Here is a 72,089-nt window from a genome sequence, read left to right as displayed (position 1 = left end):
TAAAAGAAGAGAGAGTAGACACCATTCAGAAACAACCAGCAGCGCCTAGTGGGACGGGGAGACAGCCCCGCAGCGGCATGTGTGGTAACTGCGGCCTTAAACACCTGCCAGCAGGGCAGTGCTTTGCAAAGGGGAAGACCTGTTCCTGATGTGGAATATTAAACCACTGCGTGAAGGTTTGTCCCAGCAGAAGGACCAAAACCTCCACCCCGGGACAGCAAGGGGTGAGGCGACAGTGAGGCAGCTGTCGCTAAAGACCCGCCAGAACAGGTGGACTCCGCTCGCAAGTATTCGGGCTAGGTACAGATGATGATGACGTCTTTGTAGTATCCTTCGTGAGCCGGGATGGCCCATGTCGCCTGCCCCAGCCGATGTGCTCCATAGTGGTAGCTGGGTCCACCGTCCAGGCGCTCATAGACACTGGGACCTCGTGAATGTCATGGACAGCGACCAGTACGAGCAGCTAGCTCCGTGGCTGCTGTTGTCACCCTCGAAAGCTAAAATATACACCTTTGGAGGTACGGAGCCGCTTCTCCTGCGAGGGGTCATCGAGGTCAAGATTGCCAGCGAAGGACACCACCTTCAAAAGCGGTTTCACGTCACCGAAGGGAGACGAGGGACACTCCTCAGCTGCCACTTGGTGGAGGATTTGAAGTTGGTGTTCTTTGCCAACCAGGTGCATAATCTTCATGCACATGATATCCTCAATGCTGTTCAAGGGTCTGGGATGCCAGGGAAAACTGTTCAAGCTACATATAGACCCCAATGTCAAACCGACTGCGCTCCGGCACTGGAGAGTGACGTTCCATCTACGCCCTCAGGTCAAGGAAGAGCTGCGAAAGCACGAACAGCTGAGAGTAATCAAGAAGGTTTCTGCCCTCCACCCCGTAGGTATCGCCCATGGTCATCAATCCCAAGCCAAAGCAGCCCGGGGCCATCCGACTGTGTGTTGAAATGCGGCTCCCTAATCTGATAGTGAAGCGGGAATGACACCTCACGCCTACCATGGATGACATTGGGGCGGACCTCAAAGGAGCCAAGGGGTTCACGAAATTGGATCTCAATGCCGGTTACCATCAAATGGAACTACACCCGGAGAGCAGGAACATCACGACGTTCTATATGCACGTGGGACTGCGAAGGCACAAGCGGCTGAGTTTCGGGGTGTCGTCAGCCTCTGAGGTGTTTCAAAACAACAACCGGGAGACACTCTCAGGGTTCCAGAGGGTCATCAACCTGAGCAATGAAATCCAGGTGTTCTCCAAGACTCTGGAAGATCATCACGTCCATTTGAGGAACATGCTCCAGCAGCTAGCAGACAGTTGACTGATCCTACATCGTGCCAAATGCTCCTTCTATCAGGAGTCAGTGGAATTCTTTGGCTATATCTTTTTATGGAACGGCCTCCAGGTGGACCCAAAGAAGGCTACACCTATACGCTCCGCCCGAGACCGACGTCCCCCACAGAAGTCCATAGTTTCCTTGGGATGGCCACGTACTGTGGATGCTTCATCCCCAACTTGCCGTCGCTCTCTGAGCCCCTCAGGAGGCTGACAAAGACCGGTTCCCCATGGGAGTGGACACGAAAAGAAGATGCAGAATCAAGGAACCACTCATGTATAAGACAATCACGGCCTATGTTCAGTCCAATAGATGTACTGAAGTGGTAGTAGACACCAGTTCAGTGGGGCTAGGAGCTGTCTACCTCCAGGAGAAGTCCGCCAAGGAGTGGTTCCCGTTAGCCTACGCCAGTAGAGCCATGACGGACACTGAGATGCAGTACGCCCAGATTGAAAAGGAGGCTATGGTAATTAAGTGGGCACATCACCACTTCCATTTGTACCTCTTCGGTAAGGAATTTCGTGTGGTGACAGATCACAAGCCTCTGATTCCTCTCTTTGCAGGCACAGCCCGGCTTGCACCTCCCCGCATTGAGAGATGGGCAGTCCGGCTGAAAGCTTACCAGTTCGGAGTGGTGTTCAATCCCAGTGTCAACAATCCCACCCACTTCCTGTTGAGACATCCTGTCAGGACTGTGCCAGCTGGGCAGTCTCCTGATGAAGAACACATAAAGGAATTTGTGAGGATGGTGTCCCAAGAGGAATACCTAATAGCGCTCACATTAGAGGAAGTCGGGAATGCCACTTGAGATGACGAAAACTTGGCCAGGGTGAAGAAGATGCTACTCAACCGCAGCTGGGAGCACTTCCTGGATGGATCCAGGGGTCTGAGGGTTGTGGAGAGAATAGCATGCCAACACTTGTGGGGGGTTCAAAGTGAGTTGAGTGAAGGATCGCTCTGAGTGGTTCTGCGAGGGTCCACAATTGTGATTCCTTGAAGCTCGCAGAAGAGAGTAATTGACCTTGCGCAGGCAGGGCATTAGGGGATCGCCAAGACCAAAGCTTGTCTCCAAACCAAGGTGTGGTTTCCTGGCATGGATACCCTGGTAGAGGACACCATTCGCACCTGCCACTCATGCAACATCATGAGTAGCGACCCAGCTCCTCACCCTGTCGTCACTGAGGGCCCGTGCCATGACCCATGGAATCAAGTCAGCATAGACATTGGTTCATTTACGGATGGGCGGAGCACACTTGTCCTCATTGACTCACACTGCAAGTTTCCTGCTGTGGACATAATGGGATCCACCGCTTTCCCTCAGGTCAAGGCCACTCTGGACCGGATCTTCGCGATCATGGGGCTCCTGAGGGAGATCAGATCGGACAATGGACCCCCCTTTCAGGGCAGAGACTTTCAAGAATACCTGACATCTCATGGCATGAAGCACCGCAAGATCACGCTGTAATGGCTCCAGGGCAACAGCGAGGTAGAGCGTTTTATGTGAACTCTTAACCAGGCCCTGTGAATCGGAGTGGAGAGAGTCAAAGATGCAGAACAGTGCCTGTATCAGTTCCTGAGTGCATATCGTGAAAACACCTCACTGTACGACGCAGTGTGCCCCGTTGCACCCGTTATTACGGAGGGCTCCCCGTGATTCCATCCCAGCTGACCAGTCATGGCATCCAAAAGAACTTGATTCTACAGCTGCGCAGGCCCGGAGGTTTATTTCTAATGAAAAGGCGAGCCAGGAGCAAAGAGGGCAAGTGAAGGACTTCCAAGTGGGAGACTGTCATAATTAAGGATCGACAGCCTGGATAGAAACCGTACTCCCTACGGAGGTGTGGGAAGTTACGGAGGTGTGGGCAACCATAATTTCCGCTCAATGTGGACATCACACAGTTGCAAGGAACGTTTCCTGGTTCAAGAATGTGGAGAGCGAGGGCGTCGATGGCAGTGAGGAAGAAGCAGAAGGTGAAGTGGCATCACCAGGCATCTCAGTGAGGAATGCCGAGAACTCTCAAGGGATTCCTGAGGGGTGTGTACCCTCAACTGAGGAGCAGGCAGCAACTGTTATGAGCCCCACGTCGACCACAGAAGGCACAGCTGGGATGGGGAATGTCAACAACTCCCGGAGTCAGAGGTATGGTCTCCCGCCGAACCCCACGTCCAGCCAGAGACTCTGAGACTTTGGGGCAGATTTAAAAGCACCTTGTGCCATTTTTGCATAATTTTTCCCATGTTAAAAATGACGCAAAAATGGCGCAAGTGGCTTGTAAATCTGCCCCTTTGTGTGTTGTGTGCCGGAGCAAGCGGATACAGACACTGTGCAGTGTTTCATCTAAAGGAAAAGAGGGATGTAGTGACAGAGCCACCCGGCCCGCACTTTACTTATTTGCAACTGCATGCACCCGGAGGGGGATACGCCCAAAGATGTAAATAAAAGGGCGCATGACCGCTCGGGGTCTTGGCCCGTAACATATAACCAAAGTGAGTGTGTCCTGTTATTGCTGCCCTGCATCTGCGGCCTACCTTAGTCATTGCTGCATCGGCTCACCCTGGGCCAATCACCACACCAGAGAGCAAGGGGTCTGCCCCAGTGAAGCCTTCATGTTTCCAAGGTCTACCTCACACCTAGGGGATGTACATGTCCTAAACAGCTACTGCGGATGAGTTAAATACAAAGCTCTTTAAAACTTTTTTTTACTCATTTTTAAAAGAAACCAGTAGTAATCATTCACATCACTCATGTTGCAGCAGGATGGGCACATGAACATTAAGACTTTGGCTTTTAGCACGCCCTGGAAGAAGGTTAGTTATCCATCAGAAAGGCAGTCAGATCAATGTATTCTTAAAATGTCCTTTCAGAACATCCAAGCCAATAATCTCACCTGTAAAGTGGAAGTCTAGACATTTGATGGCTTTAATGTGCCCCCTCACTGCTCTTCAAGGTGCAAAGCCACACGTTCAGGTGACAACGATGAAAGGTGAGACTCGTTGGCTTTGCCAATGCTTGCTCCATTTGTGGTCCTAAGGACCCTACTCACAGTTAGGGGCACACTTATAGGTTATGCCCTTGCAAGGGCATGTCCTCTGGCCCAATTATTGCCCCGCTTGTGTCGGTGCACAGGAACAGAAGGGCCTCTGGGCACCTGTTTTGAAAGAATCTGTGCTGCCTACAACGCATGCACTAATGGCCAAGCTGAGCAGGTTAATGCACCTTTGGTTGACAGCACCTCACATACTACCTTTAATAATAGTAATTGATGCTCGAGAACCTGTTTGAGAGTGAACTTCTTATCAATGAGTGACTGTCCTTGGAAGGCTCACTCCAAACACCACAGTAAGATGCTCCATCACTACATCCCCACTTATTTAGATGACCACTGGGAGGAATAGTCACCCCCACACATATAAAAGGCTCTGTTTAACCCCGTCTTCCCCATGAAGATCAACCCTGTCCTATCTCCCACGTAAATCTTAGCCCTCGGCAAAATTCCAATTTTGCTGGAGTAATATGGGTAATTTTGGTAATTGCATCACTTGTGTGGCGGGAAATAACCGGATGTTGCACAATCCCACCCGTTTGCGTAATGCAGTGTAATATAGGGCTACCAAAAGGGCACAAGAACTACTTTTGTAGCCCAAAATGCATCCTCAGGTTTTCTGTAATTTTGCGTAATTAGGCGGCAGGAAATTTAGTGGGTTATGACACATTTAGTAATAATACAATAGTTGCAGATATTCAAAGTGTTTTCTTTTTTATTCAAAGTTTTAAGAAGTTTCTGAATTGGCTCCTCCTGAAATTGTACTCTGCATAACAAGATATGTTCCCCACACAGTGAGTTCTGATCAAGCCTGGCCTTTCCTAGCAGAGTTTTTTTTTCTGTAAGTTTAATTTCTGTATAGCTTTCCGGGCACAACGGGATAGTAGACAACAGGGGCCAAGTTTTTAAAGCTACTTGGACATGTAAGTCAGACTTGAATGGGAAAATCGCTTGATTTATGATTGAGAAACCACTTTCTGTATTCAGAAAACTTGATTTGACACTTGTAAATGAATTCCTCCAAAAAAAAACAAATTATGGGAGATTTGGCAAGACATTTTTCCATCAGAAAAATATTTCCCTAATTTTTTTTTTATGGAGTTTTTTATAGCACAAATTTGACCCCGTATCGGGTATCAAATCGCTTTACATAGCACCAATTGCATTACATGAGGACACATTCATTTTGTTTGTTAGGCCTGGGGAGGTTAAGTGATGTGCCCAGAATCACAGGATGTTCAGCGTCATTGCCGAGACTTGAACTCAGTTGCCCAGATTCGAGGTCGACTGCCCCAGCCATTAGGCATGTGTAGAACTAAGGGGCATATTTATGAAGCCACGCTAAGTCGCTTTGCGAGGCTTTGAAAGGCATTGCAAATGCGGAGTAATACAATGCAGCGCCAGTCGCTGCGTTGCATTACTCTTCATATTGGCGGCGTTCCATGGGCGTTGCGGTCGGTGTTCCCACGCGAATCCCATGCCGTTTGGCCCAGTCTCAGATTTGCCAAAGCTGGTCAACCTGGAAATGCGTCAAAACAATACACCTCCCCAGGTGAGGCGTAATGAGGCGAAATATCTTTATTTCTCCGCGTTTCCTCTTTCTATATTTGCTGGATTCTGCAGCACATATAGAAAGAGGAAGATGCTTCTATAGAATGTTTTTGTGCGGGAAGGAGCCCTTCCTACACCAAAACAGTATTGTCTATAACACAGGCACCCTTGCACATGGTGCAAGGGTTTTTGCGTTGCTGGTAGGATGCTGAAATGGCAGCAGCGTGGGGGCAAAGAAGAGGAATGCATCATATTGAATACATACGGTGCATTCCTGCCCTTTTCCTGTGATGCAGGGTGCTGCCCTGTGCGACAATTGCCATAAATATGCCCCTCAGAGTGTTTGAAGAGTTTTGAGACTTTCTGAACCAACTGAGGGCCTCATTTACCAGAAAGTGCCGCAGTTCGTAACCGCAAGCCCTTTGGCAGCGCCACGCTGTGGCACTTTCAAAGCACAAGGATGGAAATATATATACAATAATATGCTGCATCTCTGTGCTTTCCCCTGCCCTGGCACACAATCGGCTGCCATGCACCGATGCAGACACCCTTGCACCTTAGTACAAGGATGCCTGCGTCACAAGGATGATTGTTTATGTGCAGGAAGGGTTCCTCTCAGACGCATTTCAAGGTTTATGATTTCTCTTAAATCTGGAATGTGTCAGGTTCCATGGGTGTTGCGCGGGAGCACCCACAGCAACACCCATGGAACGCCCCTTTCATACAAAGTGCTTCGTGTAAAGAGGCCGTATTTACAAGGACAGGAAAAGCCACTGTCCTTGTAAATATGAGTCAGGAAAATGTGCTGCGGATGTGTCACAAAAAGTGACGCTCTGGTTGTGCAAGGGGCTTGTAAATAGGCACCTAAATCTACACACTCAGGCCCTTATGAGTTGTCCTTAGCAGAGCGGAAACTGCTCCAGGCAGTGACACGTTTTCTGGTGTGTCTGGACCTGTAATTATTTGGTCCTGAAACTCTGGGGCGAATAACTACAGGCTGGAGACACATGACTCAGAACCATTTGTGGAACTGCAGTGACTACAGGCAGATGTTGTGCCCGACTTCATTATTCTGCATGGGGCATTTGGGGGACCAGAAGACGCAGCTCCATCTTCAAAAAGAAAGAATTCCCCCCTCCTGTGACACCTTGCTCCTCTATCATTCCACTCCAGGGCAAAAGAAGAAGCCTCCATAACATGTACTGTCTGCTTCAAGCAGGTGGCAAATATTTGCAGATTTGTAGCTTTAATTAACCCTACAGTGGGGACAACAAGTAGAAGTGAACCCAGTGTTGCAGTGCTCACGTGTTATTCCCCATTCCTAGAAATAGCAACTTATAATACCCATTAAGTGACTGGGAGTTAACGTAAACTCAGAATGACTCATAAGGCCATAAACCGCTGACTGCAGTTCTATTCTACATTTATTTATTTACCATTTTTATATAGCACACACATTACCCAGAGGTGCCAGAGCGCTTTACAATAGAAGAATCGCATTTCTGAACGCATTTCTACCTATTTTCTATATAATACATCTAAGGATTAAACATTTTGCTGGTGTTAAATTTGGAAATAGGAAGATCATATAGCACAATGCTGCCGTGAGCACCTCACACTGCAGAAAGACCCCGAGTTCCGCCCCCCTCTTGACTCCAGATGTGAGTGGGAGCAGTCTAGACACATCTGTCCCCCCCTCTCCTGAAAGTGGCACCAGGCACACCTCGTAACTCACGAGGGCGTCATTAAAGGCAGGCAGGCATGAGGCATTTAAATGCCCGTGCGTCTTCTTTGTTTAATGCATGGACCGTCTGCTGCTGCCCCATTATTCCAGACACAAATCTTGTGTAACGCGCCTCCTTGCTGATGTGCACCCACGTATTACACTGAGCACAGAGGGTGACATCTCCTGCCTCGCTGGGAGGGTGGTGGGAGGGGGGCATGGGAGGAGGCGCTTCCGACCCTCCACCAGGCCCGGACTGGCCGTTGCAGGCACTGGGCAATCCCCCCGTGGACCGCATGGGTGGGGGCCGGTTTTGGGCCCTTGGGGCCGTTTTTGTTACAGTGCCTAAATAGGCCCTGTAACAAAATCGGCCGAAAACCGGCCATGGTAAAGAGTGCAGTCGCACCCCTTTCATGCAGTTCTTAATTTGTAAAAACATAAATGCCTGGGCACGAGATCCCAGCAATGCTGAGACCATGAGCCCTCACAAGTGACGTGAGACTGGAACTCGTGGACACCGTGCACATTTGCTTATGCATCCACTTCCTGAGCTTTCCTGAAGTTGTGCATTGGGCTACTTGTAGTCCAAGCCCTGAGCACCATCTTCACTGAAAATTGTGGGCCCACAATCCACGAGTTTTCCGTGAGCCCGCTTCTAGCATTTCTGCTTGAGGCCCCTTCGCGTTCCCTGGTCTGTCGACTGGTGGATCCCCACGAAGGTAACTCTTCTTTCCTTTGGACTCCCATGGTTGCTCCAGACGTGCCCCAACTCTCCACCAAGGGGTGAGTCCATCAGACCTTGCTGGTCTGCATCGAAACCAATCTCTGCTTTCTGCATAGGTTGCTGTTGCCAAGGCTTGTTGGGTCCAATCCAGAAACCGACAACACAGCAACAGTACTTGACATCCTTTGTGGGACAGCCTAAATCCAGCACCTGGTTGCTGTCGATGCCTCCTGGTCCTCGTGGCTGAAGAGTCAAGCTTCACCTTCTTTACCTGAAATCACCCGACATCAGTGGGCATCCGCTCATCACCTTCCTGGTCACTGGCAAGTGACCCAGACTCTGTGCCCTCTGCTTTCAGGTTCTTCACATTTCGGATCCACCCTTTGATCCACCGTACACTTTCCACTTGGTCGCCAGCAGCACCTTGCAGTAAATCGCCATTGAAATCGATGTTGAAACCTGACCCGAAGTGACACCTATGCACCCAGCTTCCCTAGGTGAGGTGACTTGAGTACTCTGGTGCTCCCATGGGTGTTGACTCTAGAACCTCCTATTTCTCATGGGGTTTGCTCCACGTCCTCTTCTAAGTGTCCTTAATCTTTAAAATTCCAACCGTGACTTTTTCCCATAGAAGTTAATGGTTATTCGCAGCTGTGTTTAAACTCTGCACGTGTCCCCCGTGGGTCCCCTGTGTCACTACCTTGGGGGGTTCCTGGTGGCCCCAGTGGTTCTAAAGGCTTTAGGCCTTGTATCTATTTCAGTTGGGGTTCTTATACCACTTTCCTAATATATGGTTTGGTACGCCCCTAGGGCTCAACGTATGTTGTGCTAATTTACTGTGTGCTAATTACGATTACTGAATGTACTTTTGCCTCAAGCCTCATAAAGGCACTTGAGGGATGTGTTTAGAATAAATACATATATTTTATATATATACCTGGTGTGGTTCTCCTTTCATTTGGTCATTCATGAGATTATAGACTGGTAAAATAAGCTGCTTCACATTCCTTCAAGACTTAGCCTGAAGGCTGCTTTCCACAGTTACCACTAGGATAGCTTTCTATGTAGGTTGTCTTTATACCTACCATCAATAAGGGTTGTTTGGACTGGTGCAAGGTGCCCACTAGAATAGACAGCATATGCCAGGCCAACTTCTCACACCGACCTCGAGATCCGCGGCGTCGGTCCCTGGAGTTAAATTGACCCCAAAGAACAGTACTTAAAAAAAAAAGATGAAAACAAAGACGGTGAAAGGGATTGGGGAGGTGACGCTATGGTGGCGCCGGTGTGGTATTGTTTCCTTATGACCACAGGGGAGGTGAGGCATTGGTTTCTTACTGCGATGCAGGGGACGTAAGGCTTTAGTTCCTTACTTTTGCCGTGGAGGTAACATCACGGTTTCAATGAGGCACCAGTTCCTTACCACAATGCAGAATTGGTAGATTCAGGTGGTCACCCACGTCAGGTATCAGCTACACGATGATGAAGCACTAGTGTCGGTTAGGTCGTTATTCGCCTACGCCGGTGTTGCAATTTCCCTCTGTGGTTGCTCAAAAGTAGTTAAAGGTGCAGGAGGACAGAGGAAATGAAGTCTTTGTATCCATGAGACTTCAAAAAAAGAGGTACGCTCTACACCAAGCCCTTTGAGATATTCTTCAAGCAGGATACACAGCACACAGCTAAGTCTTGGTCCTCTCCTTGGCAGAAACAGCCACTGCAGGCCAACCCCACACAGCACACATTAAAGGGGCAGTGCTTCTCTTTCAGCTTTCCCAGCTCTTCTCCTTGGCAGATGTTCCTCTTGAGTCCAGAAATAATCTAAAGTTCTGGGATCTGTGCCCCAATATTTATAGTCCATTTCTCTTTGTTCTCTTGTGGCAGAGAGGCTCAGTCAAAACTATTTCTGTCTCTCTGGCCCAGCTTTCCGGCAGAGGGTGAAGACAGCATCGTATAGGGCAGACAGCACCTATTCAAATGCAGAGAAATGTCCTTCTACTACTTTAAATGCAGCCCAGGTCTATTGAGCTCAGCCCTGACTCATCTAGGAGATGCAGTACACACCTCTGCCTCCCAATGGCTGTCTACAGTGAATGCACATCCCAAGCCCCTGTCAATCTAAAACCAGACAGTCAATCCACAAACCAGTAGAGGCAGTCAGAATGGCTAAGCAAGAAAATAACCACTTTCTAAAAGTGGTATTTTCCAACACACAATATAAAAATCACCTATACAAAAAGATGCATTTGTATTCTCTTCGTTCAGGCATAATAAACTCCATCTTTCTATCACGTCCCAATGGGAGTTATACATGTAAACTGTTACAAAATATCTCACATTCTATCCTATTGGACAGAAAGCCTTTCAATAGTGAAAAAACAAAATACTCTGTATTTCACTATCAGGACATGTCGCACACACCAGTACATGTCCTACCTCTCACGTACACTCCACCCTGCCATAGGGGTACCTTGGGCCTGGGGTCACACAGTGCACTGTGGACACACAGTGCACTGTACTAGGGACAGAGTAGTAAATCAAATAATCCAATCATGGAAACACCAATCCATAAACACAATTTACATGGAGAAAATAAACACTTTAGATCTGATCAGTAGTCGTAAAATGCCCATAGTCATAACATCAACAAAAAGCAGTCATTAACAGGAGGCCAAAAAGTCTGGGGATAAACCCGCTGAAAAAGCCAAGTCTAACAAACACTGTTATATGTGTTACATGTTCTTCTGTCTCAAAATAACAAGCTACATATAATGAATGCTGCTCTTAGTAAAAAAATAAGGCAGGTCACACGGGTTGGGGTAAAACACTGGCAGACAGTTGTGGCTAAATAAGGGCCAGGGGTGCATTGAGGGGTGGTCCATAGAAAGTATTAATTCCTAAAAAGATTCTCTCGCTTCCTTGTGTGAGGTGTCAGTAGGCAACTGCGGCTTGTACACTGATTGCCCCTGCTATGCTGCCACAGATAGTAATAACAACTAACTGTTAGAAATTGGGGTCTCTAGTTGGCAGAGGTAGGTACCTTTGACCAAAAAGGGACCCTTGCTTCTAGTCACGGTAAGGGGGAAACACACTGTAGATAACACTGCTCAACCCCTTGGTACCTTGGCACGAGCAGACAGGTTTATCACCAAGGCAATGTAAAAAGTATTTGCACCAACACCCACAGTAACACAGTGAAACATCACAAATGGACACCACACAGGTTATTATAAAAATATAGATATCTTTATCTGAGTACACAGACAAAATATCGAGTTTTAAATTTCGATATACAATAATATCGAAGTTTAAATATCGATGGGACAAAATATCGAAGGTAAGTAATATCGACAGTCTTAATATCGATATTAGTATGATATCAGTAATATCGAAGTTTTTAATATCGATGTCAATAATATCGAAATAAATAACTTCGATGTTACTAATATCAATTTTTAAATAAATTTAGTGTATATTATATTGTATTTATTATGTTTTATTATTTATTTTTAATGTAATTTAATTAAATATTGTCTTTTACTACTGTAGCGGGTTGTGGGTTTATAGGGGAATAGGGTGGGAAGTAATTTAATTATGTTAAATTAATTATTAATTAGTAGGAATTAATATTTAATTAATTGAGAATTAATTTTTAATTAATTTGAATTAATTGATTAATTGATAAATATGTTCTGTAGCGGGTTATGGGTTTATAGGGGAATAGGGTGGGAAGTAATTTAATAATAATTAATAAATTAATATATGTTTGTACATATTTTAATTAATAATTAATTGGTAATTAATTTATATTAATTAGTTAATTAATTAATATAATTTTGTACATATTTTTAATTATTAATTATTTGGTAATTAATTAATATTATTAGTTTATTACATTGATTATAGTAATTTTTTTTATATATAATTTTTTGTTATTCTTAATTAATTAATTGGGAAAAATAATATTAATTATTAAATTAAATTAATTACAGCTAAAGTGCTAATATATTTACTTTATTGTTATTGTTAATTAATAATTAATTGGTAATTAAATAATATTAATTAATTTTGGGTAAAGGAGTATTTTTAGGGTTCTGGGTCCGTTTTCAGTTTTTGGGTAAAGGGGTATTTTTAGGGTTCAGGGTCAGTTTTCAGTTTTTGGGTAAAGGGGTATGTTTAGGGTTCAGGGTCAGTTTTCAGTTCTTGGGTAAAGGGGTATTTTTAGGGTTCTGGGTCACTTTTCAGTTTTTGGGTAAAGGGGTATTTTTAGGGTTCAGGGTCAGTTTTCAGTTTTTGGGTAAAGGGGTATTTTTAGGGTTCAGGGTCAGTTTTCAGTTTTTGGGTAAAGGGGTATTTTTAGGGTTCAGGGTCAGTTTTGGGTTTTTGGGGTACAGGGATATTTTTAGGGTTCAGGGTCAGTTTTGGGTTTTTGGGGTACAGGCGTACAGGGTAAAAACAAAAAAAATTACATTAAATCAATTAAATAACATGAAAAAAATAAAATTACATTAAATTATTAAGTGTTTTATTTATTTTAAATGTATATGTATTAGTTTTAATTTTGATTTAATATTTTTATGTAATATTTGTAAAATTATATGTATTTTAAAATTATTTGTACATTATTATTAATACATTTAAAAAAACGATATTTTTAAATACGATATTTTTGTACTACGATATTATTTTTTCGATATTTTTGAACTTACCTTTATGAAGATATGATTCCGATATTTTTGATGTCGATATTTATGTGACAATATTTTTGTATTTCGATATTCTGTCTGTCGATATTATGTCAGACATTCCTTTATCTGTATTTAGGCAAGACCAAAACAGTAAAAATTCCACATACACAATTAACTTTCCTCTAGAAATTTCTTTGGGAAGGTTCTTTGCAAGAAAAAGAAAGATAAACTTGCAGGTACAGTATGGATGGAAAAGCTGCTCCAGATGTGTGGACTCACCCATCGATCTGTTTTAGGCAAATAACAAATAATAAAAGGGTGCCCCAGCTGAGTTGTCAGCCGAAATGCTGACTTCGTCATCAGCAATTGCCAAAATATGCCCCAACTGCTGTAGATCGAGAAAAGATTGTTCAGACACAGGCCCCAGTACTACCGCTCTGCTTGGGGCAAGTACGGGTCACTGCGATCACTCGGGCCGAGGCTCTCGCTGAAAAGGTGGGAGGCAAAGAGCAGGTTCTCGCAGACCTGCACCCCCGCCGCAGGCGGCAACACACACAAGCTCCCTGGACTTGATCCGAGCGGTTACCTGGATTATCTACAGTCTCTCTCCTCTCCTCGTAGCTCGACATCCCACCGGGCTGCTGTTCCTCGTGGCGGAGCCGCGATGCTAGGTGATGCCTCGCGCTTGTGTGGATCCCAGCGCCGCTTCACTTCTCCCACTTGGCGATGACGCCCCGCTGGGCAGCTCCCTTTGCAGCAGCGCTGCCTCGTGAATGCATCCTGGTTGCCAGGCAATGTCCTGTGACCAACGATCATCGCACAGCTTTTTCCTTGTCTGATAGCAATCTCGCTGACGACTCAGGCCAGCGGTAGTGACGGCCTCGCAGTTGTTCATGAGCAGTTCCCCAGGCATGATCACACGCACACCACGGCCTGGAGGAGTTCTTTTAGGAGGCAAAGGTATTCCTCAGCACGGCGAGCCTCAGGGAGGGTGCCCAAACACACACACCCAGCGTAACAGGGATCTCTTGGAAACTTTTATAACCCTGTGTTTCGGTAACAGGAGGCCAGCTCTTCTTAGGCCCTTGGAAACGTTTTACTTCTGGACACAGCCCACAGCAAAGTCCTTGTGGCAAGTAGGGGGGACATAGCACACAGCAAAGTCCCTTGTCCTCTCCTTAGTTGAATCAGCACACAGCAGGCCATCCCTAGACACACAGCAAGGGCAGCACTTCTCCTCAGTCTCTTCAGCTGTTCTTCCTTTCGGAAGAGGTTCCTCTTGATCATGAAGTAGTCTCATTTTACAGGGGCTTCAGCCCTTGCTTTTATATCCCCAAAGTCTCTGTTGTCTATGTGTTAGGGGTCTTGGACCCAGTTCAAACCAGTTCTAGGTGCACTCTGCCAGTGCACAACTTCTTCCTTTATGAATGAGGGCCAGGGTATTCAGGCGCACTACAGGGAGTGGAGCCAGCATTGTGGAAGGCACGCAGAGCCCTATTTAGGCCCAGGTGCTACTCCCCCCCCACCACTCTAAATGCAGATAAGTCTATTCAGCCTAGTGCTGACTCACCCAGACTCCTGGAGCTACCCCAGCCCCTGTCACTCTCAAGCCAGACAGACAATTTGCAAACAGGCAGAGGCACACAGAAAGGTTGAACAAGAAAATAGTCACTTTCTAAAAGTGCTATTTTCCAACACAGAATTTAAAAAACATCTTTACTAAAATGTGTGTTATTAAATTCTGAGTTCAGGGATACCAGACTCTTTTCAATCTCACTCCTATAGGAAGATATGCAGGTAAACATGTTACACTGTATTCCCCATCTGTCCTATGGGCAAGATAGCCTTTCAATAGTGAACAACGAAATTGGCAATATTTCACTAGCAGGACATGGTACACACATTAGTACATGTCCTACCTTTTACATACACTGCATGCTGTCAGGGGGGTACCTTGGGCCTGCTACAATGGTGTCCTATTTGTACAGAAAGGGAAAGGTTTGGCCTGGCAAGTAGGTGCACTTGTCATGTCAAAAGGGCAGTTAGCAACTGCTTGCGGACACTGTGGTGGCAGGCCTGAGACATCTGGCTACTCATGTGTGTGTGGCACAATCAGTGCTGCAGGCTCACTAGTGGCATTTGACTTACCAGCCCTGGCACACTCAGTCCACCTTGCTAGGGACCTACTGGTAAGACAAATATGTCAATCATGGATAGCCAATCACCATAACAATGTACATAGGGAGCACTTGCACTTTGACACTGATCAGCAGTGGCCAAGTGCCCAAAGCATCTAAACCAGCAAAAGCAAATCCAGCATAGCATCAAAAACATAGGGGGTAGAGGCAAAAAGTAATGGAAAACCATGCCAAGGATGTCAGGTCTAGCACTAACCATCACACTCCTATAAGTGCAACAATTCAGACTATTTCAGCCCTCCAATTCTGTAAGGATGGCTTGGGCGGCAGCTTATAGTCCTTTTTAATGTATATTGAATTAATATTTAACTGTTGTTGTGGTCATCTCTAAATTAGCCAGGCAGCACCATCTTGTGACAGAATGTCACAAGCGCTGGTGTTGACAATTAGGTGCCGGTATCGAGCACCGGAAACCACCGGCTCAAATTAAGCACGGCTGTCATGCTTAAGTGAGTAAAAAATAGCCGGGGCTCTGCTTCAGCTTGGTTGCATGGCTCTCTATGACTACAACATAAGTTGTACAATCTCCAAACTAGTCACTACAAGCAACACTTCGTACTAAGTTACACTACAAACACACAGTCTCACACCAATAGATGGCTAGCTGCGGCATCCGTACCAGAGATAGTTACCAAAAATAGTTACTGTACAGTATACTGTTTATACTGTACCATATAGTGCTTTAGAAATGTTATACTGCAATATAATTTCTTTACCTATTAATCAAGCAGAGACCACCCTTTTTCATCCCCCATAAGCTTTACCTTCCAACCAGATTTAACAGTTTATGGATGGCTCCTATGCATGCAGAGATGCATAATGGCATAATCCACAGACTCTAACTGTAATAAAGACATCCGTGGCTCCCCTCTGCCACTGGGATATTAAAACACCAACCTGTACTTCGTAACACATAACAACTCTTTTTTTGCTGTACCACAAGCAGCTGTTGGTCAGAATCCAAGTACCTAAGAGGAACCTGGATGTTTTGACTGTGAGGACCAGATTCAGAGGTAATCTTCCTGGTAGACCTTAGTAAACTCATACCAGTATGAGGTTTGAAGATGGAGTGGTGTGGCTCACTGGTTAGAGGCGGCAGACCCGGAAGCAGAGAACGGCCCGGGACCAGGGTTTAATTTCCGACGCGGCAGGGTCGTGGACCAGGGTCAACGGACTCGATAATTCTCGCCTCGGTGCCTACTCTAACCAGGGATCACACTCGGCAACTCTGGGCACTACCTTGCCTCATTGCCACAACGGCCCCCCACATTCGCCGGGGGTGCCTGGTTTCACCTTGGAGATACCCAGTAGGGACCATCTCACAGGGATAGCCAGGACGGGTTCCCCAGCGGTCTAGCGCCACGGCGCCTCAGGGCAGCAGTGCGCTTTACAAGACACACACAGTACATTACATTACATTCCATGAGATGAAAGTAGTTTGACCCACTGCAGGTGGTATAGGGAATTCATAATTTATATCTGTCTTTCATTGAACTATTTTATGACTGAATTATTTCTGAAAATAATTCAATAATCGGTACAGAGATTCAAGGGCCTTTTCTCAGTCTGATACCTGTGCCCTCTGTACTAGTGACCATATTTCTGACACCGTTTTTATTGCATAGGCAACATGCAACATGGCACACGTGCGATGCAAACATTAAATAACATTTCTGATGCCAAGAACGGCCACTTTGTGTGGACCTGAGTGGCTCCATAGATCTGGAGTAAAGCAACGAAGTGCAAATCGCTGAGTTGCCGTACTCTGCCCTGAGCAGGCGTTCCATGGGTATTGCGGGGGTGCTCTGACACTCCCATGTATTTTGAGGCATTGCCAGATTTACCAGAATTGGTCAAACTGGGAATGCATCAAAAAATTGCGCCTTCTTAGGAAAGGAATATCCAGGAGAAATATCTTTATTTCTCTTTGTTGCTTCCTCTTTGTATGTGTGCTGCATTCTGCAGCATAGACAGATAAAGGAATATGACTCTCATGTGCCCCTTCCTAAACAAAAACAATCCTACATGCAACGGAGGCACCCTTGCATCATGGTGCAAGTGTGCCTACATTGGCCCAGGGCTCTGAAAAGTGCGCCAACTTGCTGTGCTGCCCGGATGTATGATGTTACAACACATACTTTTACAACGCCTACCTTTACAACGCATTTTTTACACTGGAACATCCATTACAACGCATACCATTACAACGCATGCCGTTACAACAAATTCTTTGAAACTACCTTTACAACGCATTCCACTACAACGCATACTACATTTGCAAAGCATACCATTACAACGCATAACATTACATTGCATGTAAGGTAAGTATTGGATAGTGTAGGGGTAAAAATTACTATTCTAACTCCAGGGGGTGCAACAGTAGGGTAAGTGTTGGATAGTGTAGGGGTAAAAATTACTATTCTATCTCCAGGAGGTGCAACAGTAGGGTAAGTGTTGGATAGTGTAAGGGTACTATGTGTTGTAATGCTATGCGTTGTAATGGCATGCGTTGTAATGACTGCGTTGTAATGACATGCGTTGTAGTGGTGTGCATTGTAGTGTCATGCGTTGTAATGGTTGCGTTGTAAATGCATGCGTTGTAATGGATGTTGTGTTGTAAAAGTTTTGTTGTAATGGTGGTGCGTTGTAAACGTTGCGTTGTAAAGGTTGTTTCCTGTGCTGCCCTGCACTCCGGGACAAGTTCACAAATATGTCCCATTTTGTTTCTGGGGCAAATCCCCACTTTTCAATGTCAAAGACTTTCACAACTTTGAACAACTTCGAGGCTGTCTCTTGGTGGACTCTCATAGGACACCACGGGCCAATGTTCTTGCGCGAGCTCTTCCATTGTAACACATTACAGAGCAGGAAGCTTGGTCAGTCTGTAAAACGTTTTTATTTTTTTCATGATCTCTTAACCATTTAGCTCAAAACCTATTGCTAAGGGTTTCTACTGTTCTTTCTCAATTTTACTGACCCATAATAATTTCACTGCACTATAATTGCATGGTGATTTTTATAGTGTTTTTGAAGCATTCTTCAGAAATACCTAATATCAAGGGGGGAAGAGATTTTGGTACTTTTAGATATGGATAGGGAACTAAAAAAGATAGCTAATGGAATCAAGACACAACCTCATTATCAAGTTTAGTGAGCAAGAACACAAACTTATTTTAGGTCTCAACCTACAGATAACTTTGGCTGTCTGTTGGCGAAGGCCTGTTGTCTACAATACAATATACACAGAGTGGGCTTTGGGTCAGCCGGTTCCTCATGAATGGATGACTTTTGTGTCTATCTCAGTTTCCTGCTCCTTTTTTGATGACTTTCTTTTGTTGGGCCTCGCCCCCTTACAATTGGAAGAAGCTGTTTTGTACACTGTTATTGATTGGTTGATTAGTATCTTTCCACTGCTCACCTCCAGGGACTCCTTTTTTATTTGCTTGCAGCACTGCTTGGTAGTGTATTGCTCCCAATCGCCACCTCCGATCAGCCAACCACGCCCTCCCTGCCGTCCCCCGCATCCGAAGAGCGACTACGGGAGGAAGGTCCTTCTCCTACCTGGCCGCCAAGACCTGGAACTCCCTCCCGACCGACCTGCGCCTGACCCAAGACCACCTCGCCTTCAGGAAGAAGCTGAAGAACTGGCTGTTCGAGCAGTAGCGGCCCCCCCCCCCCAGCGCCTTGAGACCCTACGGGTAGTTAGCGCGCTATATAAGTGTCACTGATTGATTGATTGATTGGATTCCCGCCCTCCCCTTAATTTCTGCTCTCCAATTCTTTTGGTATTTTTGTTGATATTTTAACACAGATCGAGCAGCTGTACACTGCTACCAGCCCGCTCGCTCACACACTCTCCTCTGACAGTCATATTTCCCCCACTACCTGCTTCTTACTTTTTTTTATTGCTTTCTTCTTTTTCATTATTTTTTGCAAGGGATCAGCAAGCGCATACCTTCAGGCCGCTCACCTGTGGGTCCATCCTTTCCCTAGGCTGTCATAGTCTGCCCATGCTCTACACTTTTTTATTGTTTTAATGTTTGTATTATTATTTTTTGTGAGGATCCGCAGCTGCACTCTGCTACCAGGCAGCTCACTTCCTCCCTGTTCCACAGAGATAGATGGATACTTTATTTTTTACTTACCATTTCTAGATAGCGGTCCACTGTCCTGGAAAAGTGCAAACTAATACAAGTAATAAAGTAACAAAAAAGCATGGAATAGCAAGAGCATTCGCGTGGGCGCGGGCTCGCTTTGAATGATTTCTATAAATGCATTTTGAGATGACCATCAGGTTCATGCCACAGGCACATGTCAACGCTATCTTGCAACTTTTTTGTTTTTAGCATACTGCTGTAAAATGGGTGATAGTAATGTCTTTTCAAATGTCTCTGAAACGTCATTGATACAACTGTGAGCCTTCATGCTTTGGGCTCAGCCATGAATCCAATGGTTACCTTACTGGTACCACTAACTGAAACAAATGTCAGCCATTGGAGTAGACAAAGCAGCAGGACACCTTGACAGTGAAAATGAGATATGTAGTTGCCATCAAAGTCAGGGGCGTAGCTTGGCCAGTAAGATGGGGCAGGGGGTTCGGGGGGGATCTTGTAACAACACATTATATGAGAAGCAGGACATGAGGGAGGGCATTAGGGGCAGTGGAAAGAGAGAGGGGGGGCGCATACCAGGTGAAATCCCGACAGATACTTCATCAAAACTGAGTGACAACCCTTGACACATCGTTTGCGCTGCAGCTGCCTCCCAAAAAGTGTCGCAATGTCGACCCTTTCAGTGCAGATTTACAAGCCCCTTGCAACTCTTTTGCGCTGATGTTGCATCACTTTTTATGATGCAGCGGCCGCGCAAACATTGTGCCACGTTGTGGCCCATTTACAACGTGACGCATCTAAGGAGATGAGGTGCGTTATAAAGCCCTGTGTCACATTATACCTACATCAGGTATAATGTATGCATGATGGGTGTTTGCGGGCAGGAAAGCCTTGTATAAGTGGCACAGTGAAATCTACAAGATATCACTACACCAATTCTTGGACACCACTGCGTCAAAACCGTACACCTACTTGGAGCAGGAATAAATAATGACGCGGTGCATTAGCATAGGCCTCCCCATGGATTGCTGGAGTTGCGTCATGCTTGTGACACAGCTCCAGCAATGCGTTAGTTTTGTGCCAACAGATGCGTCAGATTTTCTGACATGTCTGCTTCTCCTTGAGCCATGGTGCGCCGTATTGTAAATACAATGCTTTCATGGTGGCGCAGGGTTTTTTTTGCCCGGCCCAAGGAAACTGACATATCTGTGCTCTAATGCAGAGATGAGTCTGTTTCTTTGAAATCTGACCTTACTACATAATACATTTTGTAGGTGGGGTGTTGTAACACCACAAACACCCCCTGTACCTGTATCTACACCCCTGTAAAAAGTAACAATATTTGAGACCCTAGACTCCCTTTACTGCCCACATCAGCACTAGTGAGAATACTAGGGGTATTGCTGGGGCATAAATGTGTCCATACAAGCATGTGATGCAAAATCTTAATGGCTAGTGAAAGTTACATTTAGAAACCCTCTACTGGTCTGCCTGACAGCAGTGTCCGGTCCAGTACAATCTTGTTATCTAGGTGTTATCATATTCTAGGGGTGTCGGGCAGTGCTTACTTAAAAAAGTAATAACTACATGTACCCAAACTTCTTCTTATGGTTCCCACCTCACATTTCTTCCACGGACACCACCTTCTTCCACCATAGTTGATTGCATGGACAATGCCCAAAGCTGACTGCAATGGGCACACCACAAGCCTACCTTCCCTAAGAAGGGTTCAGGAGGGCAGGGTGGGGTATTGGTGTTTGGTGTATACATGACTGCCAAAGCTATTTATGAGAATTCCCCTCCAGAAAAAGTAAAAACCCTAAGTATCTAAGCATGACATACTTTTGCATAGTTTAAACTCATTGCCCTCTACTTTTTGGAACTGGATGATTCTTTCAGTGACTGTTTTTCACTTAGAACATGTGAGACTCAGTAGGTGCTGCAAGTATGTTATTGCCTAGTTTATGCTGAGCCAACATACTAACCTTTGGGTATATTATAACGCTTTGAGGCTCTTTTATTACATAATATAACAATAAATAGCAAACCTCATGAAATACAGACAGCAAGTAGCATTTACATTGTATGGAAGAGTGCAAGTTAATAGGTGGACAGTATGCATTCCACAGTACTTACAACTTACATGCTCACCAGATTTCAGGAGATTCATTTGCATTAAGCACAGAGAAAGGGTGCTTTGACAGTAAGGTCGACTGATTTCCACACTTGTCACAAATCTCAGAATCTCTCCTGAGAGCTCCATTGCAGGTTGCCTGGAGCAGTATCATCATAGAGGGTACTTTTGCTTGTCATGTACGAATGGGCAATAATCGGGCCTCTAAATTCCAGACTTGATCAGTTCAGACCTAGAGACATTGGACACTGAGATATCTGCAAATATGTAAAAACTGCAAGCACTCCTGTGCCTGGTCCCCTCCTGCCCTAATCCTTCAGCAATAAAAGCTCTCTCTGAGGTAAAAAACATTGGTAAATGCATTAGGTTTCTCTTATTGACTGTCACAAAATATTCATGCATACCGTTAGGATTCAGTATTTGTATGTGACGCCCTAAACACACCCCTTCTAAATACTTAATCGCAAACCCATTTGGCGATTCGGTAACAGGTTATCAAATCACAAAGTACGGTTTGCTGCACCTAAAAAGCATTTTTTGCGTTTGCAAACGGGCCGATTCTGCAAATCGACCAGTTTGCGAAGGCAATTATGCTTGATGCATGTGCCCGTATATCACTTGTTTCCAACGTTTTTGTAGTTGCAAACCATTCAAAGATTAGCAAAATCTGAAAGCAGATGATAGTCAATTGCACCGTAGTAAAACCACGTCTGCCAGAATTTCCTTTCTGAATTATTAGCAGGTATAAAGGTAGAGATTGAAGATTGTAAACATTTGTTTATGGCCTCTGCAAATCGGGCCCATTGGTTGTTTGTACAGCAGAGGCACTATCCCACTTAGGGTCCTGGTCCTTCATTCCTATGTGTACATTGTATGGTTTCTTTTTTATAAAGTGTAAGAAATATTGGACCCAATGTACCAGCCTTCTTCACAAACCAGTTTGTGCTAATTACACATCAATCCATTTACAATGATGGCTTCATTTTGCAATGTGACTGATGTACTAATCATTTGCATCACAAAATTTACATTCAAGTAGAGGTTGCAGAAAACGAGGCAGAAGGCATTTTGCGGCCCTCTGGTGAATACCTGCAATTACAGGCAGACAAGAAATTCCATCCACGCTTTCCCTCCATGTGAATATTATTTTAGGGATGAACGCTGCTTTTTAAAAAATGCGCCCTTGTAAGTAATTACATTGATTGGAGCAAGCAGCGATCCCCTGGATTACATTCTGGGCTGCTAGAGGCCGCTCACGATGGTTCCCAGTGGGTATGCTGTTCTGCAGAGGCAGTCTCTCCTTTGCGAATCAGTTTCCACCCTATTAGACCTGGCTTCCTTGGTGTGGTTTCCCATGACTTTTTAGGTCGAGCAGACCTACATTCAATGCGTAAGCATTGATTGTGTCTGCTTTAGACCTATTGTCACCCGTATTTAGGAATGAAGACACAAGTCAGACGCGCGCTTTTGCAGTCTCAATTTTGACCGCGGGAGCGCGTGTCTGAGCCGCGCTTGCTCAGACGAACTCCCAGCCCCTGCTTTCGCTTCTCTCGCATGCATTACCGGCGCACACACACAGACACAGCCAGCCCCCACCCCTCTGCATGCACGCACACACACACAGGCCCGTGCATGCACACGCAGGCACACACATACAGGCACACAGCCCCCCCACCTCCTTTACCTCACCGGAGTCGGACTCGGGCTCGCACCATCTGCCAAGGGAGTCCCGCAGAGCATTTGAGCTCCTCTGCCACTCTACCAAGAAGCGGAGCTCTCCAAATAGGCATGGGGGCCCTGCAGTCTCCCCGCTGGTCTTCACCCGGGCCCCCTCCTGGGACCCGGGACTTCATGCGGCACTACTCTTCTCCGGGCTCGCGCTCGTCAAAACGAAACTGAAGAGTGGCGCGCATGCGCAGGCAGCCTCCGCCCTCCCACTCCTCACAGGCCGGTGTTCTAACTATATTTCCACCCCGTCATTTTGTACACCCCCTACGTCAGAGGGGTGTCGATTCATGCAGGTTCTGCCTGTGTATTTGTACTTCCCCGTCTGGCTGCACACCCTACGAGTGTCACTCACTGTGCGCATGCGTGCTTCAGTTTATTGATTTTATTTATGCGTTTTTCTCTCGTGACATTATTCCCATTTGTGCGGGGGAAAAAATAACCCAATCTGGCAACACTGGTTGCGGTGGAATTTATAATTTATTTGGGGTCAGTGACACTACTGTCACTGAGTGTCACCAAATAAATGATAAATGATAAATGCCGCCGCAACGGAGCTCGAGTGCAGCGCAGCGCCCCTCCTAGCTACGCCGCTGAGAGGATGGTTGTGGTAGCAGCGGGTGTGGTGAAGCAGTGCTCCTTGTAATGTCTTCATGTTTTATGGGGCCACAGAGGGTAACACAGTCACATTTTGGGAATGACAGGCAGAAGTCACCTGCACCAGGTGTTCACTACAATCCAATGAGTCTCAGTAACTGAGTGTTTACAAGACTGATGCAACAACATGAGGCATTAAGTATGTTCACACAGAGATCACATGTGCAGATATGTCAGGCGGTGAATGCAGCTGAGAGCCACAGTCCTGCATCCTGAGATCCCTGAGACCCCCTCTATCACTCCTGCAGACCTGGTGTGCAGGGCTCACTTAACCAATACTTCACAATAGGAACAGAACTGAAGCATGAGGAGTAGATTACACGCCAGCATGTTACAAAAGCAAACGTTACATTACATGAGACAAAAGTGACTATCGTGAGCAAACAAAATACATGAGGAGCAAACTGTGCACAGGAGGATAAAGTGACGTGTGCAGCCAACACAGTACAAGCAAAGGCATAATACTGCACCGGAAACCGACGGCTCGACCGCTGTTGTCCACACATACTGAAGTGCTCGGTCAGTGACACAGGGTGGCATCTGCTCATGTATCTAAACATAGCTCACTCAATCCTGACCCTCACTTAATCCTGACCCTCACTCAGTCCTGACTATCACTCTTGACCTGGCACTCACTCACTCCTGACCCTCACTCAATCCTGACTCTCACTCCTGACCCTCACTCAATCCTGACCCTCACTCAATCCTGACTCTCACTTCTGACCTGGCCCTCACTCACTCCTGACTCTCACTCAATCCTGACTCTCACTCCTGACCTGGCCCTCCCTCACTCCTGACCTAGCCCTCACTCACTCTTGACCTGGCCCTCACTCACTCCTGACCTGGCCCTCACTCACTCCTGACCCTAACTCAATCCTGACTCTCACTCCTGACCTGGCCCTCACTCACTCCTGACCCTCACTCAATCCTGACCCTCACTCAATCCTGACTCTCACTCCTGACCTGGCCCTCACTCACTCCTGACCTTGCCCTCACTCACTCCTGACCCTCACTCAATCCTGACTCTCACTCCTGACCTGGCCCTCATTCACTCCTGACCTGGCCCTCACTCACTGCTGACCTGGCCCTCACTCACTCCTGACCCTCACTCAATCCTGACACTCACTCCTGACCCTCACTGCTTTGAGAAATATATCACTGTAGGTTGCACCATTTCCATTAATTTAAAAGTAGGCAAATTGATTTTGGGAAAGTGCTATATTCCCTACTCAAACAATAGCATGTCTTATCATTCCATGATTTCTCACACTTTGCAAAGTAGGTAAATCAGTTCATGCAATTCTTAAATTAACATAGATACAGAGTATGTTCCTCATTGGCAACATACTTTAGTAGTTTCAGGTAGGCAACCACAACATCACGCAGCGCCACCACAGCATCAATCTTTGCAACCATTTAACAACAACTGGTTCAAATATATTCTCTCAATGTTTCAAGCTTTATTACAAATGTCAGAAAAAGATGTTAATATTTCACTTCTGTTCTTGGATTTTCGTCACAATAAAATACAATGAACATAATCTTCACAAAAGTTATTTACAAAAGTTTAAACTATTGCCATTATAAATTACCAAAACTTTTGTTTAAGTATTAATTATTAAAAAAATAAAAAGCCATTGTTATTTGTAATATCAATACATCTAAGTCACGTAAATACAACACATATCGCATTACAAATGCTATAGGTGTCACATTTGCAAAAGTTGAAACTATTGGCATTGTAAATAACAAAGCTATTAATTTAGCTGTTTTCAAAACCAACACATAAATTAAAACATTGTCATTTACAATACCAAAAGCTTAAAATTTCCTAATGCGAGACCTATTGCATTGCAAATGCTTGTTGCTTTATGTTCCCTGTTTTGCGGACTTCATTTTTGCTGGCTTTAGGATTCTGGGCACCATACCACTGCAAACCAATGCATATGCTCTGTACTTTAAACATAGTAATATTGGCTTTTCCACAATTGACATATTTAATTTACCTGTAAGTCCCTAGTTAAGTGCACTATTTGCCCTCATGGACTGTAAATTAAATGCTACCAATGGGCCTGCAGTACTGATTTTGCCACCCACTTCACTAGCCCTTAAACACGGCTCAGGCCTGCTATTGAAGAGCCTGTGCGTGCAGTTTTAAACTGCCATTTCGACCTGGTAAGTTAACCTACTTGCCAAGTCCCAATCCTTCCCTTTTATTAGATATAGCTCGGCCTTAAGGTAGGCCCTGGGCAGCCCTGTGGACGGGGTGCAGTGAATTTAAACATCTTTTAAGTGTAATTTCCAAATGGGAAAAGGTAGAGATTTGGAGTTTGGTTTCTCTGGACTCACAATTTAAAATCGCAATTTATAGTCGAATCGAATTTTAAATTGAAAGTCTGAAAAGGCCACTTTTAGAAGACTTGTACGTATAACAAAAAGGGACAACCCAGTAACTCTGGGACCTGGATAATCAAGTAATAAAGAAAAACAGTGGTCCCTCAAGGGGGAAGTGTGTTTCTCTACTTCCTTGGAGAGGGTAATTTCTGACCATCTAAAGATTGGTTCCATTTCTCAATATGACAGTTTTAGTTCAATTTCTTCAACAATAAAAAAAAATCGCCATTTTATACTTAAGTCAATTTGAAAGCTAGAAGGTGATCCCTAGTGGCGCAACAATGCAGTGCAAGTGAAATACGGGAGTGTAAAGGGTGTGTTACCGTTACAACGGAACTTTTACAACGTAATGCTGTTACAACGCAGCTATTACATCGCAAATACCATTACAATGCATGCCATTACAGCGCATGGCATTACATAGCAGATGGTATTACAACGCATACCATTACATCGTAAGTATTGGTAAGTATTTAATTTTTTTTTTTATTTTATTTACTATGTTATTATTGATTTAATTATTATTAATTATAAAAAAATATTTATTTCGTTTTTAAATATTATAAATTAAATATATTAATTTAAGTATTTTTTAAAATAAGTATGAGTATAGGAGTATATGTTTTGGGGTACTGATGTATATGTTTTGGGGTGTTTGGGTATTTTTAGGTTTTAGGGCAGTGTTTGGGTTTTGGGGTACAGGGGTGTTTTTAGGTTTTAGGGCAGGGTTTGGGTTTTGGGGTACAGGGGTGTTTTTAGGTTTTAGGGTAGGGTTTGGGTTTTGGGGTACAGGGGTGTTTTTAGGTTTTAGGGTAGGGTTTGGGTTTTGGGGTACAGGGGTGTTTTTAGGTTTTAGGGTAGGGTTTGGGTTTTGGGGTACAGGGGTGTTTTTAGGTTTTAGGGCAGGGTTTGGGTTTTGGGGTACAGGGGTGTTTTTAGGTTTTAGGGTAGGGTTTGGGTTTTGGGGTGCAGGGGTGTTTTTAGGTTTTAGGGCAGGGTTTGGGTTTTGGGGTACAGGGGTGTTTTTAGGTTTTAGGGCAGTGTTTGGGTTTTGGGGTACAGGGGTGTTTTTAGGTTTTAGGGCAGTGTTTGGGTTTTGGGGTGCAGGGGTGTTTTTAGGTTTTAGGGCAGGGTTTGGGTTTTGGGGTACAGGGGTGTTTTTAGGTTTTAGGGCTGGGTTTGGGTTTTGGGGTACAGGGGTGTTTTTAGGTTTTAGGGCAGTGTTTGGGTTTTGGGGTACAGGGGTGTTTTTAGGTTTTAGGGCAGTGTTTGGGTTTTGGGGTGCAGGGGTGTTTTTAGGTTTTAGGGCAGGGTTTGGGTTTTGGGGTACAGGGGTGTTTTTAGGTTTTAGGGCAGTGTTTGGGTTTTGGGGTGCAGGGGTGTTTTTAGGTTTTAGGGCAGGGTTTGGGTTTTGGGGTACAGGGGTGTTTTTAGGTTTTAGGGCTGGGTTTGGGTTTTGGGGTACAGGGGTGTTTTTAGGTTTTAGGGCAGTGTTTGGGTTTTGGGGTACAGGGGTGTTTTTAGGTTTTAGGGCAGTGTTTGGGTTTTGGGGTGCAGGGGTGTTTTTAGGTTTTAGGGCAGGGTTTGGGTTTTGGGGTACAGGGGTGTTTTTAGGTTTTAGGGCAGTGTTTGGGTTTTGGGGTACAGGGGTATTACGACTTTATATAAATTAAATTAATTAAATTAATTTTATTTAATTTAATTCAATTAATAACAATATTTACAATTATTAATTTAATTGTATTAATAAACGTTTGCAATTAAATTATATTATTTAAAAATGTTTAATTAATTAAATTCTTTTAATTTTATTAAATATAATTATATTATGTATTATTTATAACTTAATTAAATTATAATTATATTTATTGTAATTAATTGCATTATATTATTTTATATTTATACATTTTTTATATATCATTAATTATATTATTTTAAATATAAAAAATTAATATATTATTAATTTAATTGTATTAATAAACGATTATAATTAAATTATATTATTTAAAAATGTTTAATTAATTAAATTCTTTTAATTTTATTAATTATAATTATATTATGTATTATTTATAACTTAATTAAATTATAATTATATTTATTGTAATTAATTACATTATATTATTTTCTATTTATAAATTTTTTATATATCATTAATTATATTATTTTAAATTACTATAATTAAATTAATTACTGTTTTAATAATGTTATATTATTTTTATTATTTTAAATTAATTTAATTAACTTTATTACATTTTTTAAAAAAAAGAAATACTTACCAATACTTACGATGTAATGGTATGCGTTGTAATACCATCTGCTATGTAATGCCATGCGTTGTAATGGCATGCATTGTAATGGTATTTGCGATGTAAAAATCGCGTTGTAACGGAACGCGTTGTAAAACATCGCGTTGTACTGACACCAATCCGTGTAAAGTGGGTTGGTGCTATACAATCTATATACATAAGATATTTACAGATCCAGGATGCAAAAGTGGTTGATCCACACTCTGACACGAAGTGAAATACTCCAGAATCAAATAAAAACATCACACCATTATTGTGTTGTGCCAATGTTTCGACCCTAAGCATACAATTTAGACTTGTCTGCAGAGCCAATCGTTTAGAGCGATTACAGCGAAGCGCTTCAGCCCACACATCTAACTCCTGTGCTGCCGTCTGCAGTCAAGTGATCAATGTGGTTGGAGGATTCATTCCTCAATCGTTTTAAGTGGCCACAATCTCCCTAGATGGTTTGATTTATCTTTGTCTGCATTTGAGGTTCTATAGTCAGGAATGATCCAGCACAGCACTTGAAGGCACAGGTTACCTGCAAGGAAAGGCAAGGACCTTGAGATCTTCAGAGACCTCCATGGTGTCTCCTCCTCTACAAAGGTGGCACAGAGGGTTACCAGCAACAGATACTCTAACATCATACACTCACCTACGCCTCTAAACACACATTCACACTACCTGGTAGTAATCCGCTGGGGTCAATTGTTTTATGAATGTCTTTCCATATCAAGATTAGCTGGCTTCTAACTAATCTTTCACTGATCAAAAAGTTCTTTCCTCTGGTCGATGGACCATTAGTTGAACTAGTTGATGGTGAAATTACATAAATCAATTTATTCGCAAATATGAAATGATCACATAGTCTGGAAATATTTTGAATCTTTATCTAAGAATATTTTCTTGTGAACCACTTACAAAGTACAGAACAGGCTCCGTATCTCATAGGAAGGAAGATTCCAACGAACTATGATTAAAATACATTTATTGATACTATGCAATGCAATGACAATCCATGGAAAGGAGAGGATAGAGAGAAAAGCTCATAGGCACATATATATAGACATACACTTATAATTAACCAAGTCTGATGTGAAAACCAACCCTCTGGACTAGGACTTGGGAAGGGTCCCCAAGGAAAGATCTGGCAACCAAAGGCTTCAGGACAGGAATCAGGAATCAGAACAGCACAGATGACCTCTCTATCACCAACGCTTGCGTATCACCCCTCTCTGACACTCTCTTCCTCCTTGAGATTCTTCCGCGATCTTCTTCTAAATTTATTAGCTGAAGATATATGGTTCTGCAATTAAATTCTTCATCAGCATCGCTCATCACTCCAACAGCATCCCGAGCTCTGCAGCATTCAGCATCGACTTCTCTCTAACTAACTAAGAACTACCTCAATTATACCCTCCATTATTCATGTACCTCCCAAAACTGTTTCAATATCATGAAGTTTACTAATTCTGATTGGACCGGCAAAGGAAGGTGATCATCACATCATGCTTACATATCACTCTTTTCAGTTAGCCCTTTGTTAATAAACCCATCCCTTAATTCTTTATTCAAACTTTATTTCCCACCCGCATACACACTATTTGGCAACATTTATAATAGCTTTCAGAGTTTCTTCCATCCTGGTGAATTCTTCACCACTTGGTTCCCAGGCCAGGACACTCAGTGGCCTTGACTTGTATTCAAGTTTGTAGTCATTGTTCTGGATTCACTCTCAATGGGCATGCGCAGATGAACATTTCAGTCACATGCTTCTGCTAACTTCGGTCAAGCTTCTGAAGCCCCAAAACACTCTAATAACAAAGTCAGGAAGACAATGTTATTTTCAAGAATAAATGGTTTCTCTGTATACCACCTATCTCTATTCTAATCCCATTCACTTATTAATAATGTCCCCGCGTTAGCATTATTAAAATAACTCAGTTTAGTTTCTAGCAAGCAGATGCTGAGCATGTGAGTTTCAAAGCTGCCATTTTGTTAGTATTTGCGCAAGCGCAATGATTTCCCTCCAAGCAAAAGTACGTCATATTACGCAGATGCAGTAGACGCACGCGTAGTAAAGAATTTAAGTTAGCGGCCATTTTAGAATCACACTCAAGTTACTCGTTAGTAAAACACATACGCAATCTTCTTTTTTTAAATGTAATGTTGTGCATAGTAATTTACACGAAACAAAGTTCATACGAGGTTAGAAGTTACATGAGAGATTTGCGTCCGAGCAAGTCTCTTTTCTACGAGTCCTTGCTCCATCAAAGGTGCATTGTTTATAAGTACTGGACCACTGACACCACCTAATCAGAATTCTACTTGAACCAAGGACATTCTGCTGTGGTGTAGAAGAGACTGACACTTTGCTAAATGGTATGCTGTTTTGGCCAGTTGATTGTTGTGCTATGGGAGGGACAGCCACTTTGCTACCTGCTTTGCTGTGTTGGCCTCCTGTGCTACTTTTTGCCTGGGATCAACAAGTACTGGACCTCATCTCTACATCCTTGAACCCAAGATTCTCGAAGGGCTTGCTGGCTTGCCTCCTATTTTCTGAAATTTCAGGAACACTAAAGACTTCTTGAAACTCTGCTTGTGCTGTGTGACTCTACCATCTGTGAGTCCTATCCTTGCCTAGTCCTGGACTTCAGAAGTAAGTGGGTTTTGCAGCTTTTTTCAGAAAACATTAACACAGTATCCCCTTTGCACTGATCAGAACAGGTGCAGTGCCCTTCAACACTGTGACCCTGTGCTGATTTGATGATGTTGCAAGTCCCCACTGTGAGGTTCAACGATGGCGCAGCATCGATCTGAAGATGCTGCTGCGAGACTCGACTTCGACACATTGACGATCCTTTGACGCTGACTGTGAGGCTCCACTTCGATGCTGAGATGATCCTTCGACATGACTGTTAGGCTCGACTCTGACATATCGATCCAACTGCATGAATCCAAACTGACAAAGGTCTCCCTTGCCCTGTGTGGGTCCTCTAGCCGGCCTATCCTCAATCGCTGTTGGCCTGAACTTTGGATTTACCTCATTCTAGCATGACCTCAAGTTACCTTTGAGCACTATTGATTTCAACTTTTGGGAATTTCTTGTTTGGTCGTTTTAGGCAGATAAATATTTTCTATTTTTCTAAACTGGTGTGGAGTATTTTTGTGGTGTTTTCACCGGATTACAGTAATTTAAGTGTTGCACAAACACTTGACACATTGCCTCATAATCTAAGCCTGACTGCTCTGTGCCAAGCTACCAGAAGGTAAGCACAGGTTAGTTTACATTGTGTATCTGACCTACCCTGACTAGGATTGTGGTCCCTACTTGGACAGGGTGCATACCTTTGCCAAATAGATACTGAATTTCAGAAACACCCCAAGTTAGGAATGGGTATCTAATCAATGGTTGGTGACTGCAATTGCAGTCACAACCTATTGATGCAGGGCAATATGACTAACACGTAAACAGGATGTGCCCCTTTTACACCCCCTCCTATTTGTGATTCATAAACAGTGGAAAAGTTACATTGCAAGTCAGAAATATTTCTGACTCATAAGGTAACAATTGTAGATTGCACCATAGGTTTTTCAGTTGCAAAGCATGTAAATCTTAATCTTTGAGACGGTAAACTGTTTTGTAAATTGGGTTCAAAGTGCTTACCAAACAAATAGGTGCTAAAGCAAATTATTTCCTTTGTTATTCTAATTCCAATTCCAATTCCAAAAATTCTTTATTTCAACCATATAGGCCATAAAAGATGCAATAAAAGTACAATACATACATTTAAAATACAGTATTAAATACATATAAAAGAGTCTCTACTGGACCAGCGAGGACTAGAGGGTGCAGGGCAGAAGCATGATTCAGGGGACTATTTTCTTTCTGATTATCCATGCTGCCATTAGGAATTTAGATACGGCAAACACAATGTGGCCCAGAGTGCTGGTTTTCATAACCCTGTATGCCTGTAGGTACTTCCTGAACCCCAGGTTTCTGCAGAGCGGTGCTATCCAGTGTTTCCTGGGTCTGTGGTAGGCATGGCATACGAACATTATATGAAGGTCATCTTCCTCATGGGCGTTGCAGCATGGACACAGTTTGTCACCCCCTTTGGTCCATTTGCAGGTGAATGTTTTAGTGGGGAGTGTGCCGAACCTCCATTGCATGAACAATTTCCTCGCCAGTACAGGAAAGATAAAATCCATGAAGGGTTCAAAGACATAAGAATTTTTGGATTCCATAAAGCGTGCAGTCAGGGTGCCAGTATTGTGAGCATTTTCCATAAGTGACAGGCTCTTGTTCTTGTACATTTGGGTCAGGGTTTTGCGGGTAATCCTTTGGCATCCTTGGGCTGGATCGTCCCATAGGTCTGGCAGGTTCATACTGAGCAATTCGTTCTTGACGAAAGCAAGCCAGGGGATTTTATTGTTGCCGTTCAGGCTCATTACATGAATAAGGTCCTGTCTGTAGTGGTGCAGTTCGTCAGTGGACCATAGCTGGTGCCAGAACTTCACGGGCTTTGACACAAGCTCTTCAGCAATAGAGGGAAGACCCATGTCTAATCTTAAGGGCAGAAGTGGCGTGCCTTGCGGGAGACCAAGTAGGCGTCTTAGGAAACTGTTTTCCACTCCTGCCAAATCTTTCCCTGCTTTATAGCCCCATAACTCACTGCCCTACATGGCTGCTGCCTTTGCTTGAGACCTATATGTTTCCAGAGCCGGGCTTAGAGGCTTAAAGGTGGAAGTGTTTGCCACCTTCAGAATTGCACCCGATAGCTGGGACAATTTTACCCTCGATCTGGCTATCTGGCAGTCCCATGAGAGGTTTTCCTGGAGTGTTACCCCCAGATATATGAAGGTAGAAACCCTCTCAAGGCTAACGGTTCCCAAGGTGGGGTCGGGTCTGGTTTTGTTGGGAGGATTGAAAATCATGAACTTGGTCTTTTCTGTGTTCACCTCCAACCCGTGTTGGCGACAGAAAAGACCAAATCTGTTCACGATCCTCTGGATCCCCATGGGGGATTTGGAAAGCAGGAGGGTATCATCAGCAAACATTATTGCCGGGACCCTCCTGCCTGCCAGGAGTGGGGCGTCATTGTCCTTAACGTTATCTAGGTGCAATATAACGCTGTTGATAAAAAGACAGAACAGGGTCTGTGCCAAGACGCAGCCCTGCCTGACTCCTCGGTGGACCGGAAACCTGGACGAAAGCTTGCCATCCCTCCCACACCTCACTTGTGCATAAATGTTCTCATGCAGCCTGGTTATAATGCTGAGTAGTTGAGGGGGTACTCCTAGCTTTTCCAGAACCTCCCACAATTTTCTTCGCGGGACTAGGTCGAAGGCTGACCTCAGATCCACGAAGACCATGTACAGCCTTCCCCCCTCTAACGTCACCGTCTTCCAATAGAGGAGGAGGAGGCTGAAAATCTGGTCCATGGTCAACGTGTTCTTTCTGAAGCCAGCCTGAAGGGGGCTCATGATGTCGTTATCCTCCACCCAATCCAGCAGATGGTTAAGAATGAGGCTCGCAAAGAGCTTTTGGGGTACATCTATTAGGCTAATCGGCCTATAGTTAGCCGGGAGCAGAGGAGACCCCTTCTTGTGAATCGGTACAATCTCTGCCCCCAGCCAAGAGCCGGGGATCGCCATACCTCCTAAGATGGCATTAAAAAGAATGAGGAGGTACGGACCCCAAATATCCGGATGATGCCTAAACAGATCCCCCAGTAACTTATCCAGCCACGGTGCCTTCCCCAGCGTTAGGCGCTCCAGAGCAGACACCACCTCCCCTAGAGAAAATTCCAGGACCGAGTCCGGGGTACTTATGGGCACTGGCAAGGCTCCGTCTGGCCAAGTGGTCGTGTCTTGGTAGAGTGCCCCAAAATGAGCCTCCCAAAGCGAGGGGGCGATGTTAGGTTCAATTGCTGTTTTAAGTTCCCCCATCCCATTATTTACCAGGGCCCAGAATTTCCTGGAATCTCTAGCTTTTAGGGCTTCATGGAGGTCGTGCCAGTGGTTCCAATCCCACTCGGCCCTTGCATTGGCCATTGCTGCTTTGTACTCCCTCCTAAGGTCTCGAACCTTGCCCTTATCTGACCCCTCCTTGATTGTGGCAATGAGCTCAGATTTAACTGCCCTGCAGGAGGAAGTATACCAAGTGGGGGCACGGGTCTTTTTCCTTCGGGTTGGTACTACCGGATGGAACACCTCTGCAAGATCCCTCACTAGTTCCTGGTGAATGTTGCCTAGTTTCTCATTTTATTCTTGGGATCTTGGTTAATTTAAAAGCACATCCACCTCCTTGAACCTAGGGAGTGCCAGATCATATAGCTTATTAATGGCATCTTCTGAGCTCAAAATCTTTCCCCATTTGACCCGACGCCTGTTTGTTGTAAGGAGCATATCCCCCTGATCCTCTCCGCCAGTTTTGGCGGGCAGGCCCGCTAGGGGCAGGGGATGCCGGATGTCTAAACGGAGGGCATTGTGGTCGCTGTCTGACCTAGGTAGCACCCTGAAGTCAAGGACTTTTGGCCACAGTGTGATGTCTAGCATTATATAGTCTATCCTCGACTCTTGGCCCTTTCTGTTGAAAGTACACACTGAGGGGGTATCGGAAGAAGTACGACCATTACAAGCCCTCAGTGCGAAGTTCAAGGTGAGGGACGTGAGTTGCACTGCTAGTGGGACCAGGCTTTGGGCTAGGGCGAGGACGAGGGTGGGACCCCCCCAGTAGTCATCCTCAGCAGTGAGGGCACCCTCCAGTAGACCTTCCAGGGGTTCAAAATGACAGTTAAAGTCCCCTCCCAGCACTACCTTATAGTCAACTGACAGTTGGCCTAGGAAGGAGGACAGTTCGTTTAGGGTGGGAGATTCGTTTGGCGCGGCAACTGGTCACGAGTAGACATTGACAATAGCCCACGATGGTTTGCCAGGCCATGTGAGCAGCACGCACTGGATGTCCTGTGAAAACGTGTGCATCTTTTCCGCCTGGCACCCAATGTGGCTCGCTATCCAGATTACCAAGCCTCCTGACGGCCTCCCCCTCCCACTCCATTTAGCAGGGATTTCAAATATTTCGAAACCTCTTCTGGTTTGAGGTTCCCTCGCCCATGTCTCCTGGAAAAGGAGGATATCACTAGCACCTAACAGGAGATCCCACTCCGGTGTCCCGTCCTTATTTGCAATCCCTGCCACATTCCAGGAGAGAATTCTCAACCCTGGATCTTGTGATTGTGATCCTGGGCCTCCGATGGAAGGTGGTACAGTGGCTATGGGGGGGTTGGAGTCTTGCAGGCCATTGTTAGAAACCGAAGTAATGGATAATGCATCCACCTCCGCTGGTTGTAAACTATAACCAATCCCAGTATTAAATGATGGCCCTTCTTGGCTCGGAATGTCATCCAGGGTACCCATTCGTTCTTTGGCGGTATCCTGTGGGCCACAATCAGTTACAGGGACATCACTTAATCCCCCCCTGCTTAGGACCCCACCAACTAGCTTTCCAGGGCTCAGTGGAGTCTCCCCTGTTTGTGGTCAGTCCACTTGATCTAGACAGGAAAATCTATTGTGATGTATGATATTGCCAGGAACAGGAGGTATATAATGCTTTGGCCTGTAACGTGAACCATCTACAGCAAAGCCTACTCTAGTCCACCCCTGGTCCCTCCCCACCTCCGTGTTACAAACATTTGGGTAGAAGTGTGAGAGAGGTACTAATTCGATGGTGGACTTATCAGGCCTCACAAGCCAGTTACAAATATAGGTAGCGACATGTGGGCTTTTAAAGCTGACAATGATACAATCCCCTGCCCTGTTCTTTGGGGTAAAGCCAATCCATGGGATCCTCCTGACCATCAAAACCTCACCTTTCAGGTGCGGGGGAAGAGGCCTGTTAATGTTAAGCCAACTTATTACTTTGTTATTCTACTATTCAGTTACAGTAAATTCAAGAAATATTACATGATACACTTCAACATATAAAAAAGTGACAAAGCGAATATTATCCAATAACAAAGCTCCAATTTTATTATAAGCAAATGGATGTTTAGCACGTCCTCAATCGCAGATATCAATAATATAATTTTCTTATGTGGTGCTTCACACTGGAGTTGCTGCTGTTTAGAAGCACTTTAAATCCCAGGTTTCATGCTGTTGGGTTAGAGAGCTCCATGAGTTGCATTGGTAAGTGGCAGACCGGGTTTAACATCCTGTGCGTCACATGAATATACCTACTTTTTTGCAAGTACAACTCTTGTTGGGTTGCATTGAAGGAATTGTGCAAGGGATCTAACTGCTATGTACTGCAGGGACTAATAGCTTTGAATATGTTTTGTAGAATTGAGTTGCCAGAAAGACACAAGGCAACAGGGGCCCATGTTTTCTTGCCCTGTGGTTTCATTTAATAGTTAGCTCATTGTGTGACTTTTATTTTTCATCTTCTTTCATTTGAAGCCATGAGACTGACACTAAATATAGCAATCATTTGCCAAAATGAAAGGATTGAAATCTGGGATCCTAACTATAGTGTTGTGTGAGCATGTAATGATAGAACCTTTCTGGCTCCTGCTGGACTCAGCAGAGCGGTGACGTTAGCGTTAGACCTCAGTGAACTGAATGCAGGTTTAGAATGTTGGGTTTATAGGCACACTCAAAAGAATAAACATGTGTTATACTAAGCTCCGTGTGTGGCGCAGTCATTGGCCCCGTATGATATGAGGCACACTTCCATGGTATGGAATTTCGGGACATATTTCTGTTGTAGAGCAGTATTAAGGAGTTTCTATGGACACAAAGTATTTCTGATGGCAGCATTTAACAGTCACAATAGTTCCTCTAGTCTTTTTTATTCTGAAATAAGGCAATATTCTCTTTTGCCATTACTTCTCATGGTACAGTAAGAATGATGGACTTTACTTCTGCTGTGACTCTGTGTTTCAGACCGAATGAACTCTCAGAAAGTCTTTGGATTTCCCATCTGTTTCTAAGGCAATATGAATTATTCTCGAGCTTTAGAATACTAATACATTTGAGGGACCTTTGTGTATTGTGGTGTATTAGTTGACTTCTTGAGGCCGCTCTGAACGTTTTCAAATTTTTGAGAGTTGTTTGGGTGCGAGCTGGAGAAGACCTGACAGTAAAGCCGACTCAGATTACCATACTCACCTGGGCCCATAAACAACATATGATGAGATTTTAATCAGGTAACCTGTTCACTTACTCTAATCAGTGATTTATAACTTTCATTTAGTACCTATACCATTGACTTGCCAATCTTCGTCATCGGTACCTAGAGTCCTAGGGATCAAAGGTGTTAGAATAATAGGTAAAATAAGAACATTTGCACTCATAAAATAACCACAACTCGGGAAAGGTTTTAACTCTTTATCTAAAATCTTGAAATGTCATAATCCAAGCACTGAATATTAGAAAATAATCAATTAGGAAAATAACGATTAGAATGAAAATATGCAGAGTTTTTATAAAGCAGTCTTTACGCATTTGACAAGAGGGTGGGAAGAGAGAAGGAAACAATACACTGACATACCCACATTGAATATTTACCTAGAACGGTGTGAAGAACTAACCCTGGCCACGGGTCAATTTAAAGGACAGTACAGGGGCCTACCACAGGCCCCCGCAGCCCCTGCGTTGCGGGGGGGCCTTGCCATGCTCAAGGGCCCCCTCAGCGCTCAAGAGCCCCCCTCACTCAGGAGCAAACAAGCCTGGCTCTTAGTTCATTCATTTTAAATGGTGCGGCAGGTGCCCACGGCCAGGGGCATAACACAGGGCCCGGGACTCCGAGCCACGTTGCAAGGGGGGGGTAGGCTTGCTCCAGGGGCCCCCTCACGAGGCGGGAGGGAGCCAGCACGAATTAAATAGAATTGGTGCGCACCGCACGCCCGGCATCTTAAGGATTTTAAATGGTGCGCAATATTGTCCCCCTGGACCCTGAGAAGGCCTCTTTAGTAATTGCGTGCCATGCGCGCTGATGTCTAAGCGTCTGCGCGGTTGAGGCATAGGGTGGGGCTGGTGTCTGTGACCAAACCATTGTCATGCGCAGAATCACAATTTAAAAGTGAGCGCGAGGAGTGAGGTGATGCATCCCACCCAGGACCCAGCCCAGCCAGTTTCGGAAAGACACCGTCACTGTGCCGGCCCCCGGCCATAATTTAATTATTACCTGTCCCTGCTGCTTGGCTAGCCAGCCTTGCCCTGTCTTCGGCTGCCCGCTCGGCGCTCGAGCCTGTCTGCCTCTTAAGCTGCAGGCCGGCCAGGCCTCGGGTGAGTTTGTCTGGAGTCTGTTTCAGTGAGGCTGGTAGTAGGGTGCGATCGATGATGAGATCATTGGAAAATGCAGCAGTTTTAAAAGAAACATGCAGGTAGAGGCTTATTAGAGAAACTTAATTTCAGTTGAAAGACACAAGAAATGACAACAAATCATAAATGTGTCTATCTTCCTAACCTACGCATATGTAATTTAAAAACTGTCCTCCTGTGCACAGTTACCTCTATTGAACATCATTTGTGAAGTGCTTGCACATCCCAGCCAGTTTTTGTGAGATTTACCGTGGTGCCCAAATGAGATACCTGCACATTTAGAACTCTTAAAACCAGATAAAACACTTTACTTTTCATTAGTATCATTCTCACGCTCTTGGTAACCACGACACACCTAAAACTCACTGGAATGTTTTTCAAATACACCTACCCCGAGTAACTGCAAAATGTTTCCAGGCAGCTGGCAGGACGTGTTTTTTTTTGTAATGGTCAGGTCTGTAGTTGGAGCTAGTAAATACATAGCATTTAATATTGTTAGAAGGATAATGTGTGTTGATGGGGTATGCACCCCAAGTCTGTACATCACAGAATATGCCTGGTCAGGAGTGACTGGAAACTGAGGAGGCGGGCGCCCAAGCCCGGTCAGACTCAGCCGCCTCCGCGGCAATTACAGCATCTGGGGCAGGCTCCAGACTCATCCTGCAGGTCCTGCCGGGCAGTTTTAAAAGCAGGTGCTGACGGGTCCCTAACACCCCCTTTCAAACTAAAGAAGTGCCAGTTACTCAGTCCCGGTCCCTTTAAAGCACTGCCTGGTGTCTCCACTGGTCAATATTCATTGCCGGCCTGACTTCAGGATTCGGGTTGTGGGAGGGTCATGAAGATTACTGGGATTGCCACACAATACTTTTTTCCACATATTGCACTTTATGTTTTGAAGCAATGAACAAAGGCCCCAATGTGTAAGGACAGGTTGGTTGCAAAGCAGTAGTATTTTGAAACAACAACAGCTTTGCAACTCGCCACAGTTTTGCTCTGTGACTGATACACAAATAAAGTGCAGCTTAAAAGCACCACCTGCGAGGAATCACTAAAATCCGGACTCATTAATATTCACAAACAGGATTCTTTTTAAAACGCATTGTGATTGTTTGTGAATTTAGGGAGGAAGACGTGCCAGACAGCATACGCACCATCCCTGCATTCTCATTTACAGAATGCCTACTTTAAATGTCCTCCCAGTCTCTTAAAAGGTCAAGGACTTGTGTAAAAAAGACATTAGAAAATTTGCACATTAAATGGATTTAGGGGAGCAGGTTAGACTCTGGCAAGACCAATGCCCCACTGCTCCCCATCCAAGTTCCCACCCAGACCGTCTGTGATTCAGAGAGTGAAGCTTCCGCATTGCAAATCAATACCTCCTGCTTTGAGAAAATGGTAACCTGAAAGTAGTTTGTGTCCTAAACTGGGGTGGTAAAGCATTGGCACACTACACTACAAATCGGAACGAGGAAGGGATGTTTCTCTCATGCCATTTTGGAAAACATGTAATTAACTGTGAAATCTTTTATTTTTTAATGTTCTAATCTCTGGTGTTTGAACCTTTGCAGTGCAGTAAGCCTCCCTAATGTAGTCTTAGCCACAGCATGCGCTGTTAATGTTGGATTATGAACTGCTAGCTGTAGTACTTACCTTTTTAATATAAGGCCAACTGCCTGTGGACAGCTAGAGTAAGGGACTCTGGATAGATTGCAGGGGACATATACAAAGAGTGCATTTGCACTATGCATGTCTGTGTGGGTTAGGGTGAGCATAGAGTGTATCTGATGTGCTTTACTGTATGGGGACACGAAACCACTCTGCTTCTCCTATTTGTGGATGGAAGAATAGAGACAGCCTGCCAGATAGGGATGTAGACTGATCCTACCGGTGGATGATAGTGAATGTTTCATCAAACACCTGGTTCCCAGCCCTGGCTCTGGCTGTGTCACCATAAACATTGACATCAAATGAGCAGTTCCAAGGAAAAATAACTTGTCATTCATTCTTATGTCGTGAATAGCTCCCACGGGTGTGAAACAATCTGGACTGTGTTCCTCAGCCACCAGCTCCCAGGCATATGAACAATTAAAGAGACATTTTATTTTCCATCACACATGTGTATATGACAGTTACATTCCAATTACAAATAATGTGATGCAATATACACATATAAAAGACTAATCTCTTATTACATCTCTAGGCGCAATATTTAAACACAATTGTGTGACGAATGGAAAGGGGCGACCACTCGGTCCCCCCGAACGTATGGTGGAGTACCCCGATCCCCCCGGGAAGCCATCTTGGGCGGGAGGCGAGTCTCGGCTGGTATGCCCGAAGCGGCGTAGCCGGGGCGCGCTTTTTCCCGCCCTAGAGTGGGTTGTCCTAGACACTGAAGCCGCCAGCCACGCCCCCGGAGGCGGGCGGAGGCGGGTTTACGCCCGCCCGAAGAAGGATAAAAGGAGCAACAAGCCAAGGAAGCATCCTCTTGTTCCTGTGCTCTGAAGCTGCACCTCCCCGCTGCACGTGAGCTCGAGACGGAACGAAGAGCCAATTTTGAGCGTTGTAATTTTGTCCTTGTTCTTTCAGATATCTTAGTTGGAGAATGCCGAGCAAGAAGGTCGGAAAGCGGGTCGGTACCGATCAGATGCTCCGCATGCTCGTAAAGGATATGGCCGAGATGAAGAAGCAGATGGCGGCAATGAACGGGGCAGGAGGCCCGAAGCGCATCGTCGGGCCAGCATTGCCGGGTGTGGTCCCCAGCGGTAGAGGCAAGAGGTCCAAGAGGGGGGCATCTGGGGGAGAGGCCCCGGTTCCCGATACTCCGATTGAGGAGCCAATCTCGGTTCCGAAGGAGGGGCAACCGATCCCCGTCGTAGTCACCCCTGTGAACGGGGGGGATATGCCTCCCGAGTTGGCTGCACAACTGGCAGCGTGGTTGGGGAAAGATAGTGAGGGCACCACGGCAGATGACGCCAGGGCAGTAATGAGGCAACTGCGAGAATCTAGAGAGGCTGCGAAGGCATCATCTTCTGTTCCCCCACAGGCTCCGGTGGGTGAAACCGCAGCGGGCACGAGTTCGGCAGCGACTACAGCTTCTAATTTAGGTAAGCGGCTACTGCCGATTGCGGGGGAGGGGTCTGTACCCTCATGGAGGGAAAAAGTGGCCCAGCATATTCCAATTGAAGTCAAGGAAAAGATTTGGGCTGATAAGTATGTAAACATGTTTTCTTTGCTTACCGATCACTACGAGATAGAGCATGTGAAGGGTCAAAAAGAGTTTCTGCATCCGAGTGTTTGGCGCGCAAAGATGGCCGCCTTTAAGGTCGATGAGAACATAGGTAACTGGGGCAGAGCGTTTGGCATATTCACTTCAATTATGGGGGAACGAAGGCCTGAGTTGTTGCCCGAGTTGCCCATATATCAGACACGTATCATGGAGTATTCTCAATCATATGAGGGCAATCAGTGGTTTTGCTATGATAATGTTTTTCGGAAGGCCAAGGAGCACGACCCAGCTTTGACCTGGAATTGTTACGACTCCATTTCTTGGCAAAAGATGGAGAATTCAGGCATGTTAAAGGCACCATTGTCGGGGGGTAACGGGGGTGAGTTTTCCCGCCATTCGTCTGGGACGCCCTTTCGGACGGGGGCAGGTAACGAGCATCACTCGAAGCCGAGTGGCAATGCAGGTAAAAAGGGGATCTGTTGGAATTTTAATAGGGGAAAATGTACAAGGCCCCAGGGGTCATGCAAGTTTAGGCACGATTGTGGGGGGTGTGGACAGTCCTCGCATCCTGAGACCATGTGCAGAGCCAAAACGGGTGATAACGGTGGTAGGGGAAGCGCCAAACAGGTCTGAAATAGTCCGAGGGGCGCCTTTACCTACCCCGGTTGATACCATGGCAATGATTCCTTGGCTCAATGAATACCCGGATCATGTCTCCGCTGGGGTGTTGCGAGACGGGTTTTCGTATGGTTTCCGCATTCCAGTGGGGAATTTCCAGGGTAAGGCACGTTGTAAGAACCAACTGTCGGTCCTGCAAAATACGGCGGTAGTACAGGTAAAGATTGGGAAAGAGGTGACTCGAGGGCGGGTTGCCGGACCATTCGATATACCACCAGTTGCTAACTTTGTTTGTTCCCCCTTAGGAGTGGTCCCAAAGAAGGACCCGGGTGAGTTTAGACTAATACATAATTTGTCAGCCCCACGAGGTCTTTCCGTGAATGATGCGATAGACCCGGAAGTGTGTTCGGTGCGGTACGCATCTTTCGATGAGGCCGTCGCCATGTTGAATCGCCTGGGGCCCGGAGCGCTGATGGCAAAATCAGACATCGAGTCAGCGTTCCGGTTGCTCCCGGTACACCCAGACGATCAGCGTCTCCTTGGTTTTATGTTTCAGGGTCGCTATTACATGGATAAATGTATGCCAATGGGATGCTCCATATCTTGTGCTTATTTTGAAAAATTCAGTTGTTTTCTGCAATGGGTATTCACGAGAAACACGGGTTTTCAGCATGTTATGCATTATCTTGATGATTTTCTGTTCCTGGGGGCAGCCGGGGATCCAGAATGTGCACAGGCTTTAAAAGAATTTTGTGGCCTGATGAGTCATTTTGGTGTGCCATTGGCACCAGGTAAGACTGTGGGGCCATCAACTTCGCTCGAGTTTCTTGGAATAGAGCTCGATTCAGAAGAAGGTTGCTTTCGGCTACCCAAGGAAAAGGTGGGGAAATTCAGGGCCTCCCTTGAAACATATATTCGGGAGACTAAGGTGAACTTGCATCAATTGCAGCAAACTGTGGGTCAGTTGAATTTTGCCCTTAGAGTAATGCCAATGGCCCGCCCCTTTTCCCACTCGATTGCACAAGCCATGGTCGGTCTTAAAGAGGGACACCACCGCACGAGGCTCTCGGCAGAGATTCGCCAGGACATGTGCATTTGGTTGGCATTCCTGGCGGATTTCAATGGTCGAATTGTCTGGAACAAGCCGGCGGTGTCCTCCGAGGAGCTGGGGCTGTGGACAGATTCGGCGGGGAGTATAGGTTTTGGCGCCAGGTAACGAGCATCACTCGAAGCCGAGTGGCAACGCAGGTAAAAAGGAGATCTGTTGGAATTTTAATAGGGGAAAATGTACAAGGCCCCAGGGGTCATGCAAGTGTAGGCACGATTGTGGGGGGTGTGGACAGTCCTCGCATCCTGAGACCATGTGCAGAGCCAAAACGGGTGATAACGGTGGTAGGGGAAGCGCCAAACAGGTCTGAAATAGTCCGAGGGGCGCCTTTACCTACCCCGGTTGATACCATGGCAATGATTCCTTGGCTCAATGAATACCCGGATCATGTCTCCGCTGGGGTGTTGCGAGACGGGTTTTCGTATGGTTTCCGCATTCCAGTGGGGAATTTCTAGGGTAAGGCACGTTGTAAGAACCAACTGTTGGTCCTGCAAAATACGGCGGTAGTACAGGTAAAGATTGGGAAAGAGGTGACTCGAGGGCGGGTTGCCGGACCATTCGATATACCACCAGTTGCTAACTTTGTTTGTTCCCCCTTAGGAGTGGTCCCAAAGAAGGACCCGGGTGAGTTTAGACTAATACATAATTTGTCAGCCCCACGAGGTCTTTCCGTGAATGATGCGATAGACCCGGAAGTGTGTTCGGTGCGGTACGCATCTTTCGATGAGGCCGTCGCCATGTTGAATCGCCTGGGGCCCGGAGCGCTGATGGCAAAATCAGACATCGAGTCAGCGTTCCGGTTGCTCCCGGTACACCCAGACGATCAGCGCCTCCTTGGTTTTATGTTTCAGGGTCGCTATTACATGGATAAATGTATGCCAATGGGATGCTCCATATCTTGTGCTTATTTTGAAAAATTCAGTTGTTTTCTGCAATGGGTATTCACGAGAAACACGGGTTTTCAGCATGTTATGCATTATCTTGATGATTTTCTGTTCCTGGGGGCAGCCGGGGATCCAGAATGTGCACAGGCTTTAAAAGAATTTTGTGGCCTGATGAGTCATTTTGGTGTGCCATTGGCACCAGGTAAGACTGTGGGGCCATCAACTTCGCTCGAGTTTCTTGGAATAGAGCTCAATTCAGAAGAAGGTTGCTTTCGGCTACCCAAGGAAAAGGTGGGGAAATTCAGGGCCTCCCTTGAAACATGTATTCGGGAGACTAAGGTGAACTTGCATCAATTGCAGCAAACTGTGGGTCAGTTGAATTTTGCCCTTAGAGTAATGCCAATGGCCCGCCCCTTTTCCCACTCGATTGCACAAGCCATGGTCGGTCTTAAAGAGGGACACCACCGCACGAGGCTCTCGGCAGAGATTCGCCAGGACATGTGCATTTGGTTGGCATTCCTGGCGGATTTCAATGGTCGAATTGTCTGGAACAAGCCGGCGGTGTCCTCCGAGGAGCTGGGGCTGTGGACAGATTCCGCGGGGAGTATAGGTTTTGGCGCCATATTCGGTAATCAATGGTCGGCTCAAAAATGGCCGTCATGGTGGCACGAGTGCGGGCTGACGAGTAACATTGCTTTTCTCGAACTTTTCCCTATTTTGGTGGCCCTGAAAACATGGCCTGAGGGGTTCCGGGATCACTCTGTGGTGTTCTGGTCTGATAACATGACCGTGGTTGAGTGTATCAATAGTCAGGCAGCACGATGCAAATGGATTCTGAGATTGCTCAAAGAAATTGTGTTATTGTGTATGCAATTGAATGTGCTCTTTAGGGCAAGACATGTGCCGGGGCTACTGAACCAAGCGGCTGATGCGCTTTCTCGTTTCCGTATGCAGGCCTTCTGGGGTTTTCTGCCCACAGCGGACCCGGTGGCGGCACCCTTTCCCGAAGCTCTCTGGTCTCTCGGTGCCCCGAACTACAAAACCTCCTGGGAGAGAGTTTAGCACCCAGGACAAGGAAGGCATATGAAGGGGAGTTCTGTTCCTATTGGTCCTTTTTGGGTGCTGCTAGGGGGTAGCTTTGGGGCCAGGAAGAGTTTGTCGTAAAATTTTTGCTGTCTTTACATCAGGCAGGCAAATCAGTAGCTACGGCCCAGAGGCATCGGGCCGCCATTTCCTTTATGGCAAGGGCTCATGGGATCCAGGACCCGACAGCGTCTTTCGTTGTGCAGAAAGCGCTACGTGGGTGGCAACGCCTTGAGGGTCGCAGAGCAGATGAGAGGCACCCGATAGGTCTGGATAGGTTGGCCCTGTTATTATCCGTACTCCCTGCGACATGTTCATCCCAGTATGAAACAGTGTTATTCCGGGCCTCTTTTGCGTTAGCATTCCATGGGGCGATGCCGGTAAGTGAACTGGTGGCGAAGAACAAGCGGGATACGGTGGGAGGACTGTGCCGAGAGCACATTCAGGTTAAGGGGGAGACGATGATTGTCTCGTTTGTCAGGTCCAAGGCCGATCAGGGTGCGATTGGGGATTGCGTAGTCATACATCGGATTCCCGGATCTCCCATGTGCCCTATTGTTTGCGTAGAAGAATATTTAGCGCAGAGGGCGGCATCATGGGGGGGGACCTTGTTGAGACACGCTGATGCCACCCCACTGACGAGGTTTCCGTTCCAGCGGGTGCTTACAATGGCAATTCCGGCCGCGGGCTTGAACCCCGGCGAGTTTGGGACCCATTCCTTTCGGATAGGGGCTGCTACTGAGGCTACAGCCAGGGGTCTGAGTGTGGAAAAAGTGAAACGATTGGGGCGTTGGTCCTCGAATTGTTATAAAAGGTATGTGCGGTTGCACATGTTGTGAAGCTGCTATCAAGTACTCACGCTTCTTGTTTTTGTTTGGTTTACAGTTTCGCAAGCTTACGAGGCGGGGCGGACTGTGCAGTCGACCTGACACCTGGGAACCAGCGGTCAAACATCACCGGCTGCGGAAAAAGTGGTGTGGGTCGTGGGCTACTCATACGTGAGGCGTGCCGCGGACGTATTCAAAGCAGGTGACATGATTCACATGGCTGGGGAATACGGGTACAGGGTGACCTTCTACGGAAGGGGCGGGCTCTGTATTGACCATTTTCAATCCTTTTTCGAGGGTTTGTTAGGGCGGACAAGGTCACCGCCATCTATAATCATAGTCCATCTTGGGGGCAACGATTTGGTGACCACTGGTAGACGACTTCTTCTCGAGGCGATACTTTCCACAGTAAGTTGGTTGGCGAGAAGGGTTCCAGGGTGCACAATTGCATGGTCCCATATGATTCCACGTAAGGTGTGGCGGGGGGCGAATTCGGTGTCTGCTGTAAATCATTCGGTGAAGAAAGTCAATAACAAATTGGGTAGATTGTTTCGTTCAAATGCATTGCATTCTATTCCTCATGGTTGTATCAAGGGGGACAGTATGTATTTGGAGGATGGGGTTCATTTGTCCCGGGTGGGGAATGCGTTACTCATAGGAGACCTCATAGCTTGGTTAAAGAGTTTACAGCATGACCTTTAGGCAGGAGTTTTGTGGGGGGTCCGGATAGCCGGTCAACTATCCGGCCTGTGGCGGTAAGGTCATGATCGGTGAGCAGTAATTGGAAGATCCCTATGGTGGGGGCGTCACCCATTACGGATGGGAGCGCCCGGGGGGAGGTGGCCATTGGCCCCTCAACGGGGAGGCGGTCCCTTCTAAGGATGGGACGCCGAAAGGAAAGGGAAGGCGGTCAAGGCCCCTCCCTGGATAGGAGGGGCTAAAGGCCCCTCCTGGGAATTTCCCAGGGCCAGGGCATCTGCGACGGCAGATGTGGTAAGTTGTGTGGGGTGGGGAGGGGGGTTTACGCTACCTTCTAGACACCTCACACGAGTCCTCGGACGACCATAAAATGGCGTCGAGTTCATTGGGGCCCCCGTCAAGTCAAGGGAAATTGGTATGTGCACATGAGGTACAGCCCTCTGTGCGGTCGCCCCTCGCAAGTGAGGGGGTAATTCTGGTTTAGGGATCTGACACCGGTTACGACCTTGCCGTTGGCCCTTAACGTTAGGATGTACAATTTCAAGTTAAAATGTATTTGTAGGATGTTAGTTTCGGCTAGGAGAACCTTTGTATTAGAAATATGTTAAGGTTAGCCAAAACATCGAAATGTGGAAATGAAATTGTACATAATATGAAACTGTTATTTTAATGTTTTGATTTTGTTTCATATTTTAATAAATACGGCCGGGAGGGTCACTCCCTCCCGCCTTCCAAAAGTTCAGAACTGTTTCCGGTTTCCCATCCTTGGGGATTGTGTTGAGAGGGGGTGGCGGGTATTTCAGCCATATGGAAAGGGGCGACCACTCGGTCCCCCCGAACGTATGGTGGAGTACCCCGATCCCCTCGGGAAGCCATCTTGGGCGGGAGGCGAGTCTCGGCTGGTATGCCCGAAGCGGCGTAGCCGGGGCGCGCTTTTTCCCGCCCTAGAGTGGGTTGTCCTAGACACTGAAGCCGCCAGCCACGCCCCCGGAGGCGGGCGGAGGCGGGTTTACGCCCGCCCGAAGAAGGATAAAAGGAGCAACAAGCCAAGGAAGCATCCTCTTGTTCCTGTGCTCTGAAGCTGCACCTCCCCGCTGCACGTGAGCTCGAGACGGAACGAAGAGCCAATTTTGACCCACCCACCAGCCCCTGGAGACAGCAAGTGGTTTTGAAATAAAGTTTTGATGTGGTAACTCTATTTCTTACAGGTTGTTGTGATTAAAGTGTGGTTTTAGTATGCAATAAAGTGAATGATTCCTTACAGTATGTTTTTCGAATAAAGTATTTTGCACCAGTGTTGATCAATGATGTTTCAATAGTCATACTTAAAGCGGTTATTGTTTTGTTTTTAATTTAGTATTGCTAGTTAATGTCGTATTTATTTTGGTTGGGCGGTAAGGTCATGATCTGTGAGCAGTAATTGGAAGATCCCTTTGGTGGGGGCGTCACCCATTACGGATGGGAGCGCCCGGGGGGAGGTGGCCATTGGCCCCTCAACGGGGAGGCGGTCCCTTCTAAGGATGGGACGCCGAAAGGAAAGGGAAGGCGGTCAAGGCCCCTCCCTGGATAGGAGGGGCTACGGGCCCCTCCTGGGAATTTCCCGGGGCCAGGACATCTGCGACGGCAGATGTGGTAAGTTGTGTGGGGTGGGGAGGGGGGTTTACGCTACCTTCTAGACACCTCACACGAGTCCTCGGATGACCATAAAATGGCGTTGAGTTCATTGGGGCCCCGTCAAGTCAAGGGAAATTGGTATGTGCACATGAGGTACAGCCCTCTGTGCGGTCGCCCCTCGCAAGTGAGGGGGTAATTCTGGTTTAGGGATCTGACACCGGTTACGACCTTGCCGGTGGCCCTTAACGTTAGGATGTACAATTTCAAGTTAAAATGTATTTGTAGGATGTTAGTTTCGGCTAGGAGAACCTTTGTATTAGAAATATGTTAAGGTTAGCCAAAACATCGTAATGTGGAAATGAAATTGTACATAATATGAAACTGTTATTTTAATGTTTTGATTTTGTTTCATATTTTAATAAATACGGCCGGGAGGGTCACTCCCTCCCGCCTTCCAAAAGTTCAGAACTGTTTCCGGTTTCCCATCCTTGGGGATTGTGTTGAGAGGGGGTGGCGGGTATCTCAGCCATACAAACACATCAATGAATTTATGACAGACCATTTCCACCACACAATCCTGTTTCCACAGTTTTTCATCATGGTCAATTTCTTATGTTGACATTTCAACATTTCAACAAGTGGCACAGGTATACCTGACCTTCATCAGGACAACAGTACATTTTCATACACAGTGTCAGGAACGAACATGAACACATATCACTACATTCTACTACTGTAGTCAGTTGTATTGCTTTGCCGTTAAATTTATAAAGCACATCATACCCCTGGCAAGCCTCCAAGTGCTTTCTGGTGAACAGGTAGCAAACTACTCCCTTCGACATTGTTGGTAGAACGTGAGTTTATAGTGATCATTTTGAAAATAATACTGGTGTTGTGCTCGAGGACTAGTGGGTGGCTCCTGTCAGTGCCTAATTTTTAAAAGAATGAGTCCAGGGGCCCAGAGTTTTGCTCAGAGACCAATGGCCAGTGTTACTGAATGCCGGAATGTGGAATACCAAGGTTGTATTGTCTTTAATCCACCACTGGACACTCTCTGCCCATTTATATCACGCTTGCACGTTCCTTCTCTCTCTCTTTGTCTTGTTTTTTCTGTCTATCTCAATTGAGTAGAAAGGGGGACCCCCTCTTACAGGTAATTTCAGGTCAGGGAGTGGAGGGGAAGAGGCAATACAGAACACACTAGAAAACTCCCTCTTGACCTATAAATACTTTTCACAAAGGGATCATCTCACCAACCCAGGGCATATACACATACATCACACTTGTATTAGAATTTTTAGTTTTAAGATTATCATTACATGAAAAAAGTAGAAAGAAACAGTTTTAGAACACAGAATAAATGAATGCACTGTATACCACTCATCTCTACTATATTCCCATTACTTTATATTTAACTATTGCGTTAGAGTTAAGCAGAACGAACAGCTTAGCAAAAGCAGTGCAAGCTTCTTGCATGTGAGGACATGGAGCAGCCATCTTAGTTCTAGTGCACAAAAGCAAAAGATTCCCTCCAAAGGCAGAGTTTACATCATGTCATGTCACGTGAGTGTGACAGACGCATGCGCAGTAAGAAATCCCGCATAGCAGCGGCCATGTTAATGCACGAGGATTATTCATTAGTAAAAGCACATTATATATTTTATATCATCACTAATTAATGAAACAGATGCTAACTTTTCACATTTCACCCTACTCAATTTCTTCAAACTTTCTATTTTGTTTCTTTTCATTGTTTGTGTGAAAGTTTTTCACTTTCTTGTATATATTTCCATTCAACTCTTCTAATTCAAGCTCATCAATGTTTCTCTTTTTCCCTCTCTTATTTACAGTATATGTCTTTTTGTGCTTCCGACATTTGCAACACATTATTATCCCTAAAATCAGTAGGCCTATTCCCACCATTGGCATCAGTATTCTACCTACAAAACTTTTTCCTACATTAGAAATCCAACTACCTATAGAGGAGAGATCATTGGTAAGTCTCTTTCATGCACTATCAACCTCAATTGGTTTAAGCTCTTTTTCCAAATTAGTAATATTTCTTACAAACTTCTTAATTTCAACGCTTTTGTAAGGTATGTAAGTTGAACAATGTTGCGCTTTCAAGATTCTACAGACTCCGCCCTCTTTTGCTAATAATGTATCAAGAGCAAGTCAATTTTTTAAAAACATTGATCTGATCGCAACTAATTCGGTATTGACCATTATGAACCCTCCAGCAGTATCAGTCGATAACCGATCCATTACTGTTGACAATTTGCAAATTCTATGCGTATTCAGTGCCACTCCCACTGTAGGTATCAATGCACTAAATATAACACCTACTATTTCTCCAAAACTAGCTCTTTTGCTACGTATTATTCCATTAGTTTCTTCATTGTTTCCAGTGATTTTGTTTACATGATATATCTTTGGGAAGACTATTCCTAAATAACAGCTTCCATACCAATGATCTGGCAGTTTGCAATAAGATTTGTATCCGCATATAAAATAAATTCCAGGAAACACAGGTTCAGTTCCATCTTTGAAACCCCAACCCCCGATTACCTTATAATTGTGTTCACATTCACTGGAACCAATGAATATATTGTTATAATAACAAGTTATTTTTGCTGTGGAGACAGAGTTTCCCTTTCTTTTCAAAATCCAGCAACATAGCAGCATGAGTTTTGCCATTTGGTGTGAACCCTATATTTTCAGCTCATTTTGGAATTTTATGGTTCTTATCATTTGCCTTTCTTTGGAAATTCTCTCTCCTTTTCTCAACCATATTCAAAAATATTTTCTATTTTTCTCGTAATAAGCATGTTAAATTATTCTTGTGTGCTTCAGTATATCTATTGTACTTATAGTTAGAAAGTATTCTCCCATATAATGTGTTACATCACTCTTAGTATGTACAGGAATCAGGTTACTACGTATAGGAAGTTCAGAAAATATCACATCTGAATTAGAATACTAATACTGCAAAGATCCTTTCTTATAGAGTAAACTAGCTAAAATACTACATGAAATACCATATGTTAGTGGTAAATGATGGTAAGTCACACCTTCGGCTACCGAAGTAAGTAACTTCATATAAACATAGCAATATTCTATTTCCATAGCTTCTACATAGTGTACTAATAGGTTTGCAAAGACATTTAAGTGAGTTCTGTTTTTAATTCCAGTATGATGTAGTCCTTCCTCATCTGATGCTTCTAAATCTTCCTTCTTTTGTTTAATGCTAAGTGTTTTCTCTTGTGTATCTATTCTTCTTGGTGTATCTATTGTTTGTAGATCATTAGTATTATTCTTCATGTCTCTACTCATTATGTAAGGAATAGCTATTGTCAGTCATAACCATTCTATGAGTACTATCGTGCATGTGCATATTCTACAGCATGTTTTTAGACAGTTTCTTTTCTGTCTTCTATTAACAGTATGATCAGCCATTTCGACCACGGAGACTTAACCCCTCTCTGTACTTTTTACACAGTATTTTACCCTGTGAAAATTTTCAAGTGGGTCTCACTTCTCCGTCAGTCTGATCCGTAATAAATTCGTCATCACTTTCGTCACTTATTTCTAAGTTCTCGAAATCTTCAAGAACGATGAAAGTCCATTCAGGGCCTCTGAATTTATTATTTAGTCTTTTTAGTCGTGGACTTCTTCTCAGTTGTACTGTAGATTGTTCAGCTTGACTTGTCATTTCATTTACTTGTTCTGGTACTTCATTTATTGTCTTTAGACGAAATTTCAGCCTTTTGACAAACCTAGGCCACTTGTCTCCTTTTATGAGCCTTTTAGCTGGCACTGTGTTCTGGCTTTCTTCCAGTACTCTCTTAATTTCATTCAGTTGCAGCACATCTATTTCAATGCTGTCTTCTGTATCCCTTTCTATCTGACTGTGTCCAGGTCTTATTTCTGTTAATCCTGCCTGGTTACTAATCTGGGCTTGTTCAGGTATCTGCTGAATTTGACTTTGATTTGATTCAACTTCTTCTTCCTGAACACATTTTTCTACTCCTATCTGGCCCTGCTCAGGCTCTTCGAACCCTTGAATTTGCTTCTGCCTGAGCTCTCACCCTATTATCTATATGTCCCTCCTCAGACTTAAGCGTTCTTGGTGGAGTGTCATTTGTCTTAGTATTCTGATCTTTCCTTATCTGTTCCTCCTCAGAATTACTACTGTCTTGGATTTCTGTAATACGTTCTTCTAGACCTATCTCGTCCTCACTATCACTCTGACTGTCTAGATAGGTCTGACTTCTGGTTCTCACGTATTCTGCAGGTATCTCAACTACTGGAATCCAATCATCTTGACTGGTGCTCGGTCGTTCCACTTCAGCTACTTTAGGATCGATATCTTGAGACCCCCCAGCTGCACAACCTTCAGCTTCGATTCCATCAGGTTCAGTCACTCTTTTTGTGTGACTGGCATGGATCCAGTGTGGAACTCCTTCGCACTTTACAGATGTGGTGGTAAGATTTTAGAGTATGTTTCTTTAGCACTACCCAGTCACCTGGGTTCAGGTCATGTGCTGGGGTTGCTTGTCTGGCGACAGCGTCTTCCCCAACCTGGTGAGAGATAGAACGCACTTGGTCAGCCAGTTCTTTGCTGTACTCCAGTACTAAATCATCATATATATTTATCAGCTTGTGTCCTGGCACCCATGGTTGCCTCATTGCTCTTCCCATTAGTATTTCATGAGGACTCAAGCCTGTGTTCCGGGCTGGAATACTTCTGAGTCCCATCAGAACAAGAAGTAAAGCATCTGGCCACTCTAATCGGGTAGGTTTATACATCTTTCCCATTCTTGAATTGATTGTGCCATTCAATTGTTCTAACACTCCAGAAGCCTCTGGGCGGTATGCACAGTGCAGCTTTTGCTTAATGTTGAATGCTTCACAGATTAGGCTTATTATTCCACTATTAAAATGTTTTCCTCGGTCTGATTCAATTGTTACTGGAAAACCGAATCTAGGTATGCTATCATTTGTACGTGTGGGGTAAGTTTCCACCCATTTGATACAATGACAAGAATGTATTTTAGTCCTCGACAAGGGGGTAACTGAAGGAAATTAATCTGCCATCGTATGAAGGGACCCTCTGCCTTCCCAATCTTTCCTGGTAACACTAGTTTTACTAAACATCTATGGGAAAGTGCTTCTGCTATGTTCCTGAATTTCGCATTGAACCACGTCTGTCTGAACAGACTTATCATGGCATCTCTCCCCAAATGGGAATCTCTGTGAAACATCCCAGCCGTAGGAGCAAGCAAACAGTCTTGTAACACAGGCCTACCATCAAGGTAAACAATGACACTATTTTCAACCCTTCTCTGACAACCTATCTTTCTCCACTCTTCCTTTTCTTTCGGTTCTGCTTCATTTTTCCACGTTCTCACACCTTCAAGCAACATAGGTTGGCAGCTGTTTCCACCCACTTCAATTTTCTTGTTTACAGCCATTTTACATTTTGCACAATGTTGGGCTAACTGATCAGCATATTGATTACCAGCTGTCACTTTGTCATTTCCAGATTGGTGAGCAGCACACTTGACCACTGCCACTTCTTTTGGCAATTGCATTGCTTCAAGCAAATCTTTTACATAATGACCATTTTTAACAGGAGTAACTGAAGAAGTCAGAAACTCCCATTGCATCCATAATTGGACAGAGTCGTGCACAACCCCGTAACCATACTGGCTATCAGTTTAAATGGTTACTTTCCAATTTTTCCCAAATTTGCAAGCTTTTGTAAATGCAACCAATTTGGCTACTTGTGCAGACTTGACTCCATGTAAATAGGATGCTTCAATTGGACCCCCCCACGTGCACACTGCATAGGCAGTACTCAAACCTCCTTCCTCATGTCTCATGCATGAACCATCTACAAATAGTTCATATTCAAAATCAATTAATGGCTCTTCTCTTATTTCTGGACGTGGTTTTGTACTGTATTCAGTCAGGTCGATACAATCATGTTCGACTTCACCCTTCACTTCTGCAAAGTGTGAATCAGGTAGCAGTGTTGCTGGGTTCAGAATATTACACCTGGTGACGTTTCCTGCACCTACAATAATTCGCTCATATTTAGTCAGCCGACTAGGAGTGAGGTACTGAGTCTTGGTCCTTGTTAACAAAATCACAACTGCGTGTGGAACATACACTGTCACTGGATGTCCCATTACAATGGACTCACTTTGCTCAAGGCTCATACAGGTTGCAGCTACTGCTTTCAGGCATCCTTGAAATGCAGATGCTACTGGGTCTAATGTGGATGAAAAATATGCCACAGGATGTCTCATTAGACCGTGAGTTTGGGTCAAAACTGAAAGTGCACAATTATCTTGTGTATCACAGAATAGTGCAAAATCCTTTGAATAGTCAGGCATCCTAATGCTGGAGCTGTACACAAACATTCTCTTAATTTCGAGAAGATGGCGGCCTGTTAGTAGGTCCAGTCGGGAGCTCCGTGTTTGCTCCAAGAAAATGCACTTGAAAAACGTCTAAATCGAATCAAAATGCTGTCAAAAGTTCCAGGAGAGGCATTTGCAAGTAAAACAGAAGACCATTTCATCCCGGACTCTCAGAAAATTATGGTTTAAAAAAACGATAAAAACTAAAGTTCACCGCCTCCTGACGCTCCGAAAAGAACGGCTCTTAGGATACGGGTGCCTCGTGTGAGTGGAATGTCCTAGCCAGTCGCTGAGCTGTGCTGCGCTTCTTGTAACTGAAAGTCAACATTAAACGGGCAGGTAGGCAATGCTAAAAACACCCGGAACTTACCCGTTGCAGAAAGCAGCCGCACTCGGGGAGAACTCTTGAGGTGGCGTGCTCCGAGCTGGAAGGTGAGAGGCTGCGTCCAGTGCAAGGGGGAACTGCAGGAAAGCAGTTGGAAGGATCTCTTTCCTCTTCCGGGGCAGGGGAGACGGTGCCAGCACAAGCAGAGACATTGCAGCCGTTAAGCTGCAAGGCACCCTTGGAGCCGGCAAAAAGGAAAAAAAACCTCATCTGTTGCTCAAAGGAGTCGGAGCAAGAAACCTCTAGGAAGAAACCTCCAAACCAGCACATGAGTAGGGTAACAGGGTATTTGGTGGTAAAAGGGTGGAGGGGGAAAGGAAAAAACTGCAGGGAGTTAGGCATCAACGAGATTCAGCAGGAAGAAACTGCAGCTAAGGGTGTAAGCTTGGTAGAAACAGCTTCATCCATAGATCTAAAAAAAAAGAGGAGAAGGGCTTCTAGAGACCACAGAGCTTGCTAGCCCCACAGGATTGACTACATTTACAGAGGAGAGGGAAAATGTAAATGTCGAACAGGGAAGGCGATCCGCCCACTGCTTAAGAAATAGGCAATTTTTTGAGTTAAATCAGCCTACATCCGCAAAACAAAGGGTCACTCCACGCAGCACCAAGAGAAAGCCTAGAAAAGCGGCAAAAAAAGAAACAAAGCAAAAAAACAGACAGGGGAGAAAGAAGATGCCATTGGGCAAACAGAAACATCTAAAATCAAGGTTACCCCTTCTTTGAGGTCATTCTTCAAAATACAACAAGTACAGCAACAGGCCCAGATTCAGCGGCAAGGGCAAAGGCAATTGCAGAAACAACAGGGAAAATATACAAGACTGGCAAAGACAATGATGGATAATTCACTAGTTCCCACCCCCTCTGTTAGCACAATAGCAATGAATCCATCAGGAGATCCAGTAATTAGGCCATTAGAAAACCCAAACCAAAGCCAAAGCTCAACCGACGTCTTTCCAGAAAAAATCCTAGAAGAAATGAGGTCAAAATTTACAATCTCAGAAGGGAAACCAAAATAAAATCCAAAACACTTGTGACCTCCTAGATACTAAACTTAATGCCCTAGGAGACAGAGTGACAGCAGTAGAAGCTGCAGTTGACTCGTTGAGTAAAAAAGTGGAGTCAAATCAGAAAGAAATAAGAACCCTGAGGGCAAAGGACAAAAGTATCAACGAAAAAATTGAAGTGTTGGAAAACGAATCTAGAAGGAGCAATCTTAGAATCTTGAATATACCAGAGGGCCGACAGGGTACGGACATAAAGAAATTTATTGTCGCACTTCTAGAAGAATACTTCCCTTAATGTAAGACTCTTGGGTTAGAAGATGACATCCAGAGGGTTCATCGAAATCCATTTGGGAGAAATAAAGAAAGAAAAAACCCAAGGAAAATATTAATTAACTTTAGAACATATACGCTCAAGGAGAGGCTTTTCTTAAGTGAAGCCTTAAAAACAGGGTCTTATAACAAAGATGACTGGTCCTTTAGAATTCGCTCTGATATCGCCAAAGTAACTCAAGACAGGCAGTGGGAGCTGGGGCAGATGATGCCGGAGCTAAAATCACTTGGAGCCATGGTACAGATGAAATTCCCGGCCACCCTTAGGATTATGTGGAGGAAAAAGATGCACAATATTAGAGACCCAAGGGAAGTCGAGGTGTTCCTGGAACAAATGCGCGATCAAATGGGCGACCAATCATAAGAATAAAGTAAACAGAGTGAAGTTTAATTAATGCAAACAAGGAGCTCGAAGTGGGCTATCAACAAAGCCCAAAGAAGAGAAAGGGAGGCTTCACCAGGGAGGGAAAGTTTTTAACTTAAAAAAAAAAATATATATATATATATATATATATATATGCACGGGAGATGGGAGCAAGTTAGAGGGAAAAAACCAAAAAAATTCCTCTATATAATACAAGGAAAAGAGGGGGGTCGGTGGCTGACAGATTGAGCGGGAAGGTAAGACGAAAGGTGAAAAAGAATGAAGAATGATCCGAAGCTCGTAAATATTACTTCATGGAACGTCAACGGATTACGAACCAAGAATAGGAGAAGGAGAATTTTAGAGTACCTGAAAACAATCAACAGTGAAATTATAATCCTTCAGGAAACTCACCTTCGAAAAGGAGAATGGGAGGAAATAATAAAAAAAACTACATTGGATAGATGTATATGTGTGCACAGATCAAAACTGTGTTATCAAGGGGGTTGCCATACAATTTAAAAATCTCTGAAAGCAAGAGTGGAATCATCAGAAACAGATCTAAAAAGCAGATGGGCGGTGGCCAAAGTAAGAATACAAAATGAGGTTATTACTGTGGCGGGCTATTATGGTCCAAATGTTGACGACCTACCTCCCCTTCAAACCTTATATACACAATTGCTCTCAGTCTCTTCCCCAATAATGGTAGGAGGGGATTTTAATATTATTCTCGACCCAAAAGTAGACCGACGTCCTCGAAAGAAACAAACAAGTCTGCCAAAAATGAGGGAATAGCTGGGGCTATATATAAGAGATTTAAGTCTCGCAGATATCTGGAAAAAAAAGGCGACAAGAAATATAATTTTACATTTCAGAATAAAAAATTGGGTGTGCAATCAAGAATCGATTATTTCCTGGTAGACCAGGTTTTAGTAGAAAGAACACAGAAGGTAGAACATATCCCAGCACACCTTTCTGATCATTCCGCCGTTCAGATCACAGTACAACTTAAAGATAACATCTCAGGATCAAGGTGAACAATGGATCGACTATCCTCTCAGATCCCCAGATCATTGAGCATCTAAAGCAAGAGACGGATTTCTACTTTGAAAACAACAGAATTGGCGTCTCAGTACAAACAGCATGGGATGCGTATAAAGCATTGATCAGGGGAAAAATCCTTAACCTGGCAGTGTTCAAATCTAAGAGGACTAAACAGAAGATCTTTAAATTAGAAAGTAGTATTAAAGCCCTCGACCTACAGATAACAGCAGAAACCACTCTCTCTAAACAAGCATTGGAAATGCAATAGGGCTCGCATTAGAAACGTTTGAGCTATTGGTCTTATAAATTTTTTTATTTTTTATTTATGTGTTATTTTTTAAAATAGCTAAATTAATAACTGTGTCATTTACAATGCCAATAGTTATACCTTTCGCAAATGTGACACCTATAGCATTTGTAATGCAACATGTTTTGTATTTACATGACGTAGATGTATTGATATTACAAATAACAATGGCTTTTAATTTTTTTAAATAATTAATACTTAAATAATGTATTTAATTTGTAATGGCAATAGCTTAAACTTTTGTAAATAACTTTTGTGAAGATTATGTTCAGTGTTTTTTATTGTGATGAAAATCCAAAAACAGAAGTGAAATATTAACATCTTTTTGTGATTTGTAATAAAGCGTGAATGTTTGAAAACAGCTTGAAACATTGAAAGAACATATTTGAACCAGTGATGCTGTGGTTGTGCTAAGTGATGCTGTGGTTGCGCTGAGTGATGCTGTGGTGGTGCTGAGTGATGCTGTGGTTGCGCTGAGTGATGCTGTGGTTGCGCTGAGTGGTGTGTGCATTAAGCATGGGCGAATTTTGCGAATTTGCGATCCGCGAATTTGCTGATTTGCGAATTCGCGATCCGCAAAATTCGCGAATTTGTGCGAATTTGCGGATTTTTGTTTTTTGCGTGTTCGCGGGGTTTTTTGCGTGTTCGCGGGGTTTTTTGCGTGTTTGCGGGGTTTTTTGCGTCTTCGTGAGCCGCTTGCATAGCGAAGTTACCCATGCAGTCGTTTATGGGAGAGGGAGAGAGAGATAGATAGATAGATAGATAGATAGATAGATAGATAGATAGATAGATAGATAGATAGAAAGAGAGGGAAAGAGAGAGGGAGAGAGAGAATGAGAGAAAGAAAGAGAGGCCGGATCTCTGAAGGGCCAGATTCCTGAGTTGCCCCTACAGAACATACAGCTTTTTATTTTTAGCAAAATGCATATGAAAATTGTGCTGTAAAGGTCTCTTTTAGTTTAACCCCTCCTGACAACTCAAAATGGGTGTATTTGCCATCCTCTCCCTTCTTCCTGTTTTTTATATCTGTAAGTGCTTCCTGATGAGGTTTAATTCCTTGGACAGGTGCCTCGTTGCCTACTTGTAACTATTCTCTGACCCTGCTTCAAGGGTCAGAGCAGGGTCAGAGAATAGTTGCAAGTAGGCAACAGGCGCCAGGAAGCAATTAGTAGCAGGTGTCCAAGTTGAAGTTAATTTGTTTGTAACCCTTTTGTAAAAGGTTAAAAAGAAATTAGGTTCAACTTTTGCACCTGCTGCTGTAACCCTTGCTTGGCTGAAAATTCGTCCCCGCTGATAAGCGGATTTTACCGCGATTTCGCGAGATTCGTGGATCGCGAAATCGTGGAAAATCCGCAAATTCGCCCACGAAACGGATTTTATGTCCACCCTTAGTGTGCATCCTTTGAGCTTAGTGGGAGCATTGGTGGAGCTGTGTGGTGGGTGCATTGGTGGAGCTAAGTTGGAGCATCGGTGGAGCTGTGTGGTGGGTGCATCGGTAGAGCTGTGTTGTGGGTGCCTCGGCGGAGCTGTGTGGTGGGTGCATCGGCGGAGCTGTGTGGTGGGTGCATCGGTGGAGCTGTGTGGTGGGTGCTTTGGTGGAGCTGTGTGGGGGTGCATCTGTGGAGCTGTGTGGTGGGTGCCTCGGCGGAGCTGTGTGGTGGGTGCATCGGCGGAGCTGTGTGGTGGGTGCATCCGAGGAGCTGTGTGGTGGGTGCTTCGGTGGAGCTGTGTGGTGGGTGCATCTGTGGAGCTGTGTGGTGGGTGAGTTGGTGGAGCTGTGTGGTGGGTGCCTCGGCGAAGCTGTGTGGTAGGTGCATCGGCGGAGCTGTGTGGTGGGTGCATCGGTGGAGTGTGTGGTGCGTGCTTCGGTGGAGCTGTGTGGTGGGTGCATCTGTGGAGCTGTGTGGTGGGTGCATCTGTGGAGCTGTGTGGTGGGTGAATCGGTGGAGCTGTGTGGTGGGTGCCTTGGTGGAGCTGTATGGAGGGTGCCTCGGTGGAGCTGTGTGGTGGGTGTATCGGTGGAGCTGTGTCAGTGGAGCTGCGTGGTGGGTGGATCGGTGGAGCTGGGTGGTGGGTGCATCGGTGGAGCTGTGTCGGTGGAGCTGTGTGGTGGGTGCCTCGGCAGAGCTGTGTGGTGGGTGCATCGGCGGAGCTGTGTGGTGGGTGCATTGGTGGAGCTGTGTGGTGGGTGCTTCGGTGGAGCTGTGTGGTGGGTGCATCTGTGGAGCTGTGTGGTGGGCCCCTCGGCGGAGCTGTGTGGTGGGTGCCTCGGCGAAGCTGTGTGGTGGGTGCATCGGCGGAGCTGTGTGGTAGGTGCATCGGTGGAGCTGTGTGGTGGGTGCTTCGGTGGAGCTGTGTGGTGGGTGCATCTGTGGAGCTGTGTGGTGGGTGAATCGGTGGAGCTGTGTGGTGGGTGCATCTGTGGAGCTGTGTGGTGGGTGAATTGGTGGAGCTGTGTGGTGGGTGCCTCGGCGAAGCTGTGTGGTGGGTGCATCGGCGGAGCTGTGTGGTGGGTGCATCAGCGCTGACAGCCGATTTCTGGGAAGGTAACTCGGCGCCATTGCCGGCGTGCGACTTAGCCACGCCCCCTTGGTGGCCACGCCCCACCCCACTCCTACTTAAATCATGTGTCATTTCCGTTTGCGCAGCGGACGGGCGCAGCGGGCGCGCCGTTTGCGCGCCGAAGGCACGCCTAAGGCAAGCCCGTCTGCGCCCGTCCGCGCCTGGACCGTGCCCAGGTCCATACCCCCTGCCGGTTCCGCTGATTATACCCGCACGTGCTGGACTAACACCCAACTACTTCTCTTAAATCCCTCCCCCTGCTCGGCCACTACCCTTTGCAACCCTGACCACTTGGAAAATGATCCCTTCCACTGCCATCAATGTAACTTCACCCTCCTGCCCTATTTACCTTGTTTCCCCTCATATACTAAACCGCAGCTCTCTTCGTCTCACCACCGGACGCTGAAAGCAGGCTTGGTTAACTGCCGGTCACTACCCCGTCATGCCAACGACATCTGGATGTCAATTTCCTCTGACGAGTGGGATATTTTATTTCTCACTGAGTCCTGGATCACTGACTCCTCCTCTCCGGATATCTATCTTGCCATCCCCCCAGGCTACGATATAAAGTTCATCAATAGGGCTGGGGGAAAATCTGGAGGCGGATTAGACGTCATCCTTAAATCCCATCTTCAGCTGACCGCCACCAAACTTACCAACATCGGTATAATTGAAGCCATGTACTTCTCTGTATCTGACTCCGCTGCAGCTATACTGGCTGGTACCTTAGTCTACAACCCCCCTACTGCTGCCTCAACTTCTCTTACTGCACGTATCCACCAGCTGGCTGACCTATCCCTTAAACACCAACATTTTCTAGTCTTAGGTGACTTTAACCTCCACGTAGACAACCCTCTCTGTGTGAAGGCTAACAATCTGTTGGAAACCATGGATAGTCTGAATCTCACACAATTGGTCACTGGTCCCACTCATGTTGCTGGTCACACCTTGGACCTTATCTTCGCCAACTTCTTGACGATCACAGTACTCCCCCCCTTCCCCTCACTTGGTCTGACCACTATCTTATCCCCTTTTCTCTTGCTCTAGGCCGGAAACCTGCTCCCACGGTCCCCAGGAAAGAGTTGGGAAGAAAGTGGCATAAGGTCACATGTGCCACTTTGGACCCAGTATTCCACTTTCAGGCGGAATACCTCTCCACTGATATTGATGGAAATGTCTCTAGGCTGAATACCGCCCTAATCAAAGCTATTGATGCCATTGCTCCCCAGAAAATCATTGCCTCCACCAGATCACGTCCCTCCGCCCCTTGGTTCTCCACCTCCCTCCGCGAGGAAAAAAGCAGACGCAAGGCACTCAAATGTAAGTGGAGACAAAACTATGACCCCGAAGCTAAACTGACTTACAAATCTGCTCTGAAAAAATTCCTCAAACAAAAGAAAATTACTATGAAAGACCATTTCTCTCTTCAAATTGCTAATGCCAAAAACTCGTCAAAAACTCTGTTCACCATTGTCAAAGACTTCATTAATCTTCCTGCTAGGGCCACACAGAACTCTGCTAGTCAGGCCCTATGCGAGGGACTCTCTGACTACTTCCTTGAAAAAATAAACAAACTCTGTATCTCCTTCCCTAAAGGGCTAGCCTCCCTGCCTCCCTCCATTAGGTGCCCAGCTTCTCTGTCCTTCCTTTCCTTCAATAAACTTACCCTGGACGCTGCCATTAGGTTACTCACCCTCTGCAAATCTGGCGCCCCCTCTGACCCAGTCCCTGCTAAACTTATGGGAGAGCTGGCTCCTTCGTTAGCCAGCTCCTTCCTTTCCATCTGGAACGCCTCCCTCCACCATGGCTTTTTTCCTACCACTTGGAAGGAGGCTCTGGTGATTCCTATCTTGAAAAAGTCTGATGCTGATCCCACTATCTTCGCTAACTACCGCCCCATTTCCCTTCTCCCTAAACCCGCTAAAGTCCTGGAAAAAGCTGTGCAGCTGCAACTCACGGAGTACTTGGAAAGCAACTCTTTGCTGCACGACTCACAATCCGGATTTCGAGCGGGATTCAGCACTGAGACAGCCCTGCTGGAGGTATCGGAGACTATCCGGGAGTGCGTGGACAGGGGCGAGGAGGCCATGCTGGTTCTCCTCGACCTGTCCGCTGCATTTGATACTGTCTCCCACCCCATCCTCCTTGACCGACTCAAACAGATAGGCATTGGCGGCTCCGCCTTCAACTGGATCGCGTCCTTCCTTTCAGGAAGAAGTCAGAGGGTTTTGCTGTGACCGTTTAAATCTGAGGATAAACCCTTGTCATGTGGTGTGCCACAGGGCTCTGCCCTCAGCCCTCTATTTTTTAACATCTATCTTGCCCCACTGGCCGACGTTGTGGAGTCCTACGGAGTCAGGGTGGTCTCCTATGCTGACGATACTCAGCTGATGTTTTCCTTCAGAGACCACTCGGAATCCGCTTTCACCAACTTCCGCCAGTGCCTCAACAACATCAGTGCCTGGATGACTGATAACCATCTTAGACTCAATGCAGACAAGACAGAGGTGCTGTTTTTTAATCAGAAAAATTCCATCCCTTCCTCTTGGTGGTGGCCCTCGGCGCTTTTTCCTGCTCCCTCTCCCGTTCACTCTGCTCGTAACCTGGGATTTCAGTTTGACGACTCTCTCTCATGCAAAACTCAGGTTAATAAAGTTACTTCTGCCTGCTTCCTGAAGTTGCGCATGATCAAAAAGATACTTCCCTATCTCCCTCTGGACTCCCGTCGAACAGTTACCCATGCTCTCATTACGTCTCACCTGGACTATGCCAACAGTCTTTATGCTGGTGCCCCTCAATATCTGATAGACCGGCTTCAGATTGTCCAGAACGCGGCAGCCAGATTGATTGGGAAAAACCCCTACCGTCAATCAGTCTCTGCCTATCGTAAGGAGCTTCACTGGCTACCAGTGGCCAGCCGTATCCAGTTCAAGATCCTTACCCTTGCCTACCGAGCCATCAATGACCTCGGACCCAATTATTTGAAAAAACGAGTCTCAATATCCCACTCCATCAGATCCCTGAGATCCAACGATCTCCGCCTTCTGATCTCTCCCCGCTTCAGACTCACCAGAATGGGCGGCAGAGGGTACAGTGTTATCGCGGCAAAATTGTGGAACGCTCTGCCAATCGATCTTAGATTCTGCCCTTCTGAATCCATCTTCCGGGCCAGACTCAAAACTTGGCTCTTTTCTGTACTCTGATCTTCTCCTGCTAACTTCCTCCCTGCTCTTTTCTTCTCCCCCGGAGGTTCAGGTTCTAGCGCCGGGACACCCCCTCGGGGGTAGCTGGGCTCACTACAAACTACATAAATAAATAAAATAAATAAATCAGTGGAGCTGTGTGGTGGGTGCTTCGGTGGAGCTGTGTGGTGGGTGCATCTGTGGAGCTGTGTGGTGGGTGCATCTGTGGAGCTGTGTGGTGGGTGAATCGGTGAAGCTGTGTGGTGGGTGCCTTGGTGGAGCTGTATGGAGGGTGCCTCGGTGAAGCTGTGTGGTGGGTGCATTGGTGGAGCTGTGTGGTGGGTGCATTGGTGGAGCTGTGTCGGTGGAGCTGCGTGGTGGGTGCATCGGTGGAGCTGGGTGGTGGGTGCATCGGTGGAGCTGTGTCGGTGGAGCTGTGTGGTGGGTGCCTCGGCAGAGCTGTGTGGTGGGTGCATCGGCAGTGCTGTGTGGTGGGTGCATCGGTGGAGCTGTGTGGTGCGTGCTTCGGTGGAGCTGTGTGGTGGGTGCATCTGTGGAGCGGTGTGGTGGGTGCCTCGGCGGAGCTGTGTGGTGGGTGCCTCGGCGGAGCTGTGTGGTCGGTGCATCGGCGGAGCTGTGTGGTGGGTGCATCGGTGGAGCTGTGTGGTGGGTGCTTCTGTGGAGCTGTGTGGTGGGTGCATCTGTGGAGCTGTGTGGTGGGTGAATCGGTGGAGCTGTGTGGTGGGTGCCTCGGTGGAGCTGTGTGGTGGGTGCATCGGCGGGGCTGTGTGGTGGGTGCATCGGTGGAGCTGTGTGGTGGGTGCTTCGGTGGAGCTGTGTGGTGGGTGCATCTGTGGAGCTGTGTGGTGGGTTCATCTGTGGAGCTGTGTGGTGGGTGCATCGGTGGAGCTGTGTGGTGGGTGAATCAGTGGAGCTGTGTGGTGGGTGCCTTGGTGGAGCTGTATGGTGGGTGCCTCGGTGGAGCTGTGTGGTGGGTGCATCGGTGGAGCTGTGTGGTGGGTGCATCGGTGGAGCTGTGTCGGTGGAGCTGTGTGGTGGGTGTATTGTGGAGCTGGGTGGTAGATGCGTCGGTGGAGCTGTGTCGGTGGAGCTGTGTGGTGGCTGCATCGGTGGAGCTGTGTGGTGGGTGCATTGGTGGAGCTAAGTTGGAGCATCGGTGGAGCTGTGTGGTGGGTGCATCGATGGAGCTGTGTGGTGGGTGCCTCGGCGGAGCTGTGTGGTGGGTGCATCGGCGGAGCTGTGTGGTGGGTGCATCGGTGGAGCTGTGTGGTGGGTGCTTCGGTGGAGCTGTGTGGGGGTTCATCTGTGGAGCTGTGTGGTGGGTGCCTCGGCGGAGCTGTGTGGTGGGTGCATCGGCGGAGCTGTGTGGTGGGTGCATCCGTGGAGCTGTGTGGTGGGTGCTTCGGTGGAGCTGTGTGGTGGGTGCATCTGTGGAGCTGTGTGGTGGGTGAATTGGTGGAGCTGTGTGGTGGGTGCCTCGGCGAAGCTGTGTGGTGGGTGCATTGGCGGAGCTGTGTGGTGGGTGCATCGGTGGAGCTGTGTGGTGGGTGCTTCGGTGGAGCTGTGTGGTGGGTGCATCTGTGGAGCTGTGTGGTGGGTGCATCTGTGGAGCTGTGTGGTGGGTGAATCGGTGGAGCTGTGTGGTTGGTGCCTTGGTGGAGCTGTATGGAGGGTGCCTCGGTGGAGCTGTGTGGTGGGTGCATCGGTGGAGCTGTGTGGTGGGTGCATTGGTGGAGCTGTGTCGGTGGAGCTGCGTGGTGGGTGCATCGGTGGAGCTGGGTGGTGGGTGCATCGGTGGAGCTATGTCGGTGGAGCTGCGTGGTGGGTGCCTCGGCAGAGCTGTTTGGTGGGTGCATCGGCGGAGCTGTGTGGTGGGTGCATCGGTGGAGCTGTGTGGTGGGTGCTTCGGTGGAGTTGTGTGGTGGGTGCATCTGTGGAGCTGTGTGGTGGGTGCCTCGGCGGAGCTGTGTGGTGGGTGCCTCGGCGGAGCTGTGTGGTGGGTGCATCGGCGGAGCTGTGTGGTGGGTGCATCGGTGGAGCTGTGTGGAGGGTGCCTCGGTGAAGCTGTGTGGTGGGTGCATTGGTGGAGCTGTGTGGTGGGTGCATTGGTGGAGCTGTGTCGGTGGAGCTGCGTGGTGGGTGCATCGGTGGAGCTGGGTGGTGGGTGCATCGGTGGAGCTGTGTCGGTGGAGCTGTGTGGTGGGTGCCTCGGCAGAGCTGTGTGGTGGGTGCATCGGCAGAGCTGTGTGGTGGGTGCATCGGTGGAGCTGTGTGGTGCGTGCTTCGGTGGAGCTGTGTGGTGGGTGCATCTGTGGAGCGGTGTGGTGGGTGCCTCGGCGGAGCTGTGTGGTGGGTGCCTCGGCGGAGCTGTGTGGTCGGTGCATCGGCGGAGCTGTGTGGTGGGTGCATCGGTGGAGCTGTGTGGTGGGTGCTTCTGTGGAGCTGTGTGGTGGGTGCATCTGTGGAGCTGTGTGGTGGGTGCCTCGGCGGAGCTGTGTGGTGGGTGCCTCGGCGGAGCTGTGTGGTCGGTGCATCGGCGGAGCTGTGTGGTGGGTGCATCGGTGGAGCTGTGTGGTGGGTGCTTCTGTGGAGCTGTGTGGTGGGTGCATCAGTGGAGCTGTGTGGTGGGTGCATCGGTGGAGCTGTGTCGGTGGAGCTGTGTGGTGGGTGTATTGTGGAGCTGGGTGGTAGATGCGTCGGTGGAGCTGTGTCGGTGGAGCTGTGTGGTGGCTGCATCGGTGGAGCTGTGTGGTGGGTGCATTGGTGGAGCTAAGTTGGAGCATCGGTGGAGCTGTGTGGTGGGTGCATCGATGGAGCTGTGTGGTGGGTGCCTCGGCGGAGCTGTGTGGTGGGTGCATCGGCGGAGCTGTGTGGTGGGTGCATCGGTGGAGCTGTGTGGTGGGTGCTTCGGTGGAGCTGTGTGGGGGTTCATCTGTGGAGCTGTGTGGTGGGTGCCTCGGCGGAGCTGTGTGGTGGGTGCATCGGCGGAGCTGTGTGGTGGGTGCATCCGTGGAGCTGTGTGGTGGGTGCTTCGGTGGAGCTGTGTGGTGGGTGCATCTGTGGAGCTGTGTGGTGGGTGAATTGGTGGAGCTGTGTGGTGGGTGCCTCGGCGAAGCTGTGTGGTGGGTGCATTGGCGGAGCTGTGTGGTGGGTGCATCGGTGGAGCTGTGTGGTGGGTGCTTCGGTGGAGCTGTGTGGTGGGTGCATCTGTGGAGCTGTGTGGTGGGTGCATCTGTGGAGCTGTGTGGTGGGTGAATCGGTGGAGCTGTGTGGTTGGTGCCTTGGTGGAGCTGTATGGAGGGTGCCTCGGTGGAGCTGTGTGGTGGGTGCATCGGTGGAGCTGTGTGGTGGGTGCATTGGTGGAGCTGTGTCGGTGGAGCTGCGTGGTGGGTGCATCGGTGGAGCTGGGTGGTGGGTGCATCGGTGGAGCTGTGTCGGTGGAGCTGCGTGGTGGGTGCCTCGGCAGAGCTGTTTGGTGGGTGCATCGGCGGAGCTGTGTGGTGGGTGCATCGGTGGAGCTGTGTGGTGGGTGCTTCGGTGGAGTTGTGTGGTGGGTGCATCTGTGGAGCTGTGTGGTGGGTGCCTCGGCGGAGCTGTGTGGTGGGTGCCTCGGCGGAGCTGTGTGGTGGGTGCATCGGCGGAGCTGTGTGGTGGGTGCATCGGTGGAGCTGTGTGGTGGGTGCTTCGGTGGAGCTGTGTGGTGGGTGCATCTGTGGAGCTGTGTGGTGGGTGAATCAGTGGAGCTGTGTGGTGGGTGCATCTGTGGAGCTGTGTGGTGGGTGAATTGGTGGAGCTTTGTGGTGGGTGCCTCGGCGAAGCTGTGTGGTGGGTGCATCGGCGGAACTGTGTGGTGGGTGCATCGGTGGAGCTGTGTGGTGGGTGCTTCGGTGGAGCTGTGTGGTGGGTGCATCTGTGGAGCTGTGGGTGGGTGCATCTGTGGAGCTGTGTGGTGGGTGAATCGGTGGAGCTGTGTGGTGGGTGCCTTGGTGGAGCTGTATGGAGGGTGCCTCGGTGGAGCTGTGTGGTGGGTGCATCGGTGGAGCTGTGTGGTGGATGCATTGGTGGAGCTGTGTCGGTGGGGCTGCGTGGTGGGTGCATCGGTGGAGATGGGTGGTGGGTGCATCGGTGGAGCTGTGTCGGTGGAGCTGTGTGGTGGGTGCATCGGCGGAGCTGTGTGGTGGGTGCATCGGTGGAGCTGTGTGGTGGGTGCTTCGGTGGAGCTGTGTGGTGGGTGCATCTGTGGAGCTGTGTGGTGGGTGCCTCGGCGGAGCTGTGTGGTGGGTGCCTCGGCGGAGCTGTGTGGTAGTTCCATCGGCGGAGCTGTGTGGTGGGTGTATCGGTGGAGCTGTGTGGTGGGTGCATCTGTGGAGCTGTGTGGTGGGTTCATCTGTGGAGCTGTGTGGTGGGTGCATCGGCGGAGCTGTGTGGTGGGTGAATCAGTGGAGCTGTGTGGTGGGTGCCTTGGTGGAGCTGTATGGTGGGTGCCTCGGTGGAGCTGTGTGGTGGGTGCATCGGTGGAGCTGTGTGGTGGGTGCATCGGTGGAGCTGTGTCGGTGGAGCTGTGTGGTGGGTGTATTGTGGAGCTGGGTGGTGGATGCATCGGTGGAGCTGTGTCGGTGGAGCTGTGTGGTGGCTGCATCGGTGGAGCTGTGTGGTGGGTGCATTGGTGGAGCTAAGTTGGAGCATCGGTGGAGCTGTGTGGTGGGTGCATCGATGGAGCTGTGTGGTGGGTGCCTCGGTGGAGCTGTGTGGTGGGTGAATCGGCGGAGCTGTGTGGTGGGTGCATCGGTGGAGCTGTGTGGTGGGTGCTTCGGTGGAGCTGTGTGGGGGTGCATCTGTGGAGCTGTGTGGTGGGTGCCTCGGCGGAGCTGTGTGGTGGGTGCATCCGTGGAGCTGTGTGGTGGGTGCTTCGGTGGAGCTGTGTGGTGGGTGCATCTGTGGAGCTGTGTGGTGGGTGAATTGGTGGAGCTGTGTGGTGGGTGCCTCGGCGAAGCTGTGTGGTGGGTGCATTGGCGGAGCTGTGTGGTGGGTGCATCGGTGGAGCTGTGTGGTGGGTGCTTCGGTGGAGCTGTGTGGTGGGTGCATCTGTGGAGCTGTGTGGTGGGTGCATCTGTGGAGCTGTGTGGTGGGTGAATCGGTGGAGCTGTGTGGTGGGTGCATCGGTGGAGCTGTATGGAGGGTGCCTCGGTGGAGCTGTGTGGTGGGTGCATCGGTGGAGCTGTGTGGTGGGTGCATTGGTGGAGCTGTGTCGGTGGAGCTGCGTGGTGGGTGCATCGGTGGAGCTGGGTGGTGGGTGCATCGGTGGAGCTGTGTCGGTGGAGCTGCGTGGTGGGTGCCTCGGCAGAGCTGTTTGGTGGGTGCATCGGCGGAGCTGTGTGGTGGGTGCATCGGTGGAGCTGTGTGGTGGGTGCTTCGGTGGAGCTGTGTGGTGGGTGCTTCTGTGGAGCTGTGTGGTGGGTGAATCGGTGGAGCTGTGTGGTGGGTGCATCGGTGGAGCTGTATGGAGGGTGCCTCGGTGGAGCTGTGTGGTGGGTGCATCGGTGGAGCTGTGTGGTGGGTGCATTGGTGGAGCTGTGTCGGTGGAGCTGCGTGGTGGGTGGAGCTGGGTGGTGGGTGCATCGGTGGAGCTGTGTCGGTGGAGCTGCGTGGTGGGTGCCTCGGCAGAGCTGTTTGGTGGGTGCATCGGCGGAGCTGTGTGGTGGGTGCATCGGTGGAGCTGTGTGGTGGGTGCTTCGGTGGAGCTGTGTGGTGGGTGCTTCTGTGGAGCTGTGTGGTGGGTGCCTCGGCGGAGCTGTGTGGTGGGTGCCTCGAAAGAGCTGTGTGGTGGGTGCATCGGTGGAGCTGTGTGGTGGGTGCTTCGGTGGAGCTGTGTGGTGGGTGCATCTGTGGAGCTGTGTGGTGGGTCCATCGGCGGAGCTGTGTGGTGGGTGCATCAGTGGAGCTGTGTGGTGGGTGCTTCGGTGGAGCTGTGTGGTGGGTGCATCTGTGGAGCTGTGGGTGGGTGCATCTGTGGAGCTGTGTGGTGGGTGAATCGGTGGAGCTGTGTGGTGGGTGCCTTGGTGGAGCTGTATGGAGGGTGCCTCGGTGGAGCTGTGTGGTGGGTGCATCGGTGGAGCTGTGTGGTGGATGCATTGGTGGAGCTGTGTCGGTGGAGCTGCGTGGTGGGTGCATCGGTGGAGATGGGTGGTGGGTGCATCGGTGGAGCTGTGTCGGTGGAGCTGTGTGGTGGGTGCATCGGCGGAGCTGTGTGGTGAATGCATCGGTGGAGCTGTGTGGTGGGTGCTTCGGTGGAGCTGTGTGGTGGGTGCATCTGTGGAGCTGTGTGGTGGGTGCCTCGGCGGAGCTGTGTGGTGGGTGCCTCGGCGGAGCTGTGTGGTAGTTCCATCGGCGGAGCTGTGTGGTGGGTGCATCGGTGGAGCTGTGTGGTGGGTGCATCTGTGGAGCTGTGTGGTGGGTTCATCTGTGGAGCTGTGTGGTGGGTTCATCTGTGGAGCTGTGTGGTGGGTGCATCGGTGGAGCTGTGTGGTGGGTGAATCAGTGGAGCTGTGTGGTGGGTGCCTTGGTGGAGCTGTATGGTGGGTGCCTCGGTGGAGCTGTGTGGTGGGTGCATCGGTGGAGCTGTGTGGTGGGTGCATCGGTGGAGATGTGTCGGTGGAGCTGTGTGGTGGGTGAATTGTGGAGCTGGGTGGTGGATGCATCGGTGGAGCTGTGTCGGTGGAGCTGTGTGGTGGCTGCATCGGTGGAGCTGTGTGGTGGGTGCATCGGTGGAGCTAAGTTGGAGCATCGGTGGAGCTGTGTGGTGGGTGCATCAATGGAGCTGTGTGGTGGGTGCCTCGTGGAGCTGTGTGGTGGGTGCATCGGCGGAGCTGTGTGGTGGGTGCATCGGTGGAGCTGTGTGGTGGGTGCTTCGGTGGAGCTGTGTGGGGGTGCATCTGTGGAGCTGTGTGGTGGGTGCCTCGGCGGAGCTGTGTGGTGGGTGCATCGGCGGAGCTGTGTGGTGGGTGCATCCGTGGAGCTGTGTGGTGGGTGCTTCGGTGGAGCTGTGTGGTGGGTGAATTGGTGGAGCTGTGTCGGTGGAGCTGCGTGGTGGGTGCATCGGTGGAGCTGGGTGGTGGGTGCATCGGTGGAGCTGTGTCGGTGGAGCTGCGTGGTGGGTGCCTCGGCAGAGCTGTTTGGTGGGTGCCTCGGCAGAGCTGTTTGGTGGGTGCATCGGCGGAGCTGTGTGGTGGGTGCATCGGTGGAGCTGTGTGGTGGGTGCTTCGGTGGAGCTGTGTGGTGGGTGCTTCTGTGGAGCTGTGTGGTGGGTGCCTCGGCGGAGCTGTGTGGTGGGTGCCTCGAAAGAGCTGTGTGGTGGGTGCATCGGTGGAGCTGTGTGGTGGGTGCTTCGGTGGAGCTGTGTGGTGGGTGCATCTGTGGAGCTGTGTGGTGGGTCCATCGGCGGAGCTGTGTGGTGGGTGCATCAGTGGAGCTGTGTGGTGGGTGCTTCGGTGGAGCTGTGTGGT

This window comes from Lissotriton vulgaris, chromosome 7 (assembly GCF_964263255.1).
Source record: "Lissotriton vulgaris chromosome 7, aLisVul1.2, whole genome shotgun sequence".
Classification (NCBI taxonomy): domain Eukaryota; kingdom Metazoa; phylum Chordata; class Amphibia; order Caudata; family Salamandridae; genus Lissotriton; species Lissotriton vulgaris.
This window is presented reverse-complemented; position numbering follows the sequence as displayed.